General features: G+C 35.1%; 3 protein-coding genes and 1 pseudogene across 5 annotated transcripts; 3 read left to right on the top strand and 1 right to left on the bottom strand.

Annotated features, from left to right (window-relative positions):
- Positions 1 to 38,211: 38,211 nt before the first annotated feature.
- Positions 38,212 to 41,893, bottom strand: LOC100802564 (ataxin-7-like protein 3-like). 3 transcript variants are annotated; one of them, NM_001254973.2, is given in 5 exon segments: positions 38,212 to 38,768; positions 39,449 to 39,760; positions 40,124 to 40,226; positions 41,172 to 41,246; positions 41,653 to 41,757. In NM_001254973.2, coding segments are annotated over 3 exon segments (522 nt in total). In that variant the 5' UTR covers positions 40,142 to 40,226; positions 41,172 to 41,246; positions 41,653 to 41,757; the 3' UTR covers positions 38,212 to 38,576.
- Positions 41,894 to 49,830: 7,937 nt separating this feature from the next.
- Positions 49,831 to 50,135, top strand: LOC100792157 (mitochondrial import receptor subunit TOM9-2; the record flags this gene model as incomplete). Its single annotated transcript, XM_003539305.5, has 1 exon — positions 49,831 to 50,135. A coding segment is annotated over one exon (303 nt), but the record flags the coding sequence as incomplete, so codon positions are not given.
- Positions 50,136 to 50,655: 520 nt separating this feature from the next.
- LOC106795049 (kinesin-like protein KIN-5B) lies at positions 50,656 to 51,696 on the top strand. The gene is made up of 4 exons (XM_014763584.2): positions 50,656 to 50,779; positions 50,874 to 51,030; positions 51,111 to 51,180; positions 51,260 to 51,696. The coding sequence occupies exons 1-4, from the start codon at positions 50,685 to 50,687 to the stop codon at positions 51,364 to 51,366; spliced, it is 429 nt and encodes a 142-aa protein (XP_014619070.1). The 5' UTR covers positions 50,656 to 50,684; the 3' UTR covers positions 51,367 to 51,696.
- Positions 51,697 to 51,913: 217 nt separating this feature from the next.
- On the top strand, positions 51,914 to 69,215 carry LOC100788848 (probable trehalose-phosphate phosphatase J; annotated as a pseudogene).
- The last annotated feature ends 2,874 nt before the right edge of the window (positions 69,216 to 72,089 follow it).

Below are 72,089 nucleotides of genomic sequence, written 5' to 3'. Positions count from 1 at the left end.
TCCTTTGAAACTTTGTGAAGGGGAAACAAAATAATTCTCAGGCGGTTAGTCCTTTGAAATCTTTTGTTTGTTGGAAAGGGGAGAATCAAAAGAATTCTTAGACTGTGTCATTTGGAATTCTTTGACAAGGGAGAAGGGAGACACAAAAGAATTCAGGCGGTTAGTTCTTTGTTCTTTTGGAAAAGGGAGAAGAGAGACACAAAAGGAATTTAGGCGGTTAGTCCTTGGCGAATTATTTTTGGCAAAGGGAGAAGAGATAAACAAAAGAATTCAGGCAGTTAGTCCTTCGTTCTTTTTGAAAAGGGAGAAGAGAGACACAAAAAGAATTCAGGTGGTTAGTCCTTATCGAATTCTTTTTGGTAAAGGGAGAAGAGAATGAAAAAGATGAATAGCACAAGTTTTTGAACAAAAAACTTTTCTTGAAAGAGAAAGTTTTGAACAAAAACTTTTAAAAAGATGAAGAGAAGATGAATCAGAAAAAATCTGTTGAAAGAGATGAAAGAAAATACTGAATGATTGATTGAAAGAGATGATTGAGATGAATGAAAATTGTTTCATGCCAAGGTCACATATTGATAATTTCTTGATGACTCAAGTCAAAACTTGTAACTCTTGGAAATTCCTTTAAAACTAATTACTTAAAAAGTTATGACTTTTGAAAGAATCTTCAGAAACAAGTCACTTGAAGAATTGTGACTTTTGGAAATAAGTTTTTCGAAAACAGTCACTAGTAATCGATTACCATTAAGGTGTAATCGATTACACATCAACATATGTGACTCTTCATTTTGAATTAGGAAAATCTTAACGTTTTAAAACACTGGTAATCGATTACATGTTTATGGTAATCGATTACAGCTTTGTAAATCAGTTTGAAAAACAATGCTGGCTACTGGTAATCGATTACTACTTTCTGGTATTCGATTACCAGAGAGTAAAACTCTTTGGTAAAAGATTTTGTGAAATCTTCATGTGCTACTCAATGTTTTGAAACACTTTTTTGATACTTATCTTGATTGATTCTTCTTTTGATTCTTGAATCTGGAGTCTTGAATCTTGATCTTGATTATTCTTGAATCTTGATTCATGAAACTTGATTCCTGAAAACTTCATTCTTGAATCTTTGGAATTTGCTTGACTCTTGATTCTTTGGCATCATGAAAATAACCTTGGAAGACATTGCTTCCACATAAGGTTCCCAACAAAACACTCACTATCCTAAGGGAAAATTGTCTAAAGTTATTACACACAAATGGAAGTGGGGTGACCTATTGGAGGCTCCCGACTTACTTCCAATGAAAGGCCTTTTTGTTAAAAAATTTGAAAGGAAAGAAAATTGCCAATTACAAAATTACAAAAAAAAAAAGTATTCAATTTTGGTGGCTATTTTTTATGTGGTGTTCCACTCAATTTGGTGTGCTTCTTAGTCCAATAACTCATAAGGTGGTTGGCCCCTTGCTTCTTGACTCAAATTCTTCAAAGGATGGCACCAATCCTCCTTTCCAATTTCCTATGTGGTAACTCACAAACAAGGAAACAAAGAGACAAGCAATAACCAAAGACCAAAAAAATGAAATGAAAGTTAAACCAATAGAGTTTTAACAAGATAAATTTTCAAGGATTATTCAACAACTAAAGCAATGAAAAGCACATAAAAGCAAGCTAGAACTCAAAGAGAAACCTAGAATGGAAACCTCTGGTTTTGGCACTTGTTTTCACAATAATTTTCAATTGAAATTTCAGAACTAATATTGGTATAAAATAGGAACCAATTATAGAAAAAAAATTTGAGCCAAAACAACAAGCACACTGCCCTTCCACTTTTTTTTCCTAGACACTGATTTTTCTACAAAATTGTGTGATATTTCTTATTTTTTCCTTTGATCCAAATTGCTTGGTTCTTTTTTTATAATTTTCTGCCAAATTTCTAGAAAATGCAGTAAAAATTTCAGCTCAAAATTCGTAGTTACCAATTCTCAGTAATTTATACAAGTTCATATGTTCAAGCGCCAGCACTAGTGATTGCAACCTAGAAATCAAGAGTAGTGTTTATGTTGCTTAAGGCTTGGATAGTTATAATTTGTGTTTTCTTATGATCAATTATCTTGAATAACAAAATTCAAGAGAGCTTAAGACTTATTTTGATTCACAAATCCAGCCACAACTCAGCACCACAACTCAACTTCATTATAGGCATCATGTAGGAAACTTGGAAAACAAAAAAAAAAAAGTTCAACAACAAGATTACTTCTAGGAATTGATTTAGAACATGTTATGAACTAAATAACATGCATGAATTAGATTCAAAATTCAAAATATAGGCTAAGAATGACAATAATACATGAACAAATGTATCTAGAATTCAATCAACAAAATAAAAATTCAACACAAACTTAGAACATAATGTGACAATTACTATGACTAAACATGACTCTAAGACAACATGGATTAAGTGATTTACACTTCGATTTTTGTGTTTTTTTAATCAATATTTTGGAAGAAAATTCAGATCTAAAGGTTTAGCACAAGAATATTATGACTGAAAAATGATAGAACCTTAAATCAACACAAAAACATGATTCAAGAGTAGATCTATAAAATTTGAACCATAGAAATGAAAGAACAAGTGTAGATCTAAGATTTAATCGATTTATTTTTTTGAATATACTCCGAACAGAAACAAACCACAAGACAATGGAGGATATACATGGAGAATAAGATGAATAAAAAGGAATTAAAGTGAATTGACCGAACAAAAAGAGAGAGGAAGCAAAAGAACATCACCTAGATGAAGATGCTCTTGATACCACATGATGTAGCTCCATGTGGAGCTTGTAGGCCTTGGATCTTCTTCATCAATGGATTCCTTTGTGTTCTTCAGGTCTGATTGCAGCAGAGTGGAGAAGGAGAAAGATGAATGGAGATGCCACTTCAAGTAGAAGATGAGTCTAGAAGAAGCTCACCACCATAGGAAGCCATGAATAAGAGTTTGAAGGTAAAAGAAGATGAATGAAGGGAGAGGAAGAGAAGAGCACGAAATTTAGTGCCTCTAAAGAAGTCTAAAATTTGAAGTTTAACTCTCAAATGATCAAAGTCAAAAAACTACATACACATGCCCTCTATTTATAACCTAAGTGTCACACAAAATTGGAGGGAAATTTGAATTCAAATTTCACTTGAATTTGAAATTGAATTTGTGGAGCCAAATTTTTGAGCCAAAATTTCACTAATTATGATTATTTAATTTTAGCTATGGTTCAGCCCACTAATCCAAGATCAAGTTCAAGATTCTCCACTAAGTGTGCTTAGGTGTCATGAGGAATGTAAAGCATGAAGGACATGCACAAAGTGTGACTATATGATGTGGCAACGGGTGTAGCAAGCAAATGCTCACCTCCACCTCTAAAATTAAATTGGATTGGGCTTCTCCCAATTCGATTAAATTTATTTCTCAACACACACACATCAAATATTCACTTAACGCGTGTGAAATTACAAAACTACCCCTAATACAAAAACTAGTCTAGGTGCTCTAAAATACAAGGGCTGAAAAATCTTACATTTCTAGGGTACCCTACCTACATTATGGAGCCCTAAATACAAGGCCCAAAAATAATGAAACCTTAATCTAATATGTACAAAGATAAGTGGGCTCATACTTAGCCCATGGGCCCAAAATCTACCCTAAGGCTCATAAGAATCCTAGGGCCTCCTCTTGCATCTTTGGCCCAATCTACCTAGAGTCTTATATCTAATGCCCTTGTGGGGTAGGATTGCATCACTTTGGGCCTTGTATTTTGGCCATTTTAGGTTTATATTTTCTTAGTCTACATGTGATGACAGAGTGTCGCAACCTACCCTTTTGCGGGCGAGCGAGGCGAGGTTCACGGGATGCGTGTTCCAAGAAAGGAATACGCGCGGAGTCACCACCAACGTTTATTTGTGGAAAACGTCAGAAAAACCGAAGGAAACCGGTCATAAAGAATATTCCAAGTTCGGGAGTTATATTTACGTTTGAGAAAGGTATTAGCACCTCTCATATTTGTCTCAAAGGACAACAACCTTATTTTTAGAATTGTGTGAAATTGTGTTATCTTAACTTTTATTTCTTTTTATTTTTTGAGGTCGAAAAAAGCGGGGCTCTTGCTCCTACGTACCCTCCCTCGAAGAGGAAATCAGACCTACGTAGTTCTTTTTTAAGGGGTAAATCAAGCGATTCTTTTTACTTGGAAGGTGATCATTTTAAGGCGTTGGACCTTAAAAATGATCCATTTACTTGGTAAGAAAAATTGAGATATTGAACTTTCAAATCCTTTTTAGTGATTTTTTGCGGACGAACTTGACTTCGCGAGTTGATTTTAGCCTTAGTTTCACTTTAGTTATTAGTCAATTCAATTAAGAAAGAGAAATCCCAAAGAGAAGCGTCCGATTGATTTTTCCGCTTTATTTTACTAAAAGATATTTTTTGATTATTATATTATTATTTTACCTCTTTTTGATTTCCAATGTGGTTACGACACGACCGAATGGTCGGATTTCATTTTAACAGAAATTAACGGATATTACAAATCAAACGATCGGTGGAAATTTATTTTATTTTTTTATTAGGCGAGAAAATGACTTAAGCAAATGACTGAAGCACGTCAAAAGGGGGTACGTAAAGTAAATGAAACGAGAATAAAAGTACACAAAACAAATGGGGACAACCACGGGTACATAGAATGAATTGAAAAGATCGATTTGGGGTACTTACCGGTTGAAGACCGAAGAACAATGAAGAACGAACGATGAATGACGAAGAACGGTTGAAAATCTTCGCGAAATCACCCACAGAAATGTTACAGAAACGTTACAGAAGCGCCTCGGCTTGGGTTTTCTTCACGGAAACAATTTTTCTCAACAATTTCAAGTGAATACGAAGTGCCAAGAAGGCTGAACCCTTTCCTTCTTCACTCCTCTCCCTATTTATAGCAAAATAGGGGAGGAGCTTGCCACCCAGCTCGCCCAGGCGAGCCAGGTTGCTTCCTCCAGAAGCAACTGCCTTCTGGAGGAAGAATCTGGAAGGCCCAAGTGGGCCTGGCTGCTATTTTGCACCCCCTTTTTTACTAAATACACCCCCTTTGCTTTTTTTTGGTGATTCTTTTTCCGTAACGTTACGAAACTTTACGAATTTCGTAACGATACTTGTTTTCTTTTTGTAAGGTTACGGAACCTTACGGATCATGTAATTACTCCTTTTTTAACTTTCGAAAAAGTTACGGAAACTCACAGATTGCGTAACAATACTTCCTTTTGATTTCCGGCACGTTACGGAATCTCACGGATTGCACAACAATGCTTCCTTTTGATTTCCGGCACGTCTCGGAACTTCACATATTGTGCAACAAAGGGTGCCAACCACCTCGAAGTGGTCAATCAAAGGTTGCATGCCACCAAACAATAGTCCCCGGACGAAATTAGGGTATCACACAGAGGTATGACATGGTCTGAGCGCGACAATGGCGTGCTCTACTTGCGACAGTCTGTGTGTGGCGAAGGTGTGCTCTACGCATGATGACAATGACGACATGCTCTACGCGCGGTGGCGAAGTGCTCTGCATGCAGCAACGGAGGTTTGACAATGGTGTTTGGTTCGCTTGTAGAACGAAAAACGTGAAGGAGAAGAAGAAGGCTCATTTCGTGCATGAGATCTGAGGTGATTAATTCTCTTTCATAAACGTTTTTTTTTTAATTTTCTTCAAAAAAATAATAAAAAAATAGGTGATGTGTCCACATTCGTATGGTGGGTCACATCCAAATGCGTGTGTTCGGTGGCCCAACTGTGTCCAACGAACTTAGACGCACGTGAGTTGTGTCTGAATCTGTATCCGATGCGAGACACACCCCTACATGGCCATGTTCGTGCTTCTTAGCTTGTCCATGAATTGCTTCAATAATTTTTCCTTTATGTCTTGGAATATCAGGGGAGCTAGTGGCAAGTGCTCCCTTCGTCACTTAAGGGAGATGGTTAAGATTCATAACTCATCTTTCTTTTTATATATGAAACTCACACTCAGTTCTCCAAGGTTTCCTCTTTCTGGAATAGTTTGGGTTATCATCCATTCTTTTTGCAAGAGGCCCGTGGACAATCTGGTGGAATTTGGGTTCTGGGTAACCAACACGATTGTCTATTGCGACTTGGTAGATAGTATGGACCAATCTATTACATTTTCCTTATCTAAACGTCATGCCCGTTGGTTCTGTTCAGCCATTTATGCTTCACCCAATCCATCATTTAGGGCCAACTTATTGATATATTTACGTAACTTGAGTAACACCATTAGAGGTCCTTGGTTGATGATGGGGGACATGAATGATTGATGCAATCCCACCTTGGAAGGGACTAGTCACCAAAGCCATGAGTCCCCTTTTCTTTGTAAATATTAGAATAGGTTTTCCTTTTTTGTAATGTAGCTCCATGTGGAGCTTGTAGGACTTGGATCTTCTTCATCAATGGATTCCTTTGCTTCTTAAGGTCTGATTGCAGCAGAATGGAGAAGGAAAAAGATGAATGTAGACGCCACTTCAAGTAGAAGATGAGTCTAGAAGAAGCTCACCACCATAGGAAGCCATGGATAAGAGCTTGAAGGTAGAAGATGAATGAAGGGAGAAGAAGAGAAGAGCATGAAATTTAGTGCCTCTAAAGAAGCCTGAACTTTGAAGTTTAATTCTCAAATGATCAAAGTTAAAAAAATACACACACATGACCTTTATTTATAGCCTAAGTGTCACACAAAATTGGAGTAAAATTTGAATATCTATTCAAATTTCATTTGAATTTGAAATTAAATTTGTGGAGCCAAAATTTCACTAATTATGATTAGTGAATTTTAGCTATGGTTCAGCCCACTAATCCAAGATCAAGTCCAAGATTCTCCACTAAATGTGCTAAGGTGTCATGAGGCATGTAATGCATGAAAGACATGCACAAAGTGTGACTATATGATGTGGCAATGGGGTGTAGCAAGCAAATGCTCACCTTCCCCACTAAAATTTAATTGGATTAGGCTCCTCCCAATTCAATTAAATTTATTTCTCAACACACACATCAAATATTCACTTAATGCATATGAAATTACAAAACTACCCCCAATACAAAAACTAGTCTAGGTGCCCTAAAATACAAGGGCTAAAAATTCCTACATTTCTAGGGTACCCTACCTACATTATGAAGCCCCAAATACAAGGCCCAAAATTAATGAAACCTTAATCTAATATGTACAAAGATAAGTGGACTCATACTTAGCCCATGGGCCCAAAATCTATCCTAAGGCTCATGAGAACCCTAGGGCCTTCTCTTGCATCTCTGGCCCAATCTACTTGGAGTTTTATATCCAATGCTCTTGTGGGGTAGGATTGCATCATTCCCTCCCCCTTGAAAAGGATTTGACCTCAAATCCTGAAGTTCATGAAACTCTAGACTTTTGTCCTCAACACCTCTAAAAAGAACAAAATCATATATATTAGTGGTGTTTGGTTTGAAGTAAGGCAAGGTCTGAAAACCCATTTCCTGGGCATCTTCCCATGAGGGAACATGGTTCGCCACAAACTCAATTGGTGGTGCTACAAGTATAGAAAAATATGGGACAAACGTTTTGTAAAATTTTGTTATATCATGGAAGCCCCAAATTTTCCTTATACTTGGTGGAGTGGGCCACTCAAGAATGACCATTATTCTCTTAGGGTTCATGGGAACCCCTTGATCACTATTTAAAAAGTTAAGAAAAGTTATGCAATAAAACATACCGTTTTCTTTATTTTCATGTTGATTATTCCTACCAAAAAGTATGACAAACCTAAGGTGTCCCATATGAGTAGCTAAGTTTGTATTGAAACTAAAAATAAGAACAAACCTACCTAATGAGTCCCTATGTACACAAATCATGAAGATGTTGGGTGCACGAGTGATTTTATAAAAGAGGGTTGCACCACTCAAAATATTCATCATACCACCTATTTTTGGTATTTCATGCCTAATAATACCTATTTTGGGCACCAACAAGCACAAGGATTTAAGCTCTTGCGAACCAAACCCTCATCCAACAACTCCTTTACTTGAGGAATAAACTCAAGTCCAAGAGGTGTGGCAATCATAGCAAGTGTCTTTTTACAAAGGAGAAAATGTGGAGGTTATCTAAGAGGGGAAATTTCTTTAATATTTGTCTTTATTTCAAAAATCCCTTTTCTTCTTAGTTAGCCTCTTGGAGGAGACACTTACCTCCTTACACTCCTCCTTAACCATTAAAGGTTGTCCTTCTTCTTGGGGGTAGATTTCTTCACTAGATTCTTCCCCTTTTGCTTCTTCACTTTCACTAGAGTGGTGAAGTAGTAGCCTCATCTTGGCAACTATAAATTTCTTGGCTCCTCATAATCATGGTTTTCTTGGTGGGGTATTGAGAAGTAATGTGTCCTCTGCCAAGACATTTAAAGCACTTTATAAAGCTAGTCTTTTCTTGCCTACTAGCCTTAGGGGGTTTCTTTTTCTATTGTCTTCCCCTTATCATCTTTGGGCTTAAAAGGTGCTGCCCCTAAGATGCCTAGACCTTGGTCTTTATTTGGATAAGAATGAGAGCCATAAGATTTTAAAGTAGACTTTCTTTTAAGTTTTTGCTCTACCCTTATTTCCTAATCTAAGTAAGCCTCTACATTGTCCTTCCCATGGAGGTATGGGAGGCTAATGTTAGCTTCTTGAGTCTTTCTTTCATTTTCTCTCCTATGGGAGTGAGGTCTAATATGTGACCTATGCCTTCCTTCATAATAGTCATGAAGTTCTTCACTTAGGCTCTTGCAAGAGTTATGACTACTATAGGAGGCATGTTTTTCTCTTTTCATTTCTTTCATTATTTTTCTTCTTTCTTCCTCTCTTATTTTCTCTCTTTCATCTTGACTTATTTCTTCCACTCTTTTTTTTCCTTTTTCTTTTCTCTCTTGTTTTTCTTTCCACAACTTAAGGGATCTCAACTCATCTAATATCTTATACAAGGGGTCCTTAGGAGTAGAACCCTCACCATTAACACTAGATGAAGAATGAAGACTCATGTTGGTTCCTAAATCGTGGTTCTTTCTTGTTGGGTGTTTGAAAACAAAAGGTAAAATAAATTATGGTTGAAACTAGCCAAAATAAACACTAAAAGAGGTGTGAAAGATAAGATAAAAACTAATTGGTAAAAGGAAAGCTATCTAGGAGGTTTGACAAGGGAATGTAAATGAAATAAGCTATGAAAGTAAGCAAGAAATTAAAGTGTAAGAAATGTAAAGTAGGCGAATCCTAAGAGTGTTTGGATGACCTCATTTAAGGTGTTGGATCAAGTGGCCTCGGAATAATTAAGAAGGGGGGGTGAATTAATTATTAACGAATCTTTACTAATTAAAAATCTACCCTTCTTTGGCTTTTACTAAAATGTTAAGAAAGTAAAGAACAGAAATAGAAACTTAACCAAAAGTAAAAGCGATAAATAAAGTGCACAATGGAAAATAAAGAGTGTAGGGAAGAAGAAGACAAACACAGAAGTTTTATACTGGTTTGGCAACAACCCGTGCCTACATCCAGTCCCTAAGCGACCAGCGGTCCTTGAGATTTCTTTTCAACCTTGTAAATTTATTTACAAGCAAAGATCCACAAGGGATGTACCCTCCCTTGTTCTCTTTGAACAACCTAGTGGATGTACCCTCCACTAGAATTGATCCACAAGAGATGTACCCTCTCTTGTTCTCAGTCACAACAACCCAAGTAGATGTACCCTCTACTTGTACCACAAAGGATGTACCCTCCAATGTGTTAAGACAAAGTTCTCAAGCGATTAGTCCTTTGAAACTTTGTGAAGGGGAAAGAAAAGAATTCTCAGGCGGTTAGTCCTTTGAAATCTTTTGTTTATGGGAAAGGGAAGAATCAAAAGAATTCTCAGACTGTGTCGTTTTGAATTCTTTGACAAGGGAGAAGGCAGACACAAAAGAATTCAGGCGGTTAGTCCTTTGTTCTTTTGGAAAAGGGAGAAGAGAGACACAAAAATAATTCAGGCGGTTAGTCCTTGGCGAATTCTTTTTCGCAAAGGGAGAAGATAGACACAAAAGAATTCAGGCGGTTAGTCCTTTGTTCTTTTGGAAAAGGGAGAAGAGAGACACAAAAAGAATTCAAGCGGTTAGTCCTTAGCAAATTCTTTTTGGCAAAGGGAGAAGAGAATGAAAAAGATGAATAGCACAAGTTTTTGAACAAAGACCTTTTCTTGAAAGAGAAAGTTTTGAACAAAAACTTTTAGAAAGATGAAGAGAAGATGAATTAGAAAAAATCTGTTGAAAGAGATTAAAGAAAATATTGAAAGATTGATTGGAAGAGATGATTGAGATGAATGAAAATTGTTTCATGCCAAGGTCACATATTTATAATTTCTTGATGACTCAAGTAAAAACTTGTAACTCTTGGCAATTCCTTTAAATCTAATTACTTAAAAAGTTATGACTTTTGAAAGAATCTTCAGAAACAAGTCACTTGAAGAATTGTGACTTTTGGAAATCATTTTTCGAAAATAGTCACTGGTAATCGATTACCATTAAGGTGTAATCGATTACACATCAACAGATGTGACTCTTCATTTTGAATTTTGAAAATCTTAACGTTTTAAAACACTGGTAATCGATTACATGTTTATGGTAATCGATCGCAGCTTTGTAAATCAGTTTGAAAAACAATGCTGGCTACTGGTAATCGATTACTACTTTCTAGTAATCGATTACCGGAGAGTAAAACTCTTTGGTAAAAGATTTTGTGAAAACTTCATGTGCTACTCAATGTTTTGAAACACATTTTTAATACTTATCTTGATTGATTCTTCTCTTGATTCTTGAATCTTGATCTTGATTATTCTTCTCTTGATTCTACTCAATGTTCAGGCATACTAAGCAAGTATTAAAAGAAATACTAAGTATTCAAATGTCATAAAACATAGCCAAATACAAGGCTTAAAAACAAAATATAATTATAATCTAAATCTATTATCAGAGAATCAAAACTTAATTCTAAGTAACAAAAATTAGTTATGAACACATACATGGCAACTCATTACTTATCTCAATTATTTTAGCATATCAATATAATTTTGACAAAATCCAATCATGTCAAATCATACATAAATGGATAAACATACAATAAATGTATTCATACAAGAGAGAAAAACTTATAAAAATCAAACAAGATAATAAATCATCCACAAATCATAATAAAAACATGTGTATCAAATAAGTCATAAGTCATCAAAAATAACCATGTAGAACCATAACACATAAAGCAACTAACAAGTTTTAAACTTTTTAGAAAATAAAGTACTAATAAAGTTTCAAAACATAATTCACTAAGTACCGAATAAATAAACAAGATAATCAAATTTAAACACATAACAGAAAGACATTAAAACAAACTATTTTGCACCCATAAAAAAACATATTCACTATCTTAATCAACATAACCTTTAAATATAATAAAAAAAATCATAATAACTCTCAAACACAATCAATCATCAAACATTTTAAATTAAATTAATTAAATTATTAATCAACTAACTATGCACAATAATTTCTATTCCAAAAAAAATATAATAATTATTTTTTTTTATTTCAATTTCTAATTTCTAATTTCTAATTTCTAATTTCTAATTTTAAATTTTAAATTCAAACTTCCAACTTCCAATAACTTCCACTTCCATCAACTTCCATTTTCAACTTTCAACTTCCACTAACTTCCATTTTCAACTTCCAACTTCCAATAACTTGCAAATTTTAATTTTCAAACTTCCAATAACTTGCAAATTTTAATTTTCAAACTTTCAACTAGTTGGACACAATTACCAAAGAAAAAAATCAATCATGTATATGAAATTTTTTAAAAAACTAAATATAGTTAATTAATCATAATAAATTTTAACATGTCAAACCAATATTTTTTATTTTTGAACAGAACCTAATCATCTTAGAAACAAAACATAAGCAATTCAAGCATTAATCAATTCAAACAAAATTCAATTAATCATACATATTCAAAATTAAAACTAAATATAGTTAATTTAAACATTGTAAACACAATCAAACAATTTCAACAAATATTTTCTATTAGCCACAAAAATAACTAAACTGAAAATACTGATCATACATTAATTCATAGAGATGGCTTAGATGTTACCTCTTTCAAGATTTTACTGATATTGTTGTTGTCGTATGTAAGATGTTCATTTTTCTTGGGGGAAATCATTGTAAATTTGGATACATCTCCCGTTATATGCTTTGAACAACCACTGTCGATATACCACTTCTTCCTTACAGATTCTTCTTTGTTTTTTTCATGAGATTTTGTCATGAGACACAAGTTGACTTGGTCTTCATCATAATCTTGAAATGATTTCAGATTTGACCTGTTCCTGAAAACACTTTTGAAAAACAAAGAATTTAAAGAGGCCATTAATCTTGAAGTGGTTAAACTTTCTACAAGATACCTACTCTGATACCACTTGTTGGATCAAGTGGCCTCAGAATAATTAAGAAGGGAGGGTTGAATTAATTATTAACGAACCTTTACTAATTAAAAATCTACCCTTCTTAGGGTTTTACTAAAATGTTAAGAAAGTAAAGAACAAAAATAGAAACTTAACCAAAAGTAAAAGCGATAAATAAAGTGCACAGCGGAAAATAAAGAGTGTAGGGAAGAAGAAGACAAACACAAGAGTTTTATACTGGTTCGGCAACAACCCGAGCCTACATCCAGTCCCCAAGCGACCTGCGGTCCTTGAGATTTCTTTTCAACCTTGTAAATTCCTTTACAAGCAAAGATCCACAAGGGATGTACCCTCTATTGGATCGAGTGGCCTCAAAATAATTAAGAAGGGGGGTTGAATTAATTATTCCTAAACCTTTACTAATTAAAAATAACTCTTTTAAGGCTTTTACTAAATTGTTAAGAGAATGAGGAGTAGAAGAGAAACTTAACAGAAAGTAAAAGTGGAAATTAAATGCACAGCGGAAAGTAAAAGAGTAGGGAAGAAGGAAACAAACACACAAGAGTTTTTATACTGGTTCGGCAACAATCCGTGCCTACATCCAGTCCCCAAGCGACCTGCGGTCCTTGAGATTTCTTTCAACCTTGTAAAAATCCTTTTACAAGCAAAGATCCACAAGGGATGTACCCTCCCTTGTTCTCTTTGAACCTAATGGATGTACCCTCCACTAGAATTGATCCACAAGAGATGTACCCTCTCTTGTTCTCAGTCAAACCCAAGTAGATGTACCCTCTACTTGTACCACAAAGGATGTACCCTCCAATGTGTTGAGACAAAGATCTCAAGCTGTTAAACCTTTGATACTTTGTGAATGGGGATACAAAAGAATTCTCAGGCGGTTAGTCCTTTGAACACTTTTGTATTAGGGAATGGGAAGAATCAAAAGAATTCTGAGACTGTGTCGTTTTGAATTCTTTGACAAGGGAGAAGGGAGACACAAAAGAATTCAGGCGGTTAGTCCTTTGTTCTTTTGGAAAAGGGAGAAGAGAGAAACATAAAGAATTCAGGCGGTTAGTCCTCGGCGAATTGTTTTTGGCAAAGGGAGAAGGGAATGAAAAGGATGAATAGCACAAGTTTTCAAGGTTTAGAAAACCAGAAAACTTCAGATATCTTTTGGTACAAAGAAGAAGAAGACGTTCAAAGAGATTTAGGACTTGTAAAGGATTGTAAGAGATTGATTGAAAATGTATTCAAGATTATTGAAATGCAAAACAAAGCCTTGCTTTTATAGACTCTTCATGTCTGGTCAAGACAACCATTTAAAAGAGTTATAACTTTTAGAAAAACTTAAAACCAATTTGAAAAAGTCAAAAACCTTTTGAAGAGTTACATCTTTTGATTTATTCAGAAACAATCACTAGTAATCGATTACCAAATTAGTGTAATCGATTACACAAAGCTTTTGTGTGAAAGGATGTGACTCTTCACATTTGAATTTGAATTTCAACGTTCAAAGGCACTGGTAATCGATTACCAAAACATTGTAATCGATTATAGCTTTTTGAAAATAATTGCACGTTGTAAATTCAATTGGAAAACTTTTTCAAAATAATTTTGCTACTGGTAATTGATTACAACAATTTGGTAATCGATTACCAGAGAGTAAAAACTCTTTGGTAAAGGGTTTTGTCAAAAACTCATGTGCTATTCAAAGTTTTAAAAAACTTTTTAATACTTATCTTGATTGAGTCTTCTCTTCATTCCTGAATCTTGAGTCTTGAATCTTGATCTTGATTCTTGAGATCTTGAACCTTGAATCTTGATTCTTGATTCTAGGCTTTCTTCTTGATTCTTGAACTCTTGAATTGTTCTTGATTCTCTTGAGTTGTTCTTTGATTGATCTTTGAGCTTTTTGTCATCACCTTTGTCATCATCATTGTTATCATCAAAACACCTTTGAATCACCTTTGATTCACCATGAAGCTTTGCTTCTACACCTTCCCTTGTTCTCTTTGAACAACCTAGTGGATGTACCCCCCACTAGAACTGATCCACAAGTAGATGTACCCTTACTTGTACCACAAAGGATGTACCCTCCAATGTGTTAAGACAAAGTTCTCAGGCGGTTAGTCCTTTGAAACTTTGTGAAGGGGAAACAAAAGAATTCTCAGGCGGTTAGTCCTTTGAAATCTTTTGTTTATGGGAAAGGGGAGAATCAAAAGAATTCTTAGACTGTGTCATTTTGAATTCTTTGACAAGGGAGAACGGAGACACAAAAGAATCCAAGCGGTTAGTTCTTTGTTCTTTTGGAAGAGGGAGAAAAGAGACACAAAAAGAATTCAGGCGGTTAGTCCTTGGCGAATTCTTTTTGGCAAAGGGAGAAGAGATACACAAAATAATTCAGGCGGTTAGGCCTTCGTTCTTTTGGAAAAGGGAGAAGAGAGACACAAAAAGAATTCAGGCGGTTAGTCCTTGTCGAATTCTTTTTGGCAAAGGGAGAAGAGAATGAAAAAGATGAATAGCACAAGTTTTTGAAGAAAAAACTTTTCTTGAAAGAGAAAGTTTTGAACAAAAACTTTTAAAAAGATGAATCAGAAAAAATCTGTTGAAAGAGATGAAAGAAAATATTGAAAGATTGATTGAAAGAGATGATTGAGATGAATGAAAATTGTTTCATGCCAAGGTCACATATTTATAATTTCTTGATGACTCAAGTCAAAACTTGTAACTCTTGGCAATTCCTTTAAAACTAATTACTTAAAAAGTTATGACTTTTGAAAGAATCTTCAGAAACAAGTCACTTGAAGAATTGTGACTTTTGGAAATGAATTTTTTTAAAACAGTCACAAGTAATCGATTACCATTAAGGTGTAATCAATTACACATCAACAGATGTGACTCTTTATTTTGAATTATGAAAATCTTAACGTTTTAAAACACTGGTAATCGATTACATGTTTATGGTAATCGATTACAGCTTTGTAAATCAGTTTGAAAAACAATGCTGGCTACTGGTAATCGATTACTACTTTCTGGTAATCGATTACCAGAGAGTAAAACTCTTCGGTAAAAGATTTTTTGAAAACTTCATGTGCTACTCAATGTTTTGAAAAACTTTTTTGATACTTATCTTGATTGATTCTTCTCTTGATTCTTGAATCTTGAGTCTTGAATCTTGATCTTGATTATTCTTGAATCTTGATTCATGAAACTTGATTCCTGAAAACTTCATTCTTGAATCTTTGGAATTTGCTTGACTCTTGATTCTTTGGCATCATCAAAATAACCTTGGAAGACATTGCTTCCACATAAGGTTCCGAACAAAACAATCACTATCCTAAGGGAAAATTGTCTAAAGTTATTACACACAAATGGAAGTGGGATGACCTATTGGAGGCTCCCGACTTACTTCCAATGAAAGTCCTTTTTGTTAAAAAATTTGAAAGGAAAGAAAATTGCCAATTACAAAATTACAAAAAAAAAAGTATTCAATTTTGGTGGCTATTTTTTATGTGGTGTTCCACTCAATTTGGTGTGCTTCTTAGTCCAATAACTCATAAGGTGGTTGGCCCATTGCTTCTTGACTCAAATTCTTCAAGGGATGGCACCAATCCTCCTTTCCAATTCCCTATGTGGTAACTCACAAACAAGGAAACAAAGAGACAAGCAATAATCAAAGACCAAAAAAATGAAATGAAAGACAACATGGATTAAGTGATTTACACTTCGATTTTTGTGTTTTTTTTTAATCAATATTTTGGAAGAAAATTCGGATCTAAAGGTTTAGCACAAGAATATTATGACTGAAAAATGATAGAACCTTAAATCAACACAAAAGCATGATTCAAGAGTAGATCTATAAAATTTGAACCATAGAAATGCAAGAACAAGTGTAGATCTAAGATTTAATCGATTTATTTTTTTGAATATACTCTAAACAGCAACAAACCACAAGACAATGGAGGATATACATGGAGAATAAGATGAATAACAAGGAATTAAAGTGAATTGATCGAACAAAAAGATAGAGGAAGCAAAAGAACATCACCTAGATGAAGATGCTCTTGATACCACATGATGTAGCTCCATGTGGAGCTTGTAGGCCTTGGATCTTCTTCATCAATGGATTCCTTTGTGTTCTTGAGGTCTGATTGCAGCGGAATGGAGAAGGAGAAAGATGAATGGAGATGCCACTTCAAGTAGAAGATGAGTCTAGAAGAAGCTCACCACCATAGGAAGCCATGAATAAGAGTTTGAAGGTAGAAGAAGATGAATGAAGGGAGAGGAAGAGAAGAGCACGAAATTTAGTTCCTCTAAAGAAGTCTAAAATTTGAAGTTTAACTCTCAAATGATCAAAGTCAAAAAAATACATACACATGACCTCTATTTATAGCCTAAGTGTCACACAAAATTGGAGGGAAATTTGAATTCAAATTTCACTTGAATTTGAAATTGAATTTGTGGAGCCAAATTTTTGAGCCAAAATTTCACTAATTATGATTATTGAATTTTTGCTATGGTTCAGCCCACTAATCCAAGATCAAGTTCAAGATTCTCCACTAAGTGTGCTTAGGTGTCATGAGGCATGTAAAGCATGAAGAACATGCACAAAGTGTGACTATATGATGTGGCAACGGGTGTAGCAAGCAAATGCTCACCTCCCCCTCTAAAATTTAATTGGATTAGGCTTCTCCCAATTCAATTAAATTTATTTCTCAACACACACATCAAATATTCACTTAACGCGTGTGAAATTACAAAACTACCCCTAATACAAAAACTAGTCTTGGTGCCCTAAAATACAGGGGCTGAAAAATCTTACATTTCTAGGGTACCCTACCTACATTATGGAGCCCTAAATACAAGGCCCAAAAATAATGAAACCTTAATCTAATATGTACAAAGATAAGTGGGCTCATACTTAGCCCATGGGCCCAAAATCTACCCTAAGGCTCATGAGAATCCTAGGGCCTTCCCTTGCATCTCTGGCCCAATCTACTTAGAGTCTTATATCTAATGCCCTTGCGGGGTAGGATTGCATCACTTTGAGCCTTGTATTTTGGCCATTTTAGGTTTGTAGGGTACCCTACAAATTAAGGGCACCCTACCCTATAAGTTAAGGGTACCTAGTAGTATAGGGTTTTAGCCTTGTACTTCATGCCATTTTGAGTAGTGTTTTTAGTATGGACTTTTTTTTGTATTTTTAAGTATTTTGGCATGGGGGTGAGCTTAGCTATTGGAGGGGTGTGAGTAGCCCCCTCTAGCTTCTCAAGGAAGCATTCTTCCTTGCTTCACAAGGAAGCTACCATCCTTGCTTCTCAAGGAAGCTTCCCATTGTATTTTCATGTATTTTGGCATGGGGATGAGCTTAGCTATTGGAGGGGTGTGAGTAGCCCCCCTCTAGCTTTTCAAGGAAGTTTTCTTCCTCTAGTTGTTGGACAAGTGGGCTCAGAAATTTTAAGATGGGGGTTGAATTAAGATTTCATTGACTATTCCTAATTTAAAATTTCCTTTCTTAGATATTCCCTAGATTCAATTATTTCTTTAATTATAAGTTACTCAAAAAATAAATAAGGAGAAGTAACTTTAAAGAAATATGAACACAATAGAAAGTAAAAGAGATTAAGGGAAGAGAGAATGCAAAACCAAATTTATACTGGTTCGGCCTCAACCCGTGCCTACGTCCAGTCCTCAAGCAAATTCCACTTGAGCGTTTCCACTAACGTTGTAAAATCCCTTTACAAGCAATGAACCACAAAGGGCTTCCCTCCTTTGTGTTTAGTGTTTACACCAAGAGGCAATCCCACCTCTTGCAATGAACCCCAAAGGACCTTCCTCCTTTGTGTTCAATGATTACACCAAGAGGCAATCCCACCTCTTGCAATGAAACCCAAAGGATGTTACTCCTTAGTGTCCAGTGATTATGCCAAGATGCAAATTCCATTTCTTGCAAAGAACCCCAAAGGGCGTTACTCCTTTGTGTCCAGTGATTCAACCAAGTAGACCGTCTCTTGAAAATTTTTACAACCAACAGTCGGTCTCTTGAAAAGCTTTTTGTAAGAATGAAGGAGAGGAAGAAAATAGAATAGCACAAGTTTTTGCCCAATGAACTTTTCTTGACAAAGCAAGTGTTGAACAAAAACTCTTAGAGTGTGTTTGGATAAAGAAATTTAAAATTCTAAGAAATTTTAAATTCTAAGAATTTCAAATACTTCAATTGAAATTCTTTTATTTTCAAAATTTTGTGTTTGGATAAAAAAAATTAAAATTATGAGGATGAAAAAAATGAATGAAAAAAAAAAGAAAAAATATGGTTAATGTGTTAGTTATACGTGTGTTTCTTTCGATATTTTAGGAGCTCAGATGGTGTTTCTTGAAGAAGACTGTAAGAAGAGAATTTCAATTTCTTACCTTTTAGAAGGAAATTGAAATTCCAGATTTTTAATTGTTTAAAATTCTATTTTAAAATTCCAAAATTTTAAATTCTTCATAAAAAGCATCCAAACAATGAATTCTAAATTACAGAAATTCAAATTCTCTGATAAATTACTTTCCTCATTTAAAATTCTCTATCCAAACACACTCTTAGAAAGATGTTGAGAATAAGCATATTGAAATTCATGTCATGGTCACATATTTATAGCCATTTGATGGCTCTTGAAGAAACCATGTTAAAAGTTGTGACTCTTGGCAATTTTCTTCAAAACCAGTCACTTTAAAAAGTTATGACTCTTGGCAATTTCTTCAAAAACTAGTCACTTTAAAAGTTGTGACTCTTGACAATTTCTTCAAAATCAGTCACTGGTAATCGATTACCATAATGGTGTAATCGATTACACAATTTATTTAATCAAAAGTTGTGACTCTTCATGTTGAGGTTTGAAATCCAATGTTCAAAAACCACTGGTAATTGATTACAAATACTGTGTAATTGATTACACTATTTTGAAAATATTTTTGAATATTACAAGATAATGGTAATCTATTACATGCCTATGGTAATCGATTACTACTTTGTAAATCAGTTATAAAATGTTTTGGGCTTTTGGTAATCGATTACTACCTTATGGTAATCGATTACCAGAGAGTAAAAACTCTGGTAAAATATATTTCTTGAAAAATTCTCTTGGACAATTTTGTGTTGTTCAATCTTTTCTTTGAAAAATTCTTTTTAACTTACCTTGATGCTTTTCTTGAGGCTCTTGCATATCTTGAGTCTTCTCTTGAATCTTCTTGATTCTTTAATCTTGTTTGAATTGATCTTTAATAATCTTTAGCATCATCAAAATAATCTTAGAAGTTTTTCTTCTACACTAGCTTCCCAAGGAAGCTACCTTCCTTGCTTCTCAAGGAAGTTTCCCATGTGATAGGCTATAAATAGAAACATGTGTAACACTTGCCATAACTTTGATGAATGAGAAACTTGTGAGACACACTTCAAAGTTCAACTTTTCTCCCTGTTCTCCTTCAATTTCCACGCCCCCCCTTCTCTCTCTCTCTCATTCTCTTCCTCCATTGAAGCTTCCTTTCTAAACTTCTTATCCAAGGAGCTCTTGGTGATGAAGCTTCTCCTTTCATGGCTTATTCTCTAGTGGATGGCGCCTCCTCTCACCTCTTCTCCTTTATCCTCCGCTACAACTCCATGGCTAAAATCACCATTGAAGGACCTTATTGAAGCTCAAAGATCCAGCCTCCATAGAAGCTTCTAAAGCAAGCTTCCATCAAGTGGTATCAGAGAACAAGAGCTTCAAGTGGGTGTTCCTTAAACCTCCATTAATTTTCAGCTTTACCTTTTCCTCCATTATTGTTTCTTCATTTTTCTCCATGTATCTCCTCACATGTCTAGTGCTGAATGTTGTTAACATAATTTTTTAGAATTTCCAAGATTAAACTTGCTATAGAAGCTAGATTTGATTTTCTATGGTTCAAATTTCTTGTTCTTGTTCTTGAACCATGAATTATGTTGAGTTTAGGTTCCTTTGAGTTTTGTATTGCTATTTTTGTAGCTGAAACCTGAAGCATAAACTTCTTAAAAAAACATTATAGTAGAAGAAAACATCAAAAATCTAGAATGACATGTTCACCTATTGTAGTTTTGTCATAGAAGTCATGTCTAGTCTTGAAACTTGTCACATAAGATTTGTTATGTTGTGCCGAATTTTTATTTTTTTCTTATTTCTTTGTCTAACTCATTTGTTCATGAGTGTATGAAATTTCTTTTTAGCCTATTATTTGATTTGAATCAAATCTTGCATGTTAATTAGTCCTTAACATGTTCATGCATAATTCGCAGAGAGTCTTTGATTGTGAACCTTTTCTTGAACTTTTAGGTTTCCTTACGATTGTGTCTCTAGTGAATTTGAGTTTTGGTGATTCAATTGCTAGCTGAAATTTTGATACTAAGTGAGTGTTGAACTCCTAAAACTATGATAAACAGGCCTAGTGAGTTTAACATACATAGGAAAGTTAAAAGTAAACCTAAGGCAATCAATATACCATGCTAAAAAAAATTTCAAGTCTGAAATCGCTGGTGTTGGCAGCTTGAACATACAAACTTGTAAAAATTACTAGGAATTGGTCGTTGCAAATTTTGAATTGAAACTTTTACTTCAGTTTCTAGACATCTGGAAAAAATTTAGAAAAAAAGAACCAAGTGATTTGGATAAAAGTAAAAAATAAGAAAAATCATACAATTTGGCAAGAAAATCAATGTCCAAGAAAAATAAAAATAAAAAGAAAAAAAAGGTGAAAAAGAAGTGTGCTTGTTGTTTTGGCTCAAAATTTATTCTATAATTAGTGTCTATTTTAGACCAATCTTAGTTCTGGAATTTCAAATTAAAAGTAGTGTGAAAACAAATGCCAAAACTAGAGGTTTCTTGAGTCTTTTTTTTTTGTTTTTTTTTACTCTACTGTAGAGTCATTCTAGGTTTCTCTTTGAGTCCTAACTTGCTTTTATGTGCTTTTCATTGCTTTAATTGTTGAATAATCCTTTAAAATTTGTCTTGTTAAAACTCTAATGGTTTAGCTTTCATTTCATTTTTTGGTCTTAGGTTATTGCTTGTCTCTTTGTTTCCTTGTTTGTGAGTTGCCATATAGGGAATTGGAAAGGAGGATTGGTGCCATCAATTGAAGAATTTGAGTCAAGAAGCAAGGGGCCAACCACCTTAAGAGCTATTGGACTAAGAAGCACTCCAAATTGAGTGAAACATCGAAGAGAGAACAACCACCAAAATTGAGGACTTTTTTTTTGTAATTTTGTAATTGGCAATTTACTTGTAATTGGACACTTGTACGTTAACCTTCATTGCTTTCAAATTTTGTAACAAAAAGGCCTTTCATTGGAAGTGTGTTGGAATACTCCAATAGGTTACCCTACTTCCATTTATGTGTAATAATTTCAGGCAATTTTTCCTTAGGCTAGTGAGTGTTTTGTTGGGAACCTTAAATGTTGTCTTCCGAACACTCTTAAGACCCTCCTAGTTTACATTTCTTGCACTTTAATTTTTTTGCTTACTTTCATAGCTTATTTTCTTTACTAGTCACGCCTAGTTTATCTTGTTATTGCGTAATACTTTCTTCTTGCTTATCACACTTATCTTGAGTTCTTTTGAACCCTAGATTTTACCTTTTGCAAACCCTCAACAAGAAAGAACCACAACTTAGGAACAAACATGAGTCATCATTCATCTAGTGTTAATGGTGAGAGTACTAGTCATAAGGACCTTCTATCTAGAATATTAGATGAATTGAGTTTCCTCAAGTTATGGAAAGAAAAACTAGAAAGAAAAGAAAAAGGAAAATAAAGGGTAGAAATAAATCAAGATGAGAGGGAACAAATAAGGGAAGAAGAAAGAAGGAAAATACTAAAAGAGTTAAGAAAAGAAAACATGCCTCCTATAGTAGTCATGACTCCTGCACGAGCCTAAGTGAAGAACTTAGTGACTATTATGGAGGAAGGCATAGGTCACATCCTAGACCTCAATCCCATAGGAGAGAAAAGGAAAGAAAGCCTCAAGAGGCTAACATTAACCTCCCATACTTCCATGGGAAGGACAATGTAGAGGTTTATTTAGATTAGGAAATGAAGGTTGAGCAACTTTTTGATTGCCATCAAGCAAGTGAGGAAAGGAAGGTTCCTTTGGCCACCCTTAGCTTCCAAGGGTATGCCCTCTATTGGTGGACTTTGTTAGTCGGTGAAAATGACTAACTTGTGTATAAAACTTGTATAAATTGTATCAAACTCTCCCAATTTATGGTTATTTTGTAATGTTATAAGTATTTTCTGTTAAGTATAGGTAATAAATACTTAGTATTTCCATTTTGTGTGTTTAATAATCATTTTCTCTCAATTTCAGATTAATTAGGTAAGCTTTGGAAAAGGTTGTTTTCACCTTCTCGCTAAGCCGCTTAGCGAGCATCCGCTAAGTGCAACATTCCTGGGCTAAGCGCGAGGAAGAATCCTGAAGAAGATGAGCTGTACAGGTTTGCTAAGCGCACTGCTTCATCTCTCTAAGCACACCACTTCAGTTCATCTGCTAAGCGAGAAAGACGCGCTAAGCCAAAAATCACTAACGTGCGCTAAGTGGTCCATATGTGCGCTAAGTGCACGAGCATGAACAAGGCCACCTATTTAAGCCTGAAATCAGATTTTGTGAAGGGAGTTTGGATTGGGATTCAGAGCTTTACATTTCTAGGGTTTCTAGAGAGAGAAAGTTCCAAGTTCCAGAGAGTTTTGAGAGATTTTGCTGTATGAAGATCTACAGAGACCAGAGCTCGAAGCAGGAGCCGGTTTGAGAGCTTGAGATGAGTTTGTGAGTGATTTGAGATCCTAGAGGTGAAGGAGACATCCTCACAACTTGTATTTTTGCAATCTTTCATCTTGCTCTTCTCTTTGTTGTTAAGAAGGCTTCCTGGTATGGAAAGCTAAATCCTCTATTGGATCTTCCCTGTGGGTACCTGATGTAAATATATGTCTATCTATTTAATGATATTTTGTTTGTTCTCTATGCTATCTGCTTTTTATTCTTGTATGCATTTACCTTGATCACGTAGATGCATGCTTTGTTAGGGTCATTCAGCAGTGGAAACTGGTCTGACTCTAAAGTCCTTGATAGTTGATGTGCCATCATTTTCTTCTATTTTCTAAACCCTTTTTGCACCATTTTTATTACTGATTGGTCTTAATTGTCAATTAATTAGGCCGTTTTATTATTTGGGCTCATTTAGCTAATTTGATGTTTTTAATCTAATTTCAGGAATTAATGAAACATTGGGCTTAATCCAGATTTTGGTTGTGTACTTGAAGAGGGCAAATAAAGCAGCGCTTACCTTAGTTAATTTCTAATTAGGAAATTTCGCAATTTTATTTTATGTGGTTCAATGTTTATTTCGTTTTGGGCCAGAGTATTGTAATAGGGCCCAGTGACTTTGAGTGACTCTTTTTAAATAGCAGCCTTGGGATTCGTGCAAGGCATTCTGTTAGACTATTATTTAGAGCTTAGGGTTTATGGTTTTGAAGTTTTTATGTTCTAATGCTACTGTTTCGTTCTTAATGCAATTTTCCATTTCCTGCTTCTAATTACAATTTCGTTCTTGTTTCTTCTTCTACTTTCATTTACGTTTTTGTTTTCATTTTCGTTTCTGTCTCATTTACGTTTTCTATTTGAATCTATGGAAGGCTAATTATTCTGGTGTTGTTTCCTTCTGAGGAAGAAGCCCAACTCTCTTTGAGGTTTCGTTTATAATGTGGTTCCCTGGCAGTTTTCCCTTCACCAGTTAACCCAAATTTGTGAACATTAATCAGTGCACGCTTCGTGTTCGATTAATTGCCTCTGAGCCTAACTTGCGTTCATGCTTAATGGACGAAGGGCTAACTGGTGTATGTGGTGCCTAATCACGTATTGACAACCCTAGGTTGATTTTCGCTTAGTAAATTGAAATAGGGTTGGATTAAGTGGTTAACTGTTAGGGACGAATTCTCCATAACCCAGGATAAGAGAATGGCTTCTGAATCAGAGGAAACAACCCATTTTTAACATTATTAGTTTCGTATTCCAGTTTACTTGTTCTGCTCCTTAAATCACAAAACAAACAAACCCCCCAATCGTTACTGTTACTACAAGTATATTATGAACAATTGGTTTATCATTGCTCGTTGGGAAACGACCTAGGATCACTTCCTAGTTACTGCATTTTCATGTTTATTTGATTCGGGTACGACCTCAATCAATAGTGCAGGGCTGAGTTGTCGTGCTTTCATGAGGAATCGGGGTGCGATAAGTTAGTTGAGTATGTGTGTCTTAATGTGGTCCTGGTTGAGTTAAGTCTTACAAGAGGAATCTGCGGATGATGCTTGATCAGGATTAGGCTAAGCTATCATGAGGAATCGGGGTTTAGTATTTCAGGAGACACCATAAGAACACATGAGCATTGTTAGATAGAGAATATCTTTTTAGCATCAGGCACCTATTAGGAAGACCAATGTGTTCTCTACTTGTTTTTACACATCATTTCTCTCGCGTGATTTTCTTTCTTTTTGCACAAATAGTTTATACACTTGTTCATATTCACACTTACTTTCACACAATAGACGCCTATTTGCTGAAATAGCTTACCAAATAACACAAGTTCCCCGAGTGTTCGATACTCGGTTCTTACCGTTTTATACTAGTGTGATTCGGTGCACTTGCCGGAAGCCGAACAGACTTCCCTTGTTATGGAAAGAAGGATTCATGAGGATCCTCCAGTAGAGTATTGGAATGATTTGAAAAGTGCCCTTAGGAAGAGGCACATCCCCTCTTACTATGAAAGGGAGCTTATGGACAAGCTCCAAAGGCTTAGACAAGGGAGTATGAGTGTTGAAGAGTATAGGCAACAAATGGAATTACTCCTTTTGAGATTTGGGCTTAGGGAGGAGGAAAGAACAAGTATTGCTAGGTTCCTTAGTGGACTTAAAATGGAAGTGAGAGACAAGGTTAAGCTCCTTCCATATAGGGACCTAGATGACCTAGTCTAACTTTGCATAAGGGTAGAGCAACAACTTAAAATGAAGCCTACTTCAAAATCTTATGGCTCTCACTCTTATGCAAAGAAAGACCAAGGTCAAGGCATCTTAGGGGCTGCACCTTCTAAGCCCAAAGATGATAATGGGAAGACAATAGAAAAGCAAACCCCTAAGGCTAGTATGCAATAGAAGACTAGCTCTATAAAGTGCTTTAAATGTATTGGAAGAGGACACATTGCTTCTCAATTCCCCACCCAGAAAAACATGATTATGAAGGGCCAAGAAATTTATAGTAGCCAAGATGAGACTACTACTTCACCTTCCTCTAGCGAAAGTGAAGAAGCGAAAGGGGAAGAATCTAGTGAAGAAATCTACCCGAAAGAAGAAGGGGACCTTTTAATGGTCAGAAGGTTTCTAGGAGGCCAATATTGTGACTTGACCCAATCTCAAAGAGAGAATATTTTTCACACAAGGTGTAAAATTTTTTATAACACAAGCTCTCTCATTGTAGAGATAGTGGTTCATGTTGCAATTGTTGCAGCACAAGATTAGTCTCTAAGTTGAGCCTTGCTATCACTCCCCATCCAAAGCCTTACAAACTTCAATGGCTCAATGAGCAAGTGGAGATGATAGTCAATCAACAAGTGAAAGTCTCCTTCTCGATTGGAACATATAAGGATGAAGTGATTTGTGATGTAGTTCCTATGGAGGCAGGACACCTTCTCTTTGGTAGGCCATGAAAATATGATAGGAAAATCATCTATAATGGCCTAACTAATGAGATAACCCTCACCCACCTTGGAACAAAGTTTGTGTTGCATCCTCAAACACCTTCACAAGTGTCCTAAGATCAACTAACTATGAAAGATAACAGGGATGAGGAAGAAAAACTAGAAAAAGAAAAGAAAAAGAAGGATAGTAGGGTCTTGTCTTCAAAGGCCAAGGGGAAGGAAAAAGAGGAAAAGGATTCCTCTAAGAATATTGTTAAGAAGGAAAATCATTTTGCAACAAAAGGTGATATCAAAAGAGCACTCGTTCTTAAATAATCCTTCAACCTTCTCCTATCAAGGGAAACCTCCCTTAGTACTGCCACAATTCCAACATTTAAGACCTTACCCCCAAAGGTCCAAGAACTATTACATGAATTTGGTGATATATTTCCCAAAGAGATACCCCTGGTTTACCTCCTCTTGGGCGGATAGAACACCAAATAGACTTAGTCCCAGGAGGAAGCCTTCCTAATAGGCCAGCCTATAGGACTAACCCTCAGGAGACTAAGGAGATAGAGTCTCAGGTTAAGGAATGGTTGGAGAAGGGCTAGGTCCAAGAGAGTCTAAGCCCTTGTGTTGTGCCAGTGTTGTTAGTGCCCAAAAAAGATGGTAAGTGAAGAATGTGTACAGATTGTAGGGCCATCAACAACATTACTGTAAAGTATAGGCACCCCATTCCTAGACTTGATGATTTTCTTGATGAGTTGCATGGTGCCAATATTTTTTCAAAACTTGATCTTAGAAGAGGTTATCACCAAATTAGGATGAAAGAGGGTGATGAGTGGAAAGTCATTTTAAAGACCAAGTTTGGTTTGTATGAATGGCTAGTGATGTCTTTTGGGCTCACTAATGCACCAAGCACCTTTATGAGGCTTATGCATCATGTCTTAAGGGATTTCATAGGTAGATTTGTAGTTGTTTATTTTGATTATATTTTAGTGTACAGTAGGAGCCTAGATTCACTTAGGACATCTAAGGCAAGTTCTTTTAGTTCTTAAGAAAAACACTCTCTATTCCAATATAGAGAAGTGTACCTTCTGTGTAGATAATATATTTTTCTTAGGATTTGTAGTTGGTAGAAATGGTGTCCAAGTGGACCCTGAGAAAATCAAGGCCATCCAAGAATGGCCCACCCCAAAAAGTGTAGGAAATGTTAGGAGTTTCCATGGGTTGGCAAGCTTCTACAAAAGGTTTATTCCTAATTTCTCTACACTTGCCTCACCTCTCAATGAATTGGTGAAGAAGAATGTGGCATTCACTTAGGGTGAAAGACAAGAGCAAGCCTTTGCTTTGCTCAAAGAAAATCTCACCAAGGCACCTGTTCTAGCTCTTCCTGATTTTTCTAAATCTTTTGAGCTAGAATGTGATGCCTCTGGAGTAGGTGTGGGAGATGTATTGTTGCAAGGTGGAAAACCTATTGCTTATTTTAGTGAAAAACTTCATGGTGCCACCCTCAACTACCCCACCTATGATAAAGAGCTTTATGCCTTAATAAGAGCTCTCCAAACTTGGGAACATTACCTTGTTTCCAAGGAATTTGTCATTCATAGTGATCATGAATCTCTTAAGTACATTAGAGGTAGGGGTGGGAATAGGCCAGGCCGGCCTACAGGGGCCTACGACCTAGCCTACATAAAGTCTGGCCTGAACTGGTCTATTTAATTAAAAGGTTAGGCTCAGACTTTTTTAAAAGTCTATTAAATTAAATAGAACGGGCTTAGGCTTATTAAAAATTCTTATAAGCCTGATAGGCTGGCCTATATATATATATATATATATATATATATATATATATATATATATATATATATATATATATATATATACTTATACTATTTTTTGGATACAATTAATTTTTTTTTGAAACTATCAGACTTTGATTACACATTACTGCTCAATAACTTCTATTCCTATAATCAAGGACTTTAATTACAATTTAGGTGTGAATCATATGCCATTTTATATTACTCATTATTTTGATTTGACTTTTCTTTTTCTTTAACTTTCCTATTACGTTCCTACTCCATAAAATATTAAATATTTATTGTGAAGAAGGCTTTTAAAAAGGTTATCAGGCCAGGCCAAGCTTTTAAAAAAGTCAGGCCAAGCCAAAATAAAAGCCTTTGATAGGCTATAGGCCAGGCTCAGGCCTCAAAGATTCATCGTAGGCTAGGCTCAGGCCTTTCAAAGCCTGGCCTGGCCTATTGCCACCCCTAATTAGAGGGCAAAACAAGTTAAACAAAATGCATGCAAAATGGGTAAAGTACCTAGAGCAATTTCCATAGTTATCAAATACAAAAAGGGGAAAACAAATGTGGTAGTTGATACCCTCTCTAGGAGGCACACATTATTTTGCTCCCTAGGAACTCAAATTTTAGGATTTGATAACATTAGGGAATTGTATGCTTCAGACGAACATTTTTCTCCTATTTACGAGAGTTGTGGGCAAAAGGCCCAAGATGGATTCTATTTGGCTGAGGGGTATTTGTTCAAAGAGGTAAAGCTTTGCATACCCCAAGGATTCGTCAGGAAATTACTTTTGAAAAAGAGCCATGAGGGTGAGCTTATAGGCCATTTTGGGATAAACAAGACCCTTGTCTTACTCAAAGAAAAGTTCTATTGGCCCCATATCAAGATAAATGTTCTTAAGCATTGCACTAGGTGTGTGGCTTGTTTACAAGTCAAGTCTAGGGTGATGCCTCATGGGCTATACACACCCTTACCCATCCTATTTGCACCCTAGGTAGACATTAATATGGACTTTGTCCTTGGGCTTCCCAGAACCCAAAGAGGTGTAGAGTTTATCTTTGGGGTGGTGGATAGGTTTAGCAAGATGACACATTTTATGCCATGCCACATGGTAGATGATGCTTCTCACATCTCAAAACTCTTCTTCAGGGAAGTTGTGAGACTCCATGGTTTACCTAGGACCATTGTGTCAGATAGAGATGCTAAGTTCTTTAGCCACTTCTGGAAAACCTTATGGGCTAAGCTAGGAACTAAGCTTCTTTTCTCTACCATTTGCCATCCACAAACTAATGGGCAAACAGAGGTAGTGAATAGGTCTTTACCCACCCTTTTAAGGGTTCTTCTAAAAGGCAACCATAAGTCTTGGGATGAGTATCTTCCTTATGTAGAATTTGCCTACAATAGGGGGGTTCATAGAACCACCAAGCAATCCCCCTTTGAGGTTGTCTATGAGTTCAATCCTCTAACACTCTTAGACCTAATTCCCCTCCCACTTGACACTTCTTTTATACATAAAGAAAGGGAATCTAGGTCAGAGTTTGTAAAGAAGTAGCATTAGAGGGTTAGGAACCAAATAGAGAACCAAACAAAGGTGTATGCAACTAAATGCAATAAATGAAGAAAAGAGCTAGTTCTTAATGAGGGGGACTGGGTTTGGCTCCATCTTAGGAAGGATAGATTCCCTACTAAGAGGAAATCCAAGCTTAGTCCTAGAGGTGATGAACCTTTTCAAGTCTTGGAGGGGATCAATAACAATGCCTATAGGTTGGACCTCCCAGAAGAGTATGGAGTCAGCACCACTTTTAACATTTCTGATTTAATTCCTTTTGTAGGTGGAGCTGATACTGAGGAGGAAGCACCAATTGATTTGAAATCAAATCCTCTTCAAGGGGGAAGGGATGATGCAATCCAACCTAGGAAGGGACCAGTCACCAGAGCCATGAGCAAAAGGCTCCAAGAGGATTAGGCTAGAACTACTGAAGAAGGCCTTAGGATTCTCATGAACCTCAGGATAGATTTCTGAACCCATGGGCCAAGGTTGGGTCCACTTTTCTTAGTAAATATTAGAATAGGTTTTCCTTCTTTTGGGCCTATATTTTGGGCATTTTAGGTTTGTATGCTACCCTACAAATTAAGGGCACCCTACCCTACAAGTTAAGGGTACCCTAGTAGTATAGGGTTTTAGCCTTGTATTTCAGGTCATTTTTTAGTAGTCTTTGTAGTAGAGACCTTTTTTTTGTATTTTCATGTATTTTGGCATAGGGGTGAGCTTAGCTACTGGAAGGGTGTGAGTAGCCTCCTTTAACTTCTCAAGGAAGCTTTCTTTCTTGCTTCCCAAGGAAGCTACCTTCCTTGCTTCTCAAGGAAGTTTCCCATTGTATTTTCATGTATTTTGGCATCGGGGTGAGCTTATCTATTGGAGGGGTATGAGTAGCCCCCATCTAGCTTCTCAAGAAAGCTTTCTTTCTCTAGCTTCCCAAGGAAGCTACCTTCCTTGCTTCTCAAGGAAGCTTCCCATGTGCTAGGCTATAAATAGAAACATGTGTAACACTTGTCATAACTTTGATTGATAGGAAACTTGTGAAACACACTTCAAAGTTCAACTTCTCTCCTTCTTCTCCTTCAATTTCCACGCCTCCCCCCTCTCTTTCTCATTCTTTTCCTCCATTGAAGCTTCCTCTCTAAGCTTCTTATCCAAGGCACTCTCTTGGTGGTGAAACTTCTTTTTCTATGGCTTATTCTCTAGTGGATGGCGCCTCCTCTCACCTCTTCTCATTTATCTTCCGCTGCAACTCCATGGCTAAAAATCACCATTGAAGGACCTTATTGAAGCTCAAAGATCCAGCCTCCATAGAAGCTTCTCAAGCAAGCCTCCATCAATGATGTTCTTTTGGTTTCTGAAGTCTCAAGTGATAATTTCCATTCTTAAAGAGTGAGTGTTATGGACACAACTTTGGGTGATTGTGACATGATGGATATGCAAAATAGGGTGCATGTCAGGAAAAAAATAAGATAGATGTCTAGCATTACTGGATTGGAGATTTTCTTTCCCACATGCACTTCTGGAATTGTTTCCCACACACTACTCTAGTCATTATTCACTCTTCTTAAGTTGTTTTCAAGCTCACACAAGGAAGAATAATGCCTTTTACTTCCAACCAGCGTAGCTGTCTCATCCTCAATATGCTTCTATTGTTGAGCAAAATTGGTTGAACAAGTGTAGTAATCTATTGATGAAGATTGGAAAAGTTAAAGAGGATTCCATTAAGTCTAATTCTCAAGTGTTTGGCAATATTTTTAAGAACAAGAGAAAGTTGGAGGCACGTATTAAAGGTGTTCATCGCAAGCTTGATGCCTTCCAGACTCCATCCCTTATTGCCCTTGAAAGGGATTTACAACAACAATATAATAAGATTCTTTTCCAGGAATAGATGTTATGGTACCAAAAGTCCCATGAGAGGTGGGTAAAATATGGCAATAAAAACACAAAAAATTTTCATACTCAAACAGTCATTCATAGGAGGAAGAATAAAATTGTCAATCTGATGGTGGACAATATCTGTTGTTCTAACAAAGATACTCTGAAGAGGGAAGCCTTGTCCTTTTATAGGGAAGTCGTTTAGCTAGAAAGGGATACTTAGCCTCATAGTTTACAGATCCGTAATCTACCCTATCTGGACCAGGTAGTTTGTTCATGTCTTATGGAGCAGTTTTTATAGATGAAGTCAAACAGATCATTTTCGCGTCTAGTCCTTACAAAGCCCCTGGGTCTGATGGATTCTAGGGAATCTTTTATTGTTCATTCTAGGATACTGTGGGACATAGTGTGTTGGAGATGGTGTCTCATTCCATTGCTACGAGTCACATTGATGAAGGGCTCACTAAGACTTTGATAGTTCCCATTCCCAAGGTTGATAGCCCTACCACCTTGAGAGACTTCCGACCCATTAGTTTGTGTAATGTTCTATTAAAAGTGGTTTCTAAAGTTATTATGAACAAATTCAAATTGCGACCGTCTCATGATAGCATTATTGGGCCTCTTCAAAGAAGTTTCATTCCTGGGAGGAGAACAAGTGATAATACAATCATTGCTCAAGTGATTGTACATCATTTACAAAAGAAAAAGAAGGGAAAACCAGGTCACCTCATGTTTAAGATTGATTTTGAAAAGACTTATGATAGTGTTGACTGAAAATTCCTGGAACTTACTTTGAATGATTTTGGCTTCCCCAGTTAAATCATAAGAATTATTATGGCTCTAATTGCTTCTACTACCTTGTCCCTTAAGTGGAATATTGGAGTACCAGAAGGTTTTTGCCTTACTAAAGGTCTGCGACAGGGGATCCCCCTGTCTCCTTATCTATTTTTACTCTACATGGAGAAGCTAGCTACTATGATTCAAGAGATAGTAGCTAATAAAAAGTGGCTCCTTGTCAAGATTGCCAAAGGTGGGCCTGCAATTTCATACCTAATTTTTTCAAATGGCTGGCTTTTGTTTACTGCTGCCAAATCCATCCATGTTAGGCTTGTTTAGAAGATTCTTGATGACTTCTGTAAAGCCTCTGGCCTGAAAGCCAATATTCAGAAGTCCAAATTTTTGGCTTCTAGGAACATTTCCAAGACTAAGAAGAAGAAGTTTATTAGTATTATTGGCTTCAATCAATCGCAAAACCTTGGCAGGTACTTGGGCTTTCCACTCCTGAGTGGGAGAGTCAAGAAGAGTGATTTTCCTTTTATCAGATAGAATGAAGGGTAGAATGGCTGGTTGGAAGATGTCTTTATTGAGTAGGGCGAGGAGAACAACTTTGGCAAAATTGGTGCTTAATGCAATCATGGTGTACCCTATGAAAAATTTGCGGGTTCCTAATGGGGTGTGTGAGGAAATTGGCAAGATTATGAGAACATTTATCTGGCATTCACATCATAATCATTGGGTTAATTGGAGTATAGTGATGTGTCCTCCATCTAGGGTTGGCCTTGATGTTCGAACAATGAGAGAAATCAACGTGGCCTTACTAGGGAAACATGTTTGGTTGTTACAACATGATCCTCATATGTTGTGGGTTCAATTGCTCTCAAATAAATACCTTTAGAGTATGTTTGGATAGAGAATTTTAACTGAGGAAAGTAATTTATCTGAGAATTTGAATTTTTGTAATCTAGAATTCATTGTTTGAATGTTTTTTTTTTGAAGAATTTAAAATTTTGGAATTTTAAAACAGAATTTTAAACAACTAAAAATCTGAAATTTCAATTTCCTTCTAAAAGGTGAGAAATTGAAATTCTCTTCTTACAGTCTTCTTCAAGAAACACCATATGAGATTGTGGTGTCGGATCGAGTGGCCTCAGAATAATTAAGAAGGGGGGATTGAATTAATTATTCCTAAACCTTTACTAATTAAAAAATTACTCTTTTAAGGCTTTTACTAAATTGTTAAGAGAATGAGGAGTATAAGAAAAACTTAACAGAAAGTAAAAGCGGAAATTAAATGCACAGCGGAAAGTAAAAGAGTAGGGAAGAAGGAAACAAAGACACAAGAGTTTTTATATTGGTTTGGCAACAACCCGTGCCTACATCCAACCCCCAAGCGACCTGCGGTCCTTGAGATTTCTTTTAACCTTGTAAAAATCCATTTACAAGCAAAGATCCACAAGGGATGTATCCTCCCTTGTTCTCTTTGAACCTAGTGGATGTACCCTCCACTAGAACTGATCCACAAGAGATGTACCCTCTCTTGTTCTCAGTCAAACCCAAGTAGATGTACCCTCTACTTGTACCACAAAGGATGTACCCTCCAATGTGTTGAGACAAAGATCTCAGGCTGTTAAACCTTTGATACTTTGTGAATGAGGATACAAAAGAATTCTCAGGCGGTTAGTCCTTTGAACACTTTTGTATTAGGGAATGGGAAGAATCAGAAGAATTCTCAGACTGTGTCGTTTTGAATTCTTTGACAAGGGAGAAGGGAGACAGAAAAGAATTCAAGCGGTTAGTCCTTTGTTCTTTTGGAAAAGGGAGAAGAGAGACACAAAAGGAATTCAGGCGGTTAGTCCTTGGCGAATTCTTTTTGGCAAAGGGAGAAGGGAATGAAAAAGATGAATAGCACAGGTTTTCAAGGTTTCGAAAAACCAGAAAACTTTGGAAAGCTTTTGGCAATAGGAAGAAGAAGAAGAAGTTCAAAGAGACTCAGAAATCAATGTGGAAAACTTGCTTGTGTAAAGAATGAATTGGAAAAGATTGATTGTTAGAATGAATGAATTGATTGAAAAATGCAAAACAAAACCTTGCTTTTATAGACTCTTCGTGTCTGGTTAAGAAGACCATTTAGAAGAGTTATAACTTTTAGAAAAACTTAAAACCAATTTGAAAAAGTCAAAAACCTTTTGAAGAGTTTCATCTTTTGATTTATTCAGAAACAGTCACTGGTAATCGATTACCAAATTAGTGTAATCGATTACACAAAGCTTTTGTGTGAAAGGATGTGACTCTTCACATTTGAATTTGAATTTTAACGTTCAAAGGCACTGGTAATCGATTACCAAAACATTGTAATCGATTACAACTTTTTGAAAATAATTGGAACGTTATAAATTCAATTTGAAAAATTTTTCAAAACAATTTTGCTACTGGTAATCGATTACAATAATCTGGTAATCGATTACCAGAGAGTAAAAACTCTTTGGTAAAAGGTTTTGTCAAAAACTCATGTGCTATTCAAAGTTTTGAAAAACTTTTTAATACTTATCTTGATTGAGTCTTCTCTTCATCCTTGAATCTTGAGTCTTGAATCTTGATCTTGATTCTTGAGATCTTGAACCTTGAATCTTGATTCTTGTCTCTAGACTTTCTTCTTGAGTCTTGAATTCTTCTTGATTCTTATCTTGAACTCTTGAATTGTTCTTGATTTACTTGAGTTGTTCTTTGATTGATCTTTGATTCACTTGAGTTGTTCTTTGATTGATCTTTGAGTTTTTTGTCATCACCTTTGTCATCATCTTTTGTTATCATCATTGTTATCATCAAAACACCTTTGAATCATCTTTGATTCACCATGAAGCTTTGCTTCTACATGTGGAACATTGATCGGGTCTGAGCGTAGAGGAACACGTATAACTAGCACACCAATCATATCTTTTCTTTTTTTTCATTCATTTTTTTTCACCCTCATAGTTTTAACTTTTTTTAATCCAAACACAAAATTTTGAAAATAAGAATTTCAATTGAAGTATTTGAAATTCTTAGAATTTAAAATTTCTCAGAATTTTAAATTCTTCCATCCAAACACACTCTAAAGGGAATTTTGTTTTCCATTGTTCTTTAAAACCTGGTGTTTCCTACTCTTGGGCTTCCATTGTGAAGGCATCTAATATTCTTCAACCAGGTTTCAGATTTCGGGTTGGCGAGGGTGCATTCTCACTTTGGTTTGATCGCTTATGCTTGCAAGGTTCATTCTACAAGTTGGTGGACTTTGTTCATATTTCTGACACTTGTGGAAATCAGAGATATCTACAACAATGGGTCGAGGAATTGGAACTTACTTACCACTCCTCTGGCAGCTCCTGTGAAGGACATAATCAATAGTATTTCCTTGATCAAATCTACTTACAAGTGGATTACCTGTGCCTGATTTGCCCGTAACACCCTACTAGATGTTGGTTCATGGGTTTGGTGTCTTTCTCTTCTTGAAAATATTAAACATTTCTAGTGGATTATTTGCCACAATAGTCTAGCTCCCTAGTAATGATTTTCTTTCCCAAATATTTGTTTCCCTTGACTCATCTTGTATCAGGTGTGGTCCTAGCAATGAAACTCCTCTTCACTTATTACGAGACTGCCAAAGCTAGAATGGTGTAGAATTGCCTTCAATTTGTCTTCCCAATTGACGATCACTTGGATGATACTGTTATGTGGATTTGAAAGCACGTCATGAGCCCAACTAGAGTGCTCTTTACTGTGGCTGCTTGGTTTCTTTGGAGATCCCAAAACATGGAAGCTCACCAAGAGCTCACTGGAAACAACACCGACAGGGAGCTTAGTGGGGTCGTAGTTGAAAGAGTCACTGTCGAAGGAGACACTACAGGAGGCTTAGTCGCTGGAGCAGGCGTCGTCGGGGTAGACAGAGTTGTCTTAGGAGCATGTGCGACTCGAGTATATGGAGATGTCACCCACAACGATGCATGTTTGCAATCAAGGAATGAAGCGAGAGAGCATAGAGGATTAGGGACAAAGTTGGCCAATGTTTATAATGACACTCATGATAAAATATTTTCAAATTTTTATTATAGAATGTTTTCTCTGAAAAATTTTCAAAAAAAATTAAAACAAGCACATCTTTAGCTGCATTTTTTTGTTTTTATTGAAAATGAAAATAAAAAACCAACAAAGTAAACGCCACCTAGCAACCTACATGGTCTACCATTTTAGATTGCACACCACACTTTACATTTTTTCTTTTAAATTATAAGATTCTATGGGAGACAATCATATTCTAGCATGATAGAATCATTATGGACAATAAAAAATTTTCTTATAAATATTAAACACAATTACATACTCAGATTCAAATCTAAAATCTCTAATTAAGCTGAAATAACATCGGTTCATCCACATATTTAGTAATTTTATATTTTTATTTTAAGTAATTGCATAAAATTCGGAGTAAAATGCTTGACAAATCCCTATTATCGTACATCATTTGATCAGTACATGTTCTAAATATTATGGTTTAGCATTTAACTTTTAATTTCTTTCCACCAATAGAATAACGTAGTCTATAGTATAATTTATGAGAAAAATTGTTGCCTATTGTCCGAGTATTATATGAAAAATTAATAAACATTAGTTAACATCAGTGAAGTTTTATTTCTTTTAGATAGAAAAAACCTAACAAGAAGTTTTATTTCTTTTAGATAGAAAAAACATAACAAGAATAAATAGCTTACATCAAAATGATTTTAAATACAAGAACAATGAGATAACGGAACGTGGCATTAATTAAGTACAGTTTTCATAATTTGACAAGAATCCGTTGTAGTTTAGATGGTTACTATATTTTGTTCTCACGAAAATTACTTAATAAAATAATGTAAATTTTATTATAATATCTTTTGTGATGTGTAATGTTTGGTTTGTACTAGGAAATGATATATAATAAGATTTTAAAACTTTTTAAATTATTTTATTATTTAACATAAAATTTATTATCATGCTTACTAATATTTAAAATTTATTAATATTGTGATATATTTTAAAAGCATTATTTTAGACTTATTGTTATAAAATTACAATATATTGATTATGCTGATATATTTTTTAACTATATCTTATAAGTGTCATAATTATAAACTAAAAAACAATTCAAAATAAATTAACGAAATACATAAATAAACTAATAATAATTTATCATATGTTATAACTAAAAATATTTCACAATCATACAATGTTATTAAAAATATAAAATCTTCTTAAGATGATTTTTGGTAATATGTAAATTCAAGTTTTCTTAATTATTAAATATTGAAGGAGAGGATGGTAGCATGGTAGGGGGAGTACGGTGTGGGGGAGTGGATCGAGATGACGCCAAATTGGGAGTCACGGGTGAGGTTCACGAAACCGAAGTTGTCAGTGGCACGACCCGTGGTTTGAGGGAGCATGGTGATGACCTTGCCCGAGGGGGGGGGGGGAGGGGGCGAAGGTTGAACCAAGATGTCAGCGAGGGCAAGCAGGAGATGTGATCGTCGTTAGTGAGGTAGGCATTGGGGACAGTGAGAATGGAGAGGGAGGAGCGGTCCGAGAGGGCCACGGTGAGTTGCGTGGCGAAGGCGAGGAAGGAAGTGAACTAGGAGAGCTCCGGTATGGTGGAGAGGAGGGCGGTGAGGTTATTAATGGTTGGAGAAAGAGGTTTAGAGAAGGAGATACTAATGAAAAAAGAAAAAAGATGTGGGATAATGAAAAGTCAGAAAATAAGAATAATATATTTTTACTTTTGTTAGATACTAGACAAAAAGTTGTACAAGAGTTTAGTGAGTTACAAGTTTTTGAATATTTGTCCTGTCTGTCCCCCAGTCATTTTTTAAATCAAACGTGAACAAATATTTTTGTACTATCCAACCCCTTATTTCTTAACAAATCAAACGAACTCTACATATTTTTTCATCTTAACACACACACTTTCCCAAATGTCTGTGTATTATTCATCTCAACCCTGAGCATCTTTTCATCCATGAACAATACTAGTTCATAGTTGCACACAATATACATATGTTAACAGATAGTAAAATTATAATAAAATTACAACGGAACTAGGAGTAAAACATAATAAAATTACAATGGAACTCACTGTAAAAAGCAAAGTTTTTTTTTTTTAAGGTAGACAACAATTCGAGGATGTAGGCAACGATGGTTGTTATGTTTAGGTCCAAAATGTTTGAAATATTATTTTCAAACACAATTAAATTCAGCCACATCTCCCGGCGAAGAAACAAGTTCAAGGTATGACAGAGATCCTGTATTCCAGCCATTACACATGAACTAGTTCATGACTCCAGTGTCCCATTTGAGTGCTCCTCACCTGCAAAAGTGGAGGTTCCATTTGCCAACCGATTCATGCTATTGGTAGAGTAATTTGAATATGGAGAATATGTAGAACCAGGACTAGGACTGCCTCGTGAATACCGGTTCTGCGCGGCTGTGCTGCTTCTTGTCACTTTCAGACGTGCCTTCCTACCCTGAAATGAAGCATGCAAGCATTTCCATAATAGGAAAATGACACATAAGTGAAAAAATATAAAGCTCAATTACATAGGAAAATGACACATAAGTGAAAAAATAAAAAGCTCAATTACATGCATGAATGAAGATTGAGAATATTATTTTCACTGAGTTATCAATAACCACAAGTTCCCCCCCCCCCCCCCCCCCACATTAAGTCGACTACATGGATCAAGCAACACCATAGTATCCTATAGTAAAATGTGTCTATAAATAAATCATTAATCTCTAAATCCTTCTCAATAGTTTCACTTATAGTTTTTCTTGATCTCCCTTTAATGATTGGGCTACCCTTACCCTCTATCTAAAGTTTTTATAGTCTTCTCCACAAATGCCATGTGATAACATGAATAGATATATTTTAAATGAGAAATGTTAGCAATACACTCTCTAACATACTCTCTAGTCTCTACTATTGGCTGAAATTGATTGAAAATCATCCAGGTCTCACTTATTTAATGAGTTTCATTCATGGTTTTGTAGTTTTCAATAAATTGAGAACAATAGTGTATGAGGAGTGTGTTAGAGAATGTGTTGCTAGCATTCATTGGAAATTTATGATAGTGACTAACGTTATGGGCATAATGAGTAAATATTTTATTAAAAAATAAACAATTCTAGAAGGTAAAAAAATAACCTTTCCCATGCACTTCTCCAAATGTGGAGCAAACCTCCCAGCCATGATGGATCGACCACAATTCATGCAATCAAATATTTCATTTGCCACAGGAGGATGGGTTTGTCCAAATATGTCAACCACATACTTGCCATTTGCTTCATTACTGTTACTAGGATCAGCCACCCTAACCCTGGCTTGTGCCGATAGCTTCAATTCTTCATCTTCTTCTTCCAAATTAGAATCAAGCCCCAGCCTTGCTACTCTGTGACACTCTGATGCCACATCAACTATGATGGAATCAAGGAGATCCAAGAAAAAATGAGAAGAAAGCTGCAAAACACCCCAATGGAAGCAAATAACCATATAAATATATTATATATAGTAGGAAAACATATGTATTATTCTGAATGTTTCAATTCACTGAGAGTGAGACTAGCATCTAAACAGTAATGCATATGGAACACATATAGTAGGAAAACATATGGAATAAGTTTTTTTCCTATAAAATCTTCTACAGTAGTACATCCAAACAGGCCCATAACCAATTACTTTAGGCACATGCATGTGAGAGTTATTCCACAATACAAAGAAATACAAATATGATAGAAGGTATACTACTGAGACTAGCATCTAACATTTAGTGTTATTCATTTATTTAAGGTAACAGAATAAGGGTTGAAGAGTGGCATTTACAATTCCCTCCATCCTCATTCTAAAAGAAAGATATGAGAGCAGATAGAAAGGTTGGCAGTTCAAGATAGACTTTCCACTTCATGCATCACTGAACCATCTTTCTCTGAAAAGGAAAAAAATGAAAAGCAAAAAAATAAAAACAACTGAATGATGATACCCATTGATGATAAAAATTGAAATCATGGCATCTCTGCTGGGACATGGATTTTCATATTTCTCTAGACTCTAGACAAACAGTGAAAGTAGAAACTCCACCTAATCAAGGATATCTAGTATCTACAGGTACAAAGTATTGACTTGCAGCAAAAGTGCGTATGAAGGACAAGTGCATAAGTCACAAAAGTATATAAGGGTTGTGTAAGGGACTAAGGCTTAAACAATTCAATTTATTTGATAATTATCATAATATATTCACCATGGTATTATTATCCTTTATAAATGGAGTATTAAAATATACATTTGCAACCACTGAAATTTTATCATGTTATATCCCAAAGAATAATCTGCTCCAACAACTTGCAGGAAAAGCAATGTTCGGCAGTACAATCAAATGAATGAGAAACAATCTAATGAATTCACAATTCTTCTTGCCTTATTAAATTATTGCTCCCTTCATTATTGATCTTAATCTTCTTTTTCACTGTCGATCATAGCCACAAGGGAAAAAGTACCAATTTTAGGCATGTTACGTTTCAACAGCATCTTTTCAGAAGTTAATTTTAAGAGGGGGAGGAGGCAGGGATAAAAAACAGGAAAAGAACAATGATCACAAAGTCGTAGACATATTAATGAAAGACAAATGGAGTTCAACCAATACTCATTTTTTCCAAAAGACAATTCTAGATTAAAACAACTAATGCAATCACAAAACTTATCCCTGGATCAAGTCTTATGAGAATGCAAAATTGAAAGCTGAAATGCACCCAAGCATGGTTTGCAACAAAAGTTTAAATAGACTTTGAAATGTACTAGGAATTAACATCAAAATCTAATATTTAATTATTGCTGCACTCATAAAAGCATGTCTTTGCAGAATTGAAGAGCACACCTGGGAATGTGACGACAAGTTTTCCTCATTAGGAACAGACATGAATGAGTCTTGACCAAGCAAGGCTTTTGGATCCTAATTTACACCAATAACTGGTGAAAGTCAGAAACGTCCACAAAAAGCTTCATGGAAGTATAAATTAAAGACAAGAACAAAAGAACCAAAAAAAAAAGATAATAATAACAAAAGGAAACAATGTTGATATCTACAATATTGGTAAAGCCTATCCTCAAAAACAAAAGAGCTGTTAATTTCAACCCTATTATGAACCAAACCACTGGCTTAAGGATCCTTCCCCTCCAAATATGATTGGTTCATAAAAAGTTGTTTTTCCGTCTTTCATGTTCTTCAGTTTCATAAAGTAACAAAATTTAGGTGATGCAAATTAAAAGAAAAAGAAAAGAAATGCAAATTAATGAAAGAAAACACAAATTAGCGGAATAAAAAATCGAAACCTAAACCGCAGAGATGAGAGACGAACCTGCTCTGAAATCTGAACCACAGCGAGAGAAGACTGAGAGAGAAAGAGAGAGAAAGAGAGAGAGAGATCACAGGGAATCGTCGAGAGGAGAGTGCTAACAGAGATTCTGTGATTCACAGAGCAACCCCTCAAATGCCACTGGGGTACAATTTCGAAAAAGCCTAAACTTTTGGGCTAGAAAAGAAAATTTTAGGGGTCTACTATTGGCACCTCCCATGAGGGTTGTGTTATTTGACCCTGCCTCCAAATAAAAGACCCATATACAACTAAAATTTAGGGTAAATACTCAAATATGAGTTCAAACTATTTTTTTTCCCTGAATGTATAAATGCATATCAGTCCTTGGGTTACTTCAATCCGTTAAGTCTAAACTTTATGCATATGTGTCAACTAAAGATTGAATTATCAAGAGAAAAGAGTGACACATGGGATATGTTGGGTCGACAAGATCAATCTGTCATCAAAATCTAGATGTACTAATTTATCATTTTACAAGCCACAAATCAAATTCAAGTAAACTTCCAAAATTTTAGCACTTTTCCCAACCTTCCATAGCCTCTTTCCCCGCTGTGTGCCACCGTTAGAGGTGATCTCTGGTGGCGGTGCCATTTGTTTTTCTTTGTTTTGCTTCTTCTCCAACAGTCACGACACCTGTACCGCATTAGATCCAATCAACATGGAAAAATGACTCCATCTCCAGAAATATGAATTCAAAAATTAATTTTAACCCTTTCATACTTTTGACGTTTACATCTTTCCTCAATTGAAATGCTTGTGCATGCAATTTGAAAGAAATTCTCGGTAAACAAGACTTAATGTAATACATAATATGCCTCTTGCAATGGTGAATAGTATATGAATAGGAGCGTATTTTTCTGAATCTTCTAAGACAGAGGAAAAGAAGGTGGCTCTTCAGTTTTTTTCTGTTTCAAGTGTACTTGATATTGCAGCAATCAATCAAGATCAGTATTGATGAATTAACGCGATGGAAGAAAGTTTATAATCCAAAAAAAAAAAAAATGATCGTGAAAAGAACTTTGGCCTCAAATTAGTTCTTGGTAATCTCTTTCCCTCTATTAAGTTCAATAGCTCAAGATGTGCAAAAGCAAATAAAATATTACACCGTCTAGAATCACGATAAAGTTACATAGGTCCCTCCCAAAAACACTAGAACATCAATACCCCAATCAGTTTTGTCTCCCCAGCGCCACGTTAACAAAACCTCTCATGATCAATAATGCAATGACGACGGCGCAAGAGAGGATATGACGGTGAGAACGCAAACCTAAACTCGAAAACAAAAGCACCTTTTTGCTTGCGATTAATAATGCAAAGACAACGGTGCAAGATGATGTTATTTTGACGATTAAATGTGGGAATTGCGGAGGTGAAGGCACACTGCCGGAGCTGGAGGTGGCGGTGTCAGTTGTTGAAGGCGAGTCCATGAGCTTCATGGCCACGGGCTGTAAAAAATTATAATTTTAAAAAAGAACAAATTAGCCCATTAATATTTTGATGATAAATTGATCTTATGGAGTCGGTACCTCTCGTATCACTCTTTCCCCATAACAATTCATTCCTCAGTTGTCACGGCAGCATATATTAACCTTAGACTTCTGTAAGTATTTTTACACATTTACGAATAAAAAAATAATTTTTTATCTTTCAGCAATTCATATATAAGTAAATTATACTTTCAAGAATGAATTTAAGTATTTATTCTTAATTTTATAGTAAATAAATACTTCTAAATATATAAATTATTTTATAATTAAAATATGTAATAAATAAATATTTTTACCATAAAAACTATATTTTAGATTTATGATGAATAATTTATAATTAGATTATAAGTGAGGATATTCAGATTACTCAGCTATCTAATAAATCTATATAAAGAGATTATTATAGTTTCCTTAAAAAAAGAGATTATTATATTACTCAATAAGTTTTTTAAGAAATTCACATTTCCTTACCTTTTTTTAAAATAATTGGCATTCTATCCTTTATAGGATTTTTTCAGTTATGAGTTTTTTTTTATGTTTTCTTAATTTTATCCTATGAAATAAAAAAATCATTTGAATTTTACATGTAAAACTGCTAGATATTTTTGTAGAATTCAATAACTGTTAAATAATTGTTTGTTAGAAGTTAAATGTTTAAATAATTGTAAATAATCATCAGAGATACTTGTGTGTTTACCAAAAAAATAATTGTAATAAAAATGTTTTATTTTAATAAGTGATTTTGAGTTTGAGTTCATAATAAATTTATGTAACTTAAATATTATTGTCTTTTATAGAAGATACTTGTGTGTTAGGCAAAAAATAATTGTAAAGAAATAAAAAAAATCTCTTTCTTAGATTTATGAATCCATCTATATAAAAGACTTAGCATGTTTTCAATCCAACTTGCTTTGCAACAATTTTAAGGCTAATTACTACTAGAAAAATTGAAATCAGTGACAAAATTTAGAGAGAGAAACAATCCTTCAAAAATAGTGGTGACCACTGTGACGGAATTAGAAATAATATGTCGGAATCAAATTTGAGTAACTCAATTATAAATTTAGTGATGGAAGTGTTCCCTTTTTAAATAATCCTTCCCAATTTCCACCGTAAATAATTTATTAGGCACGAAACTTTTTCATCTCTAAACATTTCCTCACAAATCCGTCATAAAATGAATTTGAATTTATTAGCGAGGGATTGTGTAACCGAATGATTTCTCCTAAATATTGCCTTACAAGTTGTCATAAATTAAAATAAACTTTTTCATGACGGATTATTATCTGTCAAACATATCCTTGATAATCTCTTAATGTTAACTACTATGATATCAACTTTCTCTAAATATTTTCACCACAAATTTTAACTGAATAATTAGTCAGTAATATATTTATGTTAAGTAATATTTTAGAAAAAAAAAATTATTTACAGTTATGTCTTATTAGATATTCGAAATATTTTCAAATCTTAAAATTATATAGAACTCATTAACTATTATATTAATTGACCATTTCCTTATTAATTTTAGAAATATTAATTAAAATTATAATATTTAATTTCAAATATTTTGATTAAATGTTTATTAAAAATACACAGAATTATATAATTTTAAAAAAAATCTTAAAAAATAAATAAAAGACACTATTAATTAAAGAAATTATTTATATTTTAAGAATAAAAAACTTTAAAAAGATATTAAATTTTTCTCTTTTTCATCATTCGTGTGTCTATTTTTCAATAAGGTTCATGTGTAACACTAATAATTGATTAAGATCTACTAAGACCTATGTGTAATATTGATGATTGACCAAAACATAAGTGTAACACTAGATTGACCAAGACCCAATAAGACTCAAGTGCAACATTAATTATTAATCAATATCCAATAACGTCTAGGTGTAGTATTGATAATTGACCAATGCTTAATTAGGTCCAAGTGCAACATTGATTAGGGTGCTACTATTGACCCCAACTAAATTGCTCTTGGCCCCTACCAGTCAAGAACAATTACCAAACTACCTTTTCCTATGCCACCCTTCCCCACCTCTCTTTTCCTTTTTAATTCTCCTCTCCTTCTTCATTCATTCATTCCCCCTCTTCCGTCTTTTCCTCTCTTCATTCTCTATGCTCACGTTGTCTAGGGATTTTTTTTCGTAGTCAAAATGGAATTGTGATTTCATTGTGCTAAATTGAATAGCGAAAATACGATTCTGTTTTTTTCTCTCGTAATTTTATTAACACAACATAATAAAAATTCCATTGTGTAATGCTTTGTGTAACACAATGGAATCTAAATTTTGTTGTCTTTAACAAGGTATTATACAACAACAGGGTCTTGATTTCGTTGTGTAACCAAAATATGTTACACAATAGAATCGTGATTCTATCGTGTGTTATTTTGGGTAATATAATGGAATCGTGATTCCATTGTGTTGTTTAAAATAACACATAACAAAATCACGATTTCGCTATGTAACATATTTTGGTTGGCTAAATTATGCGGTCAACATTTTTTAAAATAACTATATTTTTTGTATTGATTTTGTAGGTCAATGGATTAAAATAAGTTTATAACTGACAACGTTTCAATGCCAATTGGATGGGGAAATATGGATGATGTAACCCAACATTTTACCAGCCTGACCTTTTATATGGAGTTATCGCAACGTGAATCACGACGGGACGACGAAATAAAATTAGATAAATAGATGAATAAATTGTTTTCCAAAAAATGAAAAGCTTACTTGGGGAGCCACCACCAACGTTTATTTAAGGAAAACATTGGAAAAATAAAAGAAAAAGGATAAGGAATGATCTACTGTTTGAGAAAAAGGATTCGAGAGTCGTTTACGCACGAGGAATGTGTTAGCACCCCGCGCGTCCGTCATGAAGACAACAACCTTTGTTCGAGTGTGCTAAAAATAAAATGACTTTAATTATTTATCTTCCCTTGAAAACATAAATTATATTTTGTTATATTATTATTATTTTATTTTAAAAAGGAAATCAAATTTTTATATTATTTTTTTAAAAGGATTTTATTTTTTTTAGTTTGTGTAACATTGAGGGAAGAAAAAAAAACCTTTAGTTTTGTGGTAAATTTTGTGAACTCAAGCAAGTCGGGAATCCAACATGTCATTCACAGAATTTACTCACACATTATTGAAATACTATCAAGCAAGTCGGAGACCCAGCATGGAGTGCACGGAACGTAAACGAGTACTAAAGAATGCTAATGCGAATTTGCAAAAATAAATAAATAGTTGAAATAGTGCTACAAAATTAGATAAATAGAATGGAAATGGAAAGGGATAAAATAGAAGTGGGGAGTACACTTAGTAATTAAGGATGCGGGATTGAAACGTGGGAAAAATAAGATGAATAACGAGATATTTACAATACAATATTAATTAAACTAAATAACAAGCTATGATAAAAAAATCACATTGAAGATTAAACGATAGATACAATAAAGAAATACAATAAAATAAAGAGTTAATCACTAATATGTATAATTTTTTCCAAAGTCAAAGGGTTGACTTGGACTTAGTCAACACTGATGGAGTACTGACATGGCGAGCCTAGTCACCATCCTAAGTGGCTGGGGTGCACCTATAAAGAATGGATTGTTGAACAAGTGGCCTCAATAACTTAAGAAGGGGGTGAATTAAGTCTTACAAAATTTCTCACTAACAAACTTTTAACCCCCTTTTAAATGATGGACTCAAAATGGAGAAGAAGAAGCTACAATCAATTTAATATTATTCTTTAAACGTGCAAGACAAAATTGATTGCAATAAAATAAATAAGATAAGGGAAGAGAGAATTGCAAACTGGATTTATACTGGTTCGGCCACTTCCAGTGCCTACATTCAATCCTCAAGCAACCCACTTGAGGATCCCTCACCCTTGTGTTCAAGATTCTCCAAGAGACAACCAGTCTCTTGATTACAATTTTCTCAATCAAAGAGACAATCAATCTCTTGATTACAACTGAGTTTCTGAGATGAAAAGAAAGACTTCTCTCCTTTAGAGTAGATGATACAAATTGAAGACCCTAGAGGAATTTCTCTCTTTTAGAGATGATAATACAAATTGAAGTTCCTAGATGAATTCTCAATAGATTTGCAAGTGTTTGCATAATAGTTGTTGAGAGAGAATTTGACAATTAAGTTCTCTTAGAATATCTTTCTCTTGCTTTTTGAAGTCAGACACACATATATATAGGCCCTTCATGCCTTTTCAAATTGCCCTTCGTGCCTTTTCAAAATGGTTTGAAGAGATGTGTCTTTTCAAAATGTTTTTTCTGAAATTATTCACTGATAATCGATTACAGGTTTCTGGTAATGGATTACACAATTATATTTTGAAGGATCATAAATTTTCAAAGTGTTTTCTAAAGTGTCGTTGCTGGTAATCGATTACAAACATCTGGTAATCAATTACATAATTCAAAATTCAAATTCAAAACCCTTTTTAAAAGCTGATTTTCAAAATTGTCTTCTAGTAATCGATTACACTGCTTGATAATCGATTACCAGAGCCTTGGATGTTAGAAACAATGTGTTTTAAGGCAAAAGCTTGATCAACCAATGAGATTGTTTGAGACTTTATCTTTTTCTTGATCTTGTTTCCTTTGACCTTGAATTATTCTTGAAGCAATGTGTAACCTTTAAATGTTTGTTGAAACAACCTTGTATTAATCTTAAAGCAATGCTTAACCTTTGAATGTTTGTTGAAACAACCTTGTTATTTTATTCTAGTTTGGCATCATCAAAACCCTGTATCCATACATTCACATGGACAACCATCAATTTAATTTTGTTTCGGACTTCACAAAAAAAATGGGTTGGGCCCAAAATGAAAAAGGTGCATGTGTTAAGAAAATGAGTGTAAATAGTTGTGTTCATTTTCTTTCAGACATCACAAAAATAGGCTAGGCCCAAAACAAAAAAGTGCATGTATGAAAAAACATGGTGTGAATAACGCTTGCATCATATTACATACTACAAAAATGAGCTAGGCCCAAAATGAAAAAAAAAAAGATGCATGTATTAAAAAGGCGGTGTAAACAACAATTGTTGTTTTTCTTTTTTATATTTTTGTTTTTTTAGGGTTGGGTTGAAACCGGGTCAGGGCGACTTGGCCCAACTCGCATTTAGGCATTAAGGTTGAAACAACCCTAGATGACCTAACTCCCAAAATGGCACCGCAATAGGAGAAGCCACCACGAAAGGTGGTACGCCTCCTCGGTGACACTAGTGCATGGCATCGTGACGCGAGGCCGCCAGGGGGACGGTGGCGGTGGTGGTGGAGCAGAAGTGGCGCACGATGGTGGCGCGCTAGCTTCATCGGAAAACAAAAAGGAGGAAGAAGAAAAAATAGAAAAGAAGAGAAGGGTGACGGAATGCGAAAACACCAAGAAAAGATCGATATAATCATGTATAGATATTACCGACGACCATGGAGCTCACCGGCGAGACGAACAACCAGGCTTTGTAGAAGAAGAAGAAAAACGGAGAAGAGAAAGAGGGAGAAGAAATGTGAGAGAGTGAGGGAATGAAGGGTTACCTGGTGACCCCTCTCTCTTCTCTGATGTCGTGGCCAAATGACTTGATGTAATTGGTCTGTTTGTCTTCCTCGGATCTGCACAACTCTGTCCTTCCTCAGACCTTCCTTTTTTGCTTTTTATGCATTGTCCTCTCTCTTGACCTAATGGGCTCTCTTTGAGAGCCCAATAGGTCACACAATATTTTTTTCTTTTTTTTTCTTTTGATTTTTCCTTCTTTCTCTTTTACGTTTTCTTTCTTCTTTCTTTTTTTTTGCTCTTCTTCTCTTTTCCATTTTCTTTCTTCTTTTTTTTGTTCTTCTTCTCTTTTTTTTTCTTTATTGTTCTTGTTTTTTTTTTATCTTTTTTTTGCAAGTTTTCTTTCTTTCTCTTCTTCTTTTCTTTCTTCTTTCTTTTCTCTTTTTTTTTTCCTTTTCTTTTTTCCTTTTATTTTTTATTTTTTTTCTTTCTTTATTTTTTCTTTTTTCTTTACTTTTTTTTTGTTTTCTCTATTTTTTTTTCTTTTTTGGACCCAGACAGAATTAGGGTCTAACAGTTGCCCCTCTTTACTTATCTTTTATTTAAAGTAAAAGATAAGTAAAGACAAAGACACTAATTTTGTTCAAATGATTCTTCGAAAGATCACAACATCACTACAAGAAAAATGACATATACCTACAGAGGCTTTTGCCTACAGACATGAATTATTGTAGGTAAAAGTAAAAAAAAAAATACTTATACCTACACGTGTTTATCATAGGTAAAATTTTAAAATTTGTATCTACTATTATTTGATGTAGGTAAAACTCAAAATAATTTCTACTTACAAATACAAAGTGTAGGTAAAATCTCATAAAATAAATACATATTAAAATAAATATTTTTGTTTAAATATAAATGTTATCTAACATGCCCCAAATATTTGATTAAACGATTGAAATAGTGCAGCGACATATTTTTTGGCATGAAATCGCACGGTAATAGTAGTAGTATCCACGTTACTATAGGGTATAAGAAGGGCATAAGGAGAAGTGAAGAGTAGTGACTAGTGAGTTCTATAGAATTAGGGTGAGAAGAATAGAACAAAATCGCCAAGAACCCTAATTGATTGATTGATTCATTTTCATTCCAATGGCGTCCCGAAGAGGTGGAGTCTCACTCCCAGACAGACCTAGCAACAACTCAAGCTCCGTCCTCACGAATATCTCATGCTCCTCCATCGTCACCCGCGGCAAGGAAGCCGCCGGCGACGCTGCATTTGTCACCAAGAAGCTCCTCCGCAACACCGGCAAGGTCACGTGGATCATCGACACCACCTTCCTCTTCCTCGTTGTTCCTCTCATTGTCAAGATGGACCGCGAGCAGCAACTCAACGACCTCGAGCTCCAGCAAGCCAGCTTCCTCGGCACCCCTGCCCCTAAATAAAATTTGAGGTTTTCTCTCTGATCTAATGTTCCCTTTTTGGACACTGCTATATGAACTTCTGCTTTTAGGGTTTTCGGTTGCTATAATTTTTTTTACCATTTCTAGATTTTGATTATAAAAACCTTACTGTGAGGAGGAGTTTTGTGTATTCTTACGATTAATATATGTCATCAGTTGAGCCGACTAATAATATATTTGCAGAATGTACATTATTTTATCATGGAAAATGGAAAAACACAGGATATTAAATTGCCCTTTTAATGTAGATGAGATGATACTATCTTTATCGAGATGATGATGTGTTCAAATATGATAACGTTGCAAATTAGAGATAAAGAATTCAATTATTTATTATTTATCTTTTCTAAGGGGGCCACGCATACCAGCAAGGCAGACTTTAATATGAAATGACTGCACAAAGCTACAAATGGATTATACAACTATACATAGAGAAGGACTTAATAGTTGAGAGACATCCAATACAAAGCAAATCAGCAGAAAAAGCATATTCAGAGGCCATTTTTCTTTGCTGTTTAATTTCTTAATCTTTCATGATCACTCCAGATCAAGAGAGAGATGTTAGCTTACTCACCCTGGGACGTGTCATAAATGCGCTTGTGGAACATTCTCCTCATGTGCCTTACAGGTTCATGCTAACATCATGTTGAATCATCATTGTTTATTTAGAATTTGAAAGACATGAGCCTTAAGATTCATGCCAATCGGTTGTGTTGTTTCAGAGATAGTAAGCTTACAAGGATTTTGCGAGACTCCTTGGGAGGGAAAACAAAAACATGTATAATTGCTACTATTTCCCCATCTGCTTATTGTATGGAAGAAACACTTAGTACATTAGACTATGCTAGCCGTGCAAAAAGCATAAAGAATAAGCCTGAGGTCAGTTACCACTGCTATTGTTCCTTACAAGTTACAATTCTTCTAAAAGCAGTTTTAAAGCTTTGTTTGTTTTTTAATAGGCAAACCAAAAGGTTTCGAAGGTTGTTTTGTTGAAGGACTTGTACATGGAAATTGATAGGATGAAAGAAGGTACACTCACCACCACTATTAGTTTTGGAATGTAGAGAAGATTTTGTATCGTATCTTTTGTATAATATGAATATTGCAGATATTCGAGCAGCAAGGGAAAAGAATGGTGTATATATTTCTCATGAAAGATTTGCCAAGGAAGAAGCTGAAAAGAAGGTCATATATTTGTTTTCAATATCTTCATAACGTAACAATAATACAATTAGGAAGTTTGCAAAGGATCACACATTATTAAGTTTGAAAAATGTTAGATGTACACCCCAATTTTGGGTGTAGAAAGTGGAAGGAAGAGAGAAATAGAAAGAAAAAAGAAAATGAAGAGAGTGGGAGAAAGAAAAATGAGATGAAAGAGAGGTTGAGATACTGTGTAGGTGTTGAATATAATTGCTGGAAATGTTTTGGCTGTTTTTTTATTTTTCCCTTTCTTGTATTAACTTGCAAGATTTCAACAGTAAAAAATAGACTCTGAAGATCCCAAGGCTTCGAAGCTCGTTGCCTCAAAGAAGCACAAACTAGACTCCGTTGCTAAAGACAACAAGAACAAGAAGACAACTCCTCTTACCGGCCGAGAACGTCGTCTTCATTTCGAGGTTTCTCTCCTTAATAATTAGAATATCTACGATTTCGCTTTGGATCATTCTAGGATTTTTGCAATTTCTTTTTTTGTTTTATGCCAATTAATTAATTGTTGAGGCACTTGGAGATTATTTGTTTTGATTGATTAGATGAGATTATGATTGTTTCGCATCAGGAACTAGCAGATGCTAGAAAAAAGAAGAGAAAGCGACATTTCACTCTTAAGCAAGTGAGACATTATTTTTTATTTATTGTTTGTTCTTTCATGAGTTGAATAGAGTGTTGTAACCTTGATGGTTGGGAATTCACCAGGTGGTATTTAATTTTAATTTAATTTAATTTTGAATAGGAGCTTGCACGTCTATGGGAAAAGATGAGACGTCATGAGATTGCTAAAGAGGACAAAGCTAAGTATGTTCCTACAACAAGACATTAAGGGCTGATATTTCTTTGTTTATGGCATGCTAATCCTTTTTATTTTTCATTTAATTCTTTATTCTATGTCTTACTTGGTACTTTTATATAATTGAAGGCTAGTGACTGAAGCTTTGCAAAAGATGAAAGGGAAGATTCCAAAGATTGCAAAAATGAATGTGTGAATTTGTAATACATTTGCTAGTTATATTTAGCCTTATCTCAAGATCGTAAAGTGATACCGTTGTCTTCATTCTGCAGAAGTTCTGTTGATGTTTAAGAGAAAAATGGGGTAACGAAAATGACTTATCATGTTTAAGCACCTCTCCAATACAAAGAAGTTCTCTTTTTTGAAATTATTTTCTACTCTTTTCTTCATTCTTATCAGTGGAACTTCTTGTTGTTTTTCCAAGGCAAGTGTTTTTTTCTCTCTTGTTTTTGGTGTTTGCTCAATTCTGTTTTTGCTTTTTTTTTTTTAACGGGTATTCCATTTTGCCTTCTGGGAATTCCCAAGTCCTTCTTATGCATAAAAGCTTTTTCTTTTTTATGTTTCTTTGCTACCTTTAAAAGCCTTTTTTTTTCTTTTCACCATCTTGTTATGTTCCACTGTTCCTACATGTTTTGTTATAGATTCAATGAATTGTATGAGCTCAAATTCTGAATTGGGAGATGTTCTAGATAACTTTAAGTAGATTTTTTCATACCTTTGGTTCCTCTGTTTTGAATTTTGATACCCGTTGCAGTACAATGCATGATTAGTTTCTTAATTTTCATGATTGCGGTTTTAGGTGACTAATAGTTTTGTTGATTCCAATGGTTTTGTTCTCACTGGTCATAAATATAAAACCTTACATTTCAAAGCCTCTTGCCTCCGAGGGAGCCATGAACAAATGTTCTAAGGTTCTCAGTAACATACTACAATTGTGAAGCATTCTGAACAACAAGTAGAATACTAGAATTTCCCTCAGAAGTAAGAACAACTGAAAAAGTAAATGTACATAGTCACTTGAGTTCTATAAATCATGCATTCTAAAGATTTTCTAAGCTTCAAAGTCTTCAAAACTGCCATGCCATATCTTGTAATTGCTATGTATTTTTCTCTTTTATCTACCTATAAAGTGAAACTTATTATTGGTCTCAAAAAATAATGATTTTATCTAAGGTGTCAACTAATTCTGTGAAACAGGGATTTTGAGTGTTGTTTTGAACAGTTAAGGGCTGAATTTGTAAACTAGCACTGCAACACAGGGATAAAGGTACTCAAAAGTCAAAACGTTTTCTTATTAATCTTATTAAGCAACTAATTCCTCTAAATAAAATTATTAATCTTATTAATCTTTATAGGCTTATTAGATTATAATTATAATAAGGAAATCGATACCAGGTTATCTTATTTATGACTCATTCACACTAATAGGTGAATTTATTATGTTCTCTTGATGTTTGTGTTCTTTGTTTCTTCCTCCCCCCTAAAGCTCTCTCATTTCCAACATATTTTTTATGAAGGTAGTTGTCTCTCTGGCAAATTTCTATTTTCATCTTGTGATTGTGAGACTTCTCGTGTTAAGTGATTAGAATTACATAATTTATAAGATTAAAGATTTATCATGTCCAAATTTTGCTGCACTCAGTTAGGTGTCAGTCTTTCCACAAGTGTGTAAGCCTGTAACCTAATATGAGTGTAACCACATTAGCAAATAGTATATAGTGCCAAAGGAAAGCAAATTATAGTTTTTCTTGACTACGATGGAACTCTCTCTCCAATTGTTGCAGATCTAGATAAGGCTTTCATGACTAGAAAGGTTTTCCTTTTGTTCCCATTTTTCTCTTGTACTCATATCCATTGAATAAAGCTTATGCTTGTGATTAATTCGAGACTTTGTTTTCTCAAATTAGACGAGAGCAACACTAAAGGGTATAGCAAGACATTTTCCCATAGCAATCGTGATCGGAAGGTGCAGAGACAAGGTACATTTTCTTCAAAGAAAAATAAGTACAAAAAGTGACATGGAAGTGATTAAATGATTCTTTATTCTTCTTCTCTTGAGAGATTTATTTGGAGTTCTTTCTAATTTTTTTTTCAGGTATATAACTTTGTAAAATTGGCAGAACTTGGCATGGACATCACTGGTCCAACAAAAAGTCCAAAATCAAGTGAGAGAGAGTTTCTGAAACTAATCAGTGTGTTGAAGATTCTATCTTTTGTTTCTTTCTGGTTTTGCCATTTGTTGCTTTCTTTCAGGGTAATAATAATAAAGCAGTGCTGTTCCAATCCACGAGTCAATTCCTGCCAATGATCGATGAGGTTCATTTTCTCTTTTTTCTTTTATCTAAATGCAAACCTCTAATTCATTTCCTCCCAAATTGGCCTGTGGCAGCACATCAGATATTAACAGCGTCGTATGTTATCAAAAAATAATTTTTCAGGTGTACAAGATCTTGTTAGAAAAAATGAAGACTGTCCCAGGGGCCCTAAGGTTGAGAACAATAAGTTTTGTTTGTCCTTGCACTTTCGTTGTGTTGACGAAAAGGTACCAATCAACTTACCATGTAATTGCTGAATCAATAGAATTACCAAACCCACACACACGCCAAAAAACTTAAATTGTTCGGTAACCATTTTTTTAAAAAAAAAATTACTCTATTTTTTCCTTAGAGTTGGGCAGCGTTGGCGGAGAAAGTTAGATTGGTGCTCAATGAGTATCCACAACTCAGGCTAACCCAAGGGAGAAAAGTGCTAGAGATCCATCCAACCATCAAATGGGACAAGGGCAAGGCTCTTGAATTTTTGTTAGAATCATTAGGTGAGTAGATAACTATATATATTAATTTATGCAAAAAATAGCCTTACTTTGATATCTCACCTACCTATGCTACATATATAAGTCATATATTTGTTCTGATTCACTATAATAATACTATTTGCATATTTCTAGGGTACAAGAATTTGAATGATATATTTCCAATCTATATTGGTGATGATCGAACTGATGAGGATGCTTTTAGGGTAACAAATGCTGCCACGCCTAGCTTGCTAGTTAGTTAGTTAGTTAAAAGTATATATATTGCTATTCTATATATTTCATTTTCACCTGCATATGTTTATCAATTGACTTGTTAACATTATGGATATAATATAATTAACAGGTTTTGCGCAGTAGGGGTTAAGGAATTGGGATTCTTGTTTCTAGAGTTGCAAAAGAAACAAATGCTTCCTATTCCTTGCAATGCAGGTCAAATTCCTTTCTCTAATGAATATTTTTCTGTTTTATATTTAATTATAAAATATTACTTTACTTTTTATTTTATCTTATTTGTATTTTTAAATTTTTTTATAGGAAGCAGAGACAACTAAAAACAATAAAATTTATTTTTAGTGTTTTCCATAAAATAATGTTTTTTATAGGAAGTAGAGACAACTAATGTAAAAAATCATAGTAATGTCAAGAAAAAATTATAGTTTGTGGTTGGGCTTCAAAAACTACTTTGGGTAACAGCTAAGAGCATGTTTGGAACTGCATCAAAAACTCCAAATATGTTCTCTAGATGTGTGTTTCCAAACACGTATTTAGTATAACTTTCCCTTTGTGGAATTTGTGTGATAGTACTTATCATTCATTGTTTTCTTTTTGTCTTGTCTAGGTTGCTAGTTGGAGGAGTGCAACTTTTGATCTGTAATAAAGTGGGCAAGTGGGCTACTGGAAGTCTTATGTTTGCTACAGGATCATCTGAGTTGTCATTCTGGGTTCCTGATTTGTCTAAGTTGGGATCCTATGTTGTTGTTGTTGTTGTTGTTATTATTATTATTATTATTATTATTATTATTATTATTATTATTATACGGTTTTTACCTACAGTTAAAGATGATAGGTACAAATTAAAGACTTTTACCTACACTTAGAAGATGTAGGTAGAAGTTAATGACTTTTACCTACACACTATAAATAGTAGGTAAACCCTATAGTGACAGACAATTAGCTGTCATTATACGCCCCCTCAAAGTTGACGGAAGAAATGTCCGTAGGATAAAGTCTATCATACTTTTACCTACGAAATTTGTATTTATAGTGACAATTTTTGTCTGTAGGTATATGTCATTTTTCTTGTAGTGTGAGAATGCAAAATCTTTTGAAAAAAAAATTGGTGTACCAACAATACAAATAACTTTGAGTTCAACGAAAAAGTCGAGAAATGAGTCTCATGAAACAAAAAGCATAGGACTTTAAGTTCTATGAAACATAACACAAAGGATGTTGAGTCCTATGAAAACATATAGATAGAGGACGTTGAGTCCTATAAAAACATAAAGACAGAGGATGTTGAGTCCTAGGAAACATAAAGATAGAGGACTTGAGTTCTATGAAAAGATAAACACAGAAGGTGTTGAGTCCTATGAAAACATAAAGACAAAGGGCATTGAGTCCTATGAAAACATATAGATAGAAGATGTTGAGTCCTATGAAAACATAAAGATAGGGGATGTTGAGTCCTATGAAAACATCAAGACAAAGGATGTTGAGTCTTATGAAACTTAAAGACGAGGATGTTGAGTCCTATGAAAACATAAAGACAGAGGATGTTGAGTCCTATGAAACTTAAAGACGAGGACGTTGAGTCCTATGCAAACATAAAGAGAGAGGATGTTGAGTCCCTCTAAATAGCAGTACTAGCAGCAATAGCGGTAACAGTATTGACCTCCATCATCTTTCTCATGCTTATCATTGCTTCCATCACGTTGTCATCTGCTCCTTCATGGCCTCCATATCAGCCTTCATTTGCTCCAATACTTTTTCTATGTCACTCATTATCTTGCCTTGGCACGTGTCTGGTAAGGGTTTTGTAGAGCGCAGTCTTTCTTTCTTAGCACAATGATTACTTTACTTTTTTCTAATTTCAAGGAAATATTGTAATGAGCAATGCATACTAATGTGGAAAAACAAATAAGCATGAATGCATGTGAATGATAAGTTGCTAAAGTATTGCGAATTTTACACAAAACACTTAATAGAACATAGGGTTGAATCAACTCTAATTTTCATTAAGACAACATTGTTCATTACATCCCGTCAGATTCAAAGTGCAACTAGAAATAAAATGGGCACATCAGCGATTCCTAATTTTGTAAGTCATTAGCTCAATCATGTGTTGGCAGTAGTCAAAGAAGCTATGTAAACTCGATCCATCTTTTGCCCCAACTTTTGCAAGCTGGCTACTTCCATACATGACCTTGACTTGATAAAACTCTTTCTTAAAAGACTGTGCTTGGTTTGATCCCATGATCCAAGGAATATAAATTTTGATCATCAATACTTCGGCAACTTATCATAGAGATGAATGATCAAGGCATATACTTATGCTATGCATGCCAAATGTATTTATGAGATCGACACGAGATGCCCAAAAGACCACCCTTTCTTGTTAACAATGCATTAGGTACCATGTTCATGTGATTTTCAATCATTTTCAGGAAAAATGAGTGTATTACCCCATCATGGTTTGTTTATAGCTATCATCATGGTACCCAACACATGTAACTAAGAACGTGGTGTAAACTTTCACCCTTCACTGTGACTTTTTTTTTGCAATGCAGAGGAAAATGCAAGGCATGAACAACTATATGGTAGGATCATGCATGAGTGAACATAACATGTGAATGATGAAAACAAAATGTATGTAATTGTCTGAACAAAAAACATGTTAAATGCATATGTATAGAAATGCAATGAATTATGCAAATGCGGTGTATGAATACGATAAATGATGAATGCAGAAATGATATGTCCATCATGATGCCATGAAGAGATGCATGATGCGATCATGGAACAAGACAGGGTGAGTCTACTCTGTGCCCTTAATTTAGGAACCTAACGGAAAGGGTCTAAAAGTTCACTATCCATTAACAACTTCCAAGGGTAGTTTCATGTAATCTCACTGGCCTTTAGAGATATCATCCTCTTAGGTAACAACACTGTTGCGATAGGGACTACCAGCAACAATGCCTCACCAAAAGAGGAAAATTTTAGATGAGACTTCACTATCATCAAGCGAGTCGGATACCCAGCATGACCACAGATCGACCTCCATTCCCTATGGCTCACACAGACCCGGGTATAGGGCCCAATATCTCAAAGTGTGTAGGTGTTGTGTGTGAACGAAGCAACCTAAGAATTACCCAACACCACCTGCAAAACAACCGAAAAATTCCCAGGCAGATACAACAAGTACATCACATGTCGTCTACCCTAGGATTCAATGACACAATTTATTTCTAACTACGAAGGTAATAGATACAAGGATATACACCAAGAAGTAACAACATAGCAAAGGCTATATACAAGCATGAGCGAAACAAAGAATAGAGGAAAGAGATTGAAGCAAAACCGCAAAAAGAAAGGTAGTAGAATAAAACTTCAGTGAACGGGAGCACAACATAAGGATAAAAGAGAAAGGGAAAATAAATAAAGAAAAGGTAACGATAAAATTGCACACTTGATCAAATGGGTTAACTCTCTAGCAATTCCCCAGTGGAGTCGCCCTCTATCGCAATGTTGACTACGACGGGACGATGAAATAAAATTAGATAAATAAATTGTATTCCAAAGAATGGAAAACTTACTTCGGGACTCGCCACCAACTTTATATAAGGAAAATGTGGGGAAAACCAAAAAAGGATAAGGAATGGTCTACTATTTGAGAAAAAGGATTCGGGAGTCGTTTATGCATGGGAAAGGTGTTAGCACCCCAAGCGTCCGTCATGAAGACGACAACCTTTAATCGAGTGTACTAAAAATAAAGTGAATTTTAATTATTTATCTTCCCTTGAAAACATGAATTATATTTTTTTTATATTATTATTATTATTTTAAAAAAGGAAATCAAATTTTTATATTATATTTTTAAAAAAGGATTTGACATAGTGCTACGAAATCAGATAAATAGAATAGAAATAGAAAGGGATAGAATAGAAGTGGGGAGTACACTTAGTAACTAAGGATACAAGATTAAAACGTGGGCAAAATAAGATGAATAATGAGATATTTACAATATAATATTAATTAAACTAACTAACAAGCTATGATAAATGTCATACCCTAATTTCGTCCGGGGACTATTGCTTGATGGCATGCAACCTTTGATTGACCGCTTCGAAGTACTTAGCACCCATTGTTGCACAATATGTGAAGTCCCGAGACGCGCCAAAAATCAAAAGAAAGCATGGTTACGCGATCCATGAAATTTCGTAATGTGGTAGAAACCAAAAGAAAGTATTGTTACGCAATTCGTGAGTTTCCGTAACTTCTTTGAAAGCTAAAAAGGAGTAAATACATGATCCGTAAGGTTCCGTAGCCTTACGGAAAGAAAATAATTATCGTTATGAAATTCATAAAGTTTCGTAACATTACGGAAAAAGAATCACCAAAAAAAGCAAAGGGGGTGTATTTAGTAAAAAAAGGGTGCAAATAGCAATCAGGCCCACTTGGGCCTTCCAAATTCTTCTTCCAGAAGGCGGTTGCTTCTGGAGGAAGCAACCTGGCTCGCCTGGGCAAGCTAGGTGGCAAGCTCCTCCTCTATTTTGCTATAAATAAGGGGAGGAATGAAGAAGGAAAGGGTTCAGCCTTCTTGGCACTTCGTATTCTCTTGAAATTGCAGAGGAAAATTGTTTCCGTGAAGAAAATCCAAGTCGAGGCGCTTCCGTAACGTTTCCGTGGGTAATTACGCGAAGATTTTCAACCGTTCTTCGACATTCATCGTTCGTTCTTCGTTTTCTTCGGTCTTCAACTGGTAAGTACCCCAAACCGAGCTTTTCAATTCATTCTATGTACCCGTGGTGGTCCCCATTTGTTTCATGTACTTTTATTCTCGTTTTCATTTACTTTTCATATCCCATTTTGACGTGCTTCAGTCATTTATTTAAGTCATTTCTCGCTTAATCAAAAAATAAAATAAATTTCCACCGATCATTTGATTTGCAATATATGTTAATTTCTGTTAAAATGAATTCCAACCATTCGGTCGTGCCGTAAGCACGTTGGAAATAAAAAAAGAGGTAAAATAATAATATAATAATAAAAAAATACCTTTTAGTAAAATAAAGCGAAAAATCAATCGGACGCTTTCTCTTTGGGATTTCTCATTCTTAATTGAATTTATTAATAACTAAAGTGAAACTAAGGCTAAAATCAACCCGCCAAGTCAAGCTCGTCCACAAAAAATCACTAAAAAAGGATTTGAAAGTTTATTATCTCAGTCTTTCTTACCAAGTAAATGGATCATTTTTAAGGTCCAACGCCTTTAAATGATCACCTTTCAAGTAAAAAGAAATCGTGTGATTCACCCTTAAAAAAGAAATACGTAGGTCTGATTTCCTCTTCGATGGAGGGTACGTAGGAGCAAAAGCCCCGCTTTTGTCGACCTCAAAAAACAAAAATAAAATAAAAGTTAAGGTAACACAATTTCCACAATTCTAAAAATAAGGTTGTTGTCCTTTGAGACAAACGTGAGAGGTGCTAATACCTTCCTCAAACGTAAATACAACTCCTGAACTTAGAATTTTCGTTTTGACCGGTTTTCTTCGGTTTTTCCGACGTTTTCCACAAATAAACGTTGGTGGCGACTCCGCGCATCTTTCCTCCTTTGGAAAGCGCACCCGTGAGCCTCGCCTCGCTCGCCCGCAAAAGGGCATGTTGCGACAATAAAAAAAAAGAAAATCACATTAAAGAATAGACGATAGAGACAATAAAGAAATAAAATAAAATAAAGAGCTATTCACTAATATGTACAATTTTTTTTCAAAGTCAAAGGGTTGACTTGGATTTAGTCAACACTGACGGAGTGCTGGCATGGCAGGCCTAGTCACCATCCTAAGTGGTAGGGGTGAACATATAAAGAAGGGGGTATAACCATCAGTTTTATTTTTGTTTTGGACTTCACCAAAAAATGGGCTGGGCCTAAAATGAAAAGGCACTTGTGTTAAGAAAAGGGTGTAAATAGTTATGTTCATTTTATTTGACTACAAAAATGGGCTAGGCCCAAAACTAAAAAAGTGCATGTATGAAAAAACATGGTGTGAATAACATTTCCATCTTATTACAAACTTCACAAAAATGGGCTAGACCCAAAACGAAAAAAGGGTGCATGTATTAAAAAGACGGTGTAAACAACAATTGTTGTTGTGGTTTTTTTGTTTTTGTTTTTGTTTTTTTAGGGTTGGGTTGGAACCAAGTTAGGGCGAGCTGACCCAACCTACATTTAGGCATCAGAGTTGAAACAACCCTAGGTGACCTAACTCCCAAAATGACGTCACAATAGGAGAAGCCACCATGAAGGGTGGCGTACCTCCTCAGTGCCACTGGTGCATGGCATCACAACACGAGGCTACCACTGGGATGGTGGCGACGATAGTGGAGTAGAAGTGGCCCATGATGGTGGCACGCTAGCTTCATCGAAAAACGAAAGAAGGAAGAAAAAAAAAAGAAAAGAAGAAAAGGATGACAGAATGTGAAAACACTAAGAAAAGAATGATATCATCATGTACAGATCTCGCCGGTGACCATGAAGCTCACCGGTGAGATGAACAATGAGGCTTTGAAGGAGAAGAAGAAGAAACATGGAAAAGAGGAAGAAGAAGAGATAAAGAGGGAGAAGAAATGTGATAGAGTGAGGGAACACGGGCTACCTGGTGATCCTTCTTTCTTCTCCAACGTCGTGGCCAAATGGCGCGATGTAATTGGTTGATTTTCCTTCCTCGGGATCCACGTTGCTCTATCCTTCCTCAGACCTTCCTTTTTCTCTTTTTATGTATTCTTGACCTTATGGTCTCTATTTGAGAGCCCAATAGACCACACAATATTTTTTCTTCTTTTTTTTTCTTTTTGTTTTCTTTTTTCTCTCTTTATTTTCTTTTGTTTTTTCCTTTTTTCTCTTTTACATTTTCTTTCTTGTTTCTTTTTTTGTTCTTCCTTTTTACATTTTCTTTCTTCTTGTGTTCTGTTTTTTTTTCTTTACTGCTCTTCTTCTTTTTTTGCACGTTTTCTTTCTCTTTTTTTTCTTTCTTTTCTTTTTTTTTTATTTTCTTTTTTCCTTTTTTTTTCTCTATTTTTTTATTTTTTTTTCTTTTTTTTGGACTCAAACAGAATTAGTGTCTGACAGGAGTCGGGCCCAATGATGAAAATGATGGTATGGGGTATAATAGTGATGAAAATGTGGGTGAAGACACCGAGGGCCAAGAGCAACCTAGTTATCCTAACTTTTCTAGTTATTTCATTATCAATGAAGTATATTTCATGAGATTTTTTATTTTGTTTGTTATTGAACAATGTTTTTATTGTTTTAGGTTTTTCAAAAGCGCGATGATTTGTTGAATTAGGCTTGACGTGTGGGAAAGGAGCACGGGTTTGTGGTTGTCATTCATAAGTCAGAAGTAAGTAAAAAAACACATGTTACTAGGTTGTGAAAAAGGGGAAAGAAGTACAAACATTACATAGACAAGTTAGTGCACAAGTCTACTAGAACTAGAAAATGTTGGTGTCCTTTTAAATTAAAAGATAGGTTTGTTAGAACCATAGGGTGGAGACTTACTTTGGAATGTGGTTTCCATAACCATTAAGTCATGGAAACATTGCTTGGTCATTCATATGTTGGCCATTTAAGCAACGAAGAAATGGTTAACCAATTGACCAAAAACATGGTAAAGCTTGGTCAAATTTTGTTGACAATCAAAGATCAAGATCAGAAGAATCTCGACACCATTAAAACCATATACAATGCACGTAAGAGATATCGTCTCTAAGAAAGGGGTCCAAAGACAGAAATACAACATCTGATGAAGTTAATAGAACACGACAAATATGTTTATTGGTTTAGATGAGTGGACATTGAAGATGTCATTAGAGATATAATGTGGGCACATCCAGATTCCATCAAACTCCTAAATTCATTTTCAACAATATTGATTTATGATACAAATTACAAGACAAACAAGTACTATCTTTCGCTGTTGGAAATTGTTGGTATCACTTCAACAATCATGACTTTCATTGTTTGTCTTTGCTTATTTAAGTTTTGAGAAAATGGATAATTTTGAATGGACTTTAAGCAAGTTGAAAGGATTTTTTGTGAAAGACGATGTGTTGCCTTAGATTATTGTTAGTGATAGGGATCTTGTTTTCATGAATGCCTTCAAGACTGTGTTTACTTCTCCAACCAACTTGTTATGTTTGTTCCACATTACAAAGATTGTCAACCAAAAATGAAAAATCCTTATGGATAAGGGTGAAGAGTGGAAAAATATCATGGATGCTCGGGAACTATTGTTGTAGTCTCCGGATGAAGTATCATACGATGCACACTTTAAAAGCTTTACAACCCGTGCACATATTATAAAACATTTGTTGACTGTGTCCAACATACATGGTTGATGCCTTTCAAGGAGATGTTTGTACAAGCATGGGTTCATCGGGTCATGCATCTTGGAAACACAACAACAAATAGGTACATAAATTATTTGACATTTGTTTTTCTAGCTTATGTTTTATTTTGTTAAATTAAGAGAATTTTTAACATTTCATTTTGTTCCAACCTCGAAGGCACACATGTGAGATTAAAAAGGTTGCTTCATGATAGCATGAGAGATTTATGTAGTTGTTGGGATGCAATGAATAACTAGCTTGTCTTGCAGCATACAGTGATTAAGGCTTCATTTTAGAAAAGCATAAATATGGTCGAACATAGGTTCAATACCCTGGTGAATAAAAAGTTGTGTGGTTTTGTATTAAGAAGTTGCACGGTTTTAGAAAAGCATAAATATGGTCGAACAACAGGCTGACACTGTAGGTACTGGAAGTTTTGCTTGTGGCTACACACTCAGAGTTACTCACAGTCTACCATGTGCTCGTTGTAGAAGCAAGCTTCATGATGATGAATCAAGTTGATTCAAGTAGTTTTGATGATGACAAAGATGATGACAAAAAGCCCAAGAAATGATTTCAAGATTGAGTCAACAAGTTCAAGATCAAGATTAATTTCAAGTTTCATGAGAAGAAATCAAGAAGATTTCAAGATTCAAGAGAAGATGAATTCAAGATTCAAGAAAAGAAATCAAGAAGACTTCACAAGGGAAGTATTGAAAAGATTTTTCAAAAAACAAGCATAGCACGGTTTTGTTTTTCAAAAGAGTTTTTCTCAAAGTTTTCTAAGTTACCAGAGTTTTTACTCTCTGGTAATCGATTACCAGTTTCCTGTAATCGATTACCAGTGGCAAAGTTTGTGAATGTATGTATACATGATTTTGATGATGTCAAAAGAAGAATCAAACAAGACTCATTTTGCTTCAAGATTAATACAAGATTGTTTTAACAAACAAAGCCTTGATTCAAGATTTCTTCAAGATCAAGCCTTGCCTCACAATGAAAGGTTTCAAGTCATTCAAGGCACATGCAATCGATTACCAATGGTTTGAAAGTGTCTAATCGATTACACATCATATGTAATCGATTACCAGAGACTGTGAACATTGGGAATTCAAATTTTAAATGAAGGGTCACAACTGTTCAAGAAAAACAACTGTTAATCGATTACACTAATTCTGTAATCGATTACCAGAGAGGATTTTCTTGTTAGATCATTATGTTCAGTACTTTATTTATCTTGTCGTATTTGGATTTCAGGTTTTGTGTTTTGATACTTTGTGGTTTTGGTTTTGAATTGTTTGAATTATGTCTTTATTGTGTCTTATTTGTGAGATTGATTGGTTATCCTTTATACTTTTATATTGATGCCCATGTACTTAGTTCTTTTTGATGTTGCCAAAGGGGGAGAGAACTTGGGTTAGAAATCCATTACAATCAATTAAAAATCAATCCTTAAAGTTAGGCATACATGCCAAAAGATAGGAGGAGTAAGGGTTGTGTGAACGTGCCATCATCTTGTATATAGCTTGTCTTGATTTCAGGGATTGTCATCATCAAAAAGGGGGAGATTGTAGAAGATCTTTGGTGTTTTGATGATGATCAAAAAGCTTAGAAATCAAGTGATAAAGTGATCATCAATTCCAAAACATAGGGGGAGTAAACACAAATTTTATATATATACATTGTTTGCTTGAATCTTGATTTCAGGACTTATATTGTCATCATCAAAAAGGGGGAGATTGTAGAAGCAAATGACTTTGATGTTTTGATGATGATCATGATGATTTGATGCAAATGATGCGAATGATTCAAGAATACAAGCCACAACATCAAGATGATCACTAGTATTTTAGGAAGGGAATTCCTAATTGATTTAGCAAAAGGTTTGGCCAAGTAATTTGAGTTAAAAAGTGTTTTTCAAGAGATTTACTCTCTGGTAATCGATTACCAGAGGATGTAATCGATTACCAGTGGCCAAAAATGGTTTACAACAGCTACTAAATATTTGAATTCAAATTTTAGACTATGTAATCGATTACACCATATTGGTAATCGATTACCAGCAGTTAATAAACGTTTTAATTCAAATATTAAAACCTGTAATCGATTACACAAATATTGTAATCGATTACCAGAGGAGATTTTCAAGGAATATCGCCAACAGTCACATCTTATCAATTGGATTTTGAATGGCCATCAAAGGCCTATATATATGTGTGACTTGGGACGAAATTGAAGAGAGAGTTTTGCTTGGCAAAAATGTCTTATCCTCTCAAAAGACAATGATAGAGATTCCAAAAGAACTTCATTGTCAAATGCTCTCTCAAAAGAAATCCTTGGCCAAACAGTTGCAAAATCTATAAGGATTCCTACATGATCTTTATTGTAATATTCTTCTCTTAAAGAGATAATTCTTCTTTCATTCTTCTTATTCAATGAGATTGGTTAAGAGACTGTGAGTCTCTTGTTGTAAAGGATTTCTGAACATAAAGGATGGGTTGTCCCTGTGTGGTTCAGACTTTGTAATGGATTTTACAAAGATAGTGGAAATCTCAAGTGGGTTGCTTGAGTACTGGATGTAGGCACGGGAAGTGGCCAAACAAGTATAAAATTGTGTTTGCATTCTCTCTTCCCTTATCTCATTTATGTTATTGCAATCAATTTTGCCTTGCATGTTTATAGAACATTATTAAATTGATTGTTGTTGTTTCTTCTGCATTCTAAGCCTATCCCTCTTAAGATTATTGAGGCCAAAAGGTCCAACAAAGTTTGATTTCAAAAGCTTTTAACTGAATTTGCAATGTTCCAATTATTTTTTAAATGGTGTAATCGATTACAATATATTGGTAATCGATTACCAGTGTATCTGAACGTTGAAATTCAAATTCAATTGTGAAGAGTCACATCTTTTCATAAAATGCTTTGTGTAATCGATTACATGGTTTTGCTAATCGATTACCAGCGACAAGTTTTGAATAAAAATCAAAAGATGTAACTCTTCCAATGGTTTTCAAGATTTTTCTCAAGGTTATAACTCTTCCAATGTTTTTCTTGACCAGACATGAAGAGTCTATAAAAGCAAGACCTTGATTTGCATTTCAATAACTTTTATAACCTTTTCACACAACTTTTGAACATCTTTTTGAACTTTTTCTCCTTCTTCTTCCTTTGCCAAAAGTTTTCTGAGTTTTTTGGTTTCCAAACCTTGTTCTTTCACAGAAAACAAAAGTGTGCTATATCTTTTCATTCTCTTCTCCCTTGGCCAAAAAGAATTTGACAAGGACTAACCGCCTGAATTCTTTTTGTGTCTCTCTTCTCCCTTTTCCAAAAGAACAAAGGACTAACTGCCTGAATTCTTTTGTGTCTCCCTTCTCCCTTTTTGAAGAATTCAAAATGACACAATCTGAGAATTCTTTTGATTCTTCGCTTTCCCTTAAACAAAAGATTTCAAAGGACTAACTGCCTGAGATATCTTTTGTTTCCCCTTCATAAAGTTTCAAAGGACTAACCGCCTGAGAACTTTTCTTAACACATTGGAGGGTACATCCTTTGTGGTACAAGTAGAGGGTACATCTACATGGGTTATTGTAACTGAGAACAAGTGATGGTACATCTCTTGTGGATCAGTTCAAGTGGAGGGTACATCCACTTGGTTGTTCAAAGAGAACAAGGGAGGGTACATCCCTTGTGGATCTTTGCTTGAAAAGGATTTTAAAAGGTTGAAAAGAAATCTCAAGGACCGCAAGTCGCTTGGGGACTGGATGTAGGCACGGGTTGTTGCCGAACCAGTATAAAACTCTTGTGTTTGTCTTCTTCTTCCCTACACTCTTTAATTTCCGCTGTGCACTTTAATTATCGCTTTTACTTTTGGTTAAGTTTCTATTTCTATTTTTTACTTTCTTAACATTATAGTAAAAGCCTAATTGAATTTAGTAACATTAAGAAGGATATATTTTTAATAAGTAAAGGTTCATTAATAATTAATTCAACCCCCCCCCCCCCTAATTATTCTGAGGCCACTTGATCCAACACTCGTGAGCTTACTAAATTTATCAGTATATAGGTTACATTCCATTGAAGAGAATTCATGTATATTGGAAGATGTTATCTTTTTGTAGTTCAGATGACATAGGTGACTCTTGGGGGACTTAACTTTGACACACGAGGTTGATGCACTGTTTAAGAGATTTTCACAACTAGGCATGTCAGGTAAAATCACCTTAAAGACTAAAGTCTACGAACTTGCATTTTCGAATACCACTTTGATATTTCCCCTTGCAAGAAAGATAAAAACAAAGGTTGCACAAAATTTTGAGAAACCTACCAAGCATGAACCGTCAATGTGGGAGCGTGTTGATGAAATGAACACAGTGGTTGGTAGTTGTCGCAACCTACTCTTCGGCGGGAGGGCGAGGTGAAAGGTGAAAGGTAAAAGTGCATCTTCTCATGAAGAAAACGTGTGGAGTCGCCACCAACATTATTTAAGGGAAAACGTCAGAAAAAAAAGAGGTTTACAAATTTTGAAAATAAGGATTCAAGAGTTGTTTATGCATGAGGAAGGTATTAACACCCCATGCGCCCGTCACAAGAGACGACAACCTTTAATTGAGTGTGCGTAACGTGACTTCAACATTATTTACTTTTCCCTTTTTATGTTTTTATTTTATTTTTTGGGGTCGACAAGAGGGCTACCCTTGCTTCTACGTATCCTCAGGTGCGATGAGAAATTCAGACCTACGTAGTTATTTAAGGCTGAATGTTTGTGTATTAAATTGATTTTATGTTTTTTGAAAGATTTATTTAAATTGAGAACAAAGAGTCATTTAAGGTGTTGTACCTTGAAACGATGTTTTAAATTTGAAAAGCAGAGAGAATAATTTAAGGCGTTGGACCTTGAAACAATCTTTTGATTTTGAAAAGAGGAGAGAGTCGTTAAGGTGTTGGACCTTGCAACGATCTCAAGTGATATAAGATAAAAAGAAATTAGTTATAAGTTGGTTTTATCTTGGTTTTGTTTATTAACTTTCGATCTCTTTAAAGACAACTTTACAACACTAGTGATCGGTTAAGATTGAAATTTACAAAGAAAATGAGATCACCGATGATAGATGGAGAAGATGAATGTGCACAAAACACAAGGGGGACCCCTAAGGGTGCATATATCACATTCAAATATAAAAAAAAACAAGACTAACCAACGGTCACACGAAGAACACCGAACAAGGAACAATGTAGGGTTCGATCACGGTCACAATTGGGTAGAGCCTCAACTTCATTTCCTCTTCTTCCTTCTCATTCTCTCTCAATTCTCTCAATATCCTTCAATGTTGAGCCTTGGAACCCTTCCTCAACTTCCCTTCACACCTATTTATAGCAAAAAAAGGCATTTGGGACCATGGCAGCTCGCCCAAGCGAGCTGGTTCCTTTAGGTTGAAGTCTTCTGAGGGCCCAGGCGAGCCAGAGGCTAGCCTGGGCGAGCCAGGGTCCAGAAAACTTAGTAAAAAACCCTTTTGCCCCTCCTTTTTGGTATCTTTCTCATTCCAGATCAAAATGTTGAATGATCTCTCGTTCTGTGCGGTAACTGGTGTCAAACAACGTAAGTCAGCTAGCAAGGATCAAAAGATCAACGAACAATAGTCCTTGGACAAAATTAGGGTATGACAGTAGTTCGAGAACTCCAATAGTGGCTCACAAGGGTGAACAGGGAAACAAAAAGGAAAAAAAGGATCATTGTATAATGGATCATTATGCGAATGAATTTCCCGATGAATTGCAAGAATACATTTTGGACATTATTGATGTCCAAGCAGATGGAAATTTGTGGTTACAGGACAATTGCTGTGATCAGGAGGAGTCTTGGTCTCTCATTTGCGAAGATTTGATTCAAGAACTTCAAACATGGAACTCTGTCTATGTTCAATTATTTGGCTCAGAAGAGAGACTATTGGAACTAATAACCTCTTTGTATGTTGAACATGGCTCAATACCTTATGAGAAGCAAATGACCATTCTCGATGTGGGTTATGCCATTGCTAGTCGGTACAATGTTGTATTGGTCCACTTATCTAGGCTGTACAATTGAACCTTCTTTCCACTTAGGAGTCCAATGCGAGCAAAACCCCGTGTCATTTTCACTGGACTTGTAAATGGAAATCACTTTGTGTAGGTATATAATATCCACTAAGGATATTATTTGCCTCTATAAGCTAATATTGATTTATTCGCTAACTCTGTTTTTGTATGCACGTAATGAAGCTTTAAGGATCATTGTCCCTTGCCTCTTATAGTACCACAATGGAGAAGCTACTGCACAGCCAAAAACCTCTCATAGAAAAGGCATTACAATCAATGCATACAAGCTAGCTTTCAACTCAATACAATTTCAATCAGTTAGAGAATCTCAATATAGTGTAGACCTTTCTAAGGATTGAAATATATAGTAGAACTTTCATTAAATATGTAGTAGACATTTTGTTCATGGCAAACATTGAATGTGTATCCCATTATTTCTTAATACATAGTTGAGATTTCTATAAAATTTTATTTAATACATGCCAGTGTTGAAGGCAACTATAAATTCTATATAAAATGGTACAACAGAAGTGCGATTCTATTTTATTATATTCAACGAAATCACACTTTCATTGTATAGTTTGTTTTTAACCCCCCCCCCCCCTTGCACAATGGAATCACAATTCTGTTGTGCCTTTATTCTCTAGGCAAAATTACACCACATAATCGTGTTTCCGCTACACAAGGTAGGGGGGGGGGGGGGGGGTGAAAAAGCCATGCACAATGGAATCACGATTCCGCTGTGCACTATTTTTGCACCCCCCTTGTAAAACGAAAACATGATTCCGTAGTGCATTTGGGAGATGGGTAATTTTGGAATTTTGAGGGATGGTAGGGGCCAATAGCAACTCCCATTGATTATTGATCAATGCCCAATAAGGCCTAGGTGTAGTACCCATAATTGATCAAGGTCCAATTAGGCTTAGCAACTCCCCATTGATTATTGATCAATGCCCAAAATTTTAAAATATTTAATTTGGTCCTCAAATTCTTAAAAATCAATCAATTTGGTCCCTTACTTTTTAAAAGGTTCAATTTGGTCCTCAAATTCTTAAAAATGAATCAATTTAATCACAAATTTTTTAGAACTTGAGGATTGTACCATTTAAAATAATTTGGGAACCAAATTGATTTATTTTTAAAAACTTAAAGACTAAATTCAACCTCTTAAAATTTTGGAGACTGAATTAAAAGTTTTAAAAATTTAAAGATCAAATTAAATCATTTAAAATAATTTGGAACCAAATTGATAATAGGCCCGCTTATTATGTAATGACACTTGATTTACTTAATTTTTTTCCAGTAGTTGATTAAGAGTGCACATTCCTATTTTGTTGATAGCTCACAACCATTTTCTTTATTGCATTAGATATTATAATTTGGACTAGTATAAATATCCCTAGTTGCAACTCCATAGTTTGACAAAATGATCTAATTATAATTGGGTTCCATGAATGGCTATGTATGCTATTTTCTTTTAATATTTTTGTCATATCACTTGATGGCATGCCACCTTTGAATATGAACAGAAGGATCTAATTTCCAGAATCTATTGAGATCAAGAACTATGAAGCAAAAACTCAAATATTCTACTGTCTGGGGTCCACAAAATTGACAGGCTAGTGATGTGGCACTCAAATATGCATGTCAGCCTTCCATATCAGCCCTGACACAGGAGCATGAACACACCACCTGTAGCAGTCGGGCTACTGAGCCGACAGGTTATCACTAAATACCTCAATATTTGAATATTGATGATAATGTTACAATTCCTTTATCAAGATACAAGTACTTAATTATCTCTAAGAGACCAATTATCTATAAGTTACGACTTACCTACTAGCTATTATCAAGTTAAGAATTATTTACAAGAGTTGTTACAACACTATAACAGCTACTACAATGAAGGACCCGAAGCTCTTATCCCGCGCTATAAATACCAGGTTCTATCTCACCTTTTTCATTCCGTTCTCAACCCACTCATGTACTTACTTGAGCATTGGAGTCCTCTGTTTTGCAGGTCCCTCCTTGTGTTCTCCTAACAGAGGGTACCTACAGTCCGACATGTGAAATCGTGGAGCCCATCCAACCTACATCCACCCTTGTTGGTCGAAACCTTTGTCAGATGTTTCAGCTCTCAGTATGAAACTAACCTAGCACACCACATGACTTCCGTGGCCCTAGCCAGTTTGCGGCAGGCAGATGACGAATCACTCCATAAGTTCATGGACAGGTTTGGATGAATTGTTGACAAAACAAGAATCTTAACCCTAAAGTAGTAACTACACTCCATGTTACTCACCTTATAGCCTGGTAAATCCGTAGGTAGTCTATGCAAAAAACCTCAAAATAGCATGGACGAGTTATGTGAACGAGCCAAAGTCTAATTCAATTGGAAGAGATGTCAAGGTTCGGAAGTGAGGTCCGACATGCCAGACA

Source organism: Glycine max, chromosome 11 (genome assembly GCF_000004515.6).
Source record: "Glycine max cultivar Williams 82 chromosome 11, Glycine_max_v4.0, whole genome shotgun sequence".
In the NCBI taxonomy this organism is placed as follows: domain Eukaryota; kingdom Viridiplantae; phylum Streptophyta; class Magnoliopsida; order Fabales; family Fabaceae; genus Glycine; species Glycine max.
The sequence above is the reverse complement of the archived record's forward strand: the minus strand, read 5'-3'. Positions and strand labels throughout refer to the sequence as shown.

Excerpts from the sequence above, each read along its gene's own strand:
- LOC100802564 (XM_006590264.4), bottom strand. The coding sequence starts at position 41,213 with ATGTCTGTTCCTAATGAGGAAAACTTGTCGTCACATTCCCAG. Across the intron at positions 39,761-41,171 it reads ACTTGTCGTCACATTCCCAG|CTTTCTTCTCATTTTTTCTT; the intron begins GTGTGCTCTTCA and ends GGTGTTTTGCAG. Across the intron at positions 38,769-39,448 it reads TGGAGAAGTGCATGGGAAAG|GGTAGGAAGGCACGTCTGAA; the intron begins GTTATTTTTTTA and ends GCTTCATTTCAG.
- LOC106795049 (XM_014763584.2), top strand. The coding sequence starts at position 50,685 with ATGATCACTCCAGATCAAGAGAGAGATGTTAGCTTACTCACCCTGGGA. Across the intron at positions 50,780-50,873 it reads TCTCCTCATGTGCCTTACAG|AGATAGTAAGCTTACAAGGA; the intron begins GTTCATGCTAAC and ends GTGTTGTTTCAG. Across the intron at positions 51,031-51,110 it reads GCATAAAGAATAAGCCTGAG|GCAAACCAAAAGGTTTCGAA; the intron begins GTCAGTTACCAC and ends GTTTTTTAATAG.